At 49.9% G+C, this 69465-nt stretch overlaps 3 protein-coding genes across 10 annotated transcripts in view; 1 reads left to right on the top strand and 2 right to left on the bottom strand.

Annotated features, from left to right (window-relative positions):
* Nucleotides 1–4121, bottom strand: part of SLC25A42 (solute carrier family 25 member 42) — a 30725-nt gene extending 26604 nt beyond the window's left edge. Inside the window, exon 1 of the mRNA XM_049640308.1 lies at nt 4059–4121. The gene's annotated coding sequence lies outside the window, so the exon portion shown is untranslated. The remainder of the gene's footprint in view (nt 1–4058) is intronic.
* Nucleotides 4122–9265: 5144 nt separating this feature from the next.
* On the bottom strand, nt 9266–28788 carry ARMC6 (armadillo repeat containing 6). 3 transcript variants are annotated; one of them, XM_049640305.1, is made up of 9 exons: nt 28411–28788; nt 23460–23593; nt 21301–21481; nt 20139–20221; nt 14775–15348; nt 13015–13160; nt 11557–11688; nt 11115–11252; nt 9266–10043 (listed from the first exon to the last, which is right to left on the bottom strand). In XM_049640305.1, exons 3-9 carry the CDS (start codon nt 21443–21445, stop codon nt 9831–9833), a joined length of 1431 nt encoding a protein of 476 aa, XP_049496262.1. In that variant the 5' UTR covers nt 21446–21481; nt 23460–23593; nt 28411–28788; the 3' UTR covers nt 9266–9830. The 3 variants fall into 3 exon arrangements, with proteins under 3 accessions (XP_049496262.1, XP_049496263.1, XP_049496264.1); XM_049640306.1 differs by lacking the exon at nt 23460–23593; XM_049640307.1 differs by lacking the exons at nt 23460–23593; nt 28411–28788 and having other exon boundaries at nt 20139–20274; nt 21301–21334.
* On the top strand, nt 28538–61187 carry SUGP2 (SURP and G-patch domain containing 2). Of its 6 annotated transcripts, none has more exons than XM_049640304.1 (11): nt 28538–28585; nt 30221–30352; nt 33991–35595; nt 39073–39193; nt 44486–44973; nt 46012–46123; nt 52299–52828; nt 54707–54768; nt 57447–57583; nt 58282–58402; nt 60912–61187. In XM_049640304.1, the coding sequence occupies exons 2-10, from the start codon at nt 30232–30234 to the stop codon at nt 58400–58402; spliced, it is 3297 nt and encodes a 1098-aa protein (XP_049496261.1). In that variant the 5' UTR covers nt 28538–28585; nt 30221–30231; the 3' UTR covers nt 60912–61187. The 6 variants fall into 6 exon arrangements, with proteins under 6 accessions (XP_049496261.1, XP_049496260.1, XP_049496259.1 ...); XM_049640303.1 differs by lacking the exon at nt 28538–28585 and adding an exon at nt 28840–28908; XM_049640302.1 differs by lacking the exon at nt 28538–28585 and adding an exon at nt 28997–29122.
* The last annotated feature ends 8278 nt before the right edge of the window (nt 61188–69465 follow it).

Here is a 69465-nt window from a genome sequence, read left to right as displayed (position 1 = left end):
GGGCTGGTAACAGAAGACCATAAACTGGGTGGCTTATGGACAACAGAAATGTATTTCTCACAGTTCTGGAGGCTAGAAAGTCCAAGAATCAAGGTGCCAGCAGACTGTCTGGTGACAGCACTTTTCCGGGTTCACAGACAGCTAATGTATTGCTGTGCCTCATAAAACAGAAGGGGCAGGGCCTCTTTTATAAGGGCATTAATCCCATTCATGAGGCCTCCACCCTCATGACCTACTCACCTCCTTAAGGCCCCACCTCCTAATGCCATCACGTTGTGGATTAGGTTTCAAAATATGAATTTTAGGGTGCCTGGGTGGCAAAGTTGGTTAAGCGTCCGACTTCGGGTCAGGTCATGATCCTGCAGCTCATGAATTCTAGCCCCGCATCAGGTTCTGTGCTGACAGCTCAGAGCCTGGAGCCTGCCTTGGATTCTGTGTCTCCCTCTCTCTGCCGTTCCCCAACTCGCGCTCAAAAATAAATAAACATTAAAAAAAGAGTCAAAATATGAATTTTAGGGAGACAGAAGCATTCCATCTACAGCATCTGCCAACACCTTGATTTTGGCCTTCTGCTCTCCACAGCTATGACAGAATAACTTTCTCTTGTCTTAAGCCACCCAGCTTGTGGTAATTTGTCACAGCAGGCCCAGGACACTAACAAGACAGGAGTCTTCTAAGATCAAAGCTCCTGGTACTGGCTGGTGACCTGCCCATGAACCTGAGGTCACTGCTTCCCTCCGTGGACCTCTCAGGTCATCCTATTGACACAGCTTTGATAGAAAACTTGGCTCCTGCTGATCTTTGTTAAGACCCTAGAATCCAAGCATTCAGCTGCAGCAAAAGGTACTCAGTGAAGAAAACACACGTTGACAAGCATATTTTAAAAATAGTGCAGTGATGAAGGAAGGGCCGCCGGAGGCAATGTTCTACTTCTTCAACTGAGTGTCCGCTTCGTTATCCTTTATACTTTCTTTTCATGTGCACATCATATACTTTTTATTAAGTGTTTCACAATAAAAATAAAGAATATATGTGTTTTTAAAAAGAGCTGGTTTGCAAAACCTAACCAAGCTGAAAGTTCTGACCATTTCAGTATTCCTGTATTGTCTAATTGCCAAAACAGAAGCACAAAAAAACAGGATGACAGGTGTGAAAAGGCCTGGCCTCAGTCAAAAGGTGCTCTCCACCTGGCACCAAGAGTGGGCAACAGCCGACGACTCGAGAGAATCTCAAGACAGCTTCCCCAAAAGATTTACATCTGACTTATCTCAATTTCATCTGACACCCAAGTGATTTTGCCGGATCCAAGTGGGAAAAAAACATTTACACCTCTTAAAAAAATTTTTAGACATCTTAAGACCTCCCCTCCCAGGACTGTGGCCAATACCCATGTCTCTGTCTTGCAGGGACCCCCCCCCCCCGCCCCCCACACACACCCAAGGTTTCCTCCAGAGCTCCACAGAGAAGGGATTCAAATAGTTCTTGGACTGAACGTTAGTCTAACTGTGGAAGAGAAACAGAAGTATAATGTTTAATCACCACCACCCGGGCTAGAACGCCAAAGAGACGGATAGAAAGCACAGAAGTGGTGTTCAAAAGGATCTCGTAGGATGTGCTTTACCTATCAGACTGGAGAGACCAAAACACTTGGTAATATCTATTCTGGATGCTGGGAGAGAAAACAAGAATTCCACCTTCACAGCCGAGAGACAACTGATGGCAGCACAGCCTCTCTGGAGGAACATTAACCATTTAAATGGACATGCCCTTTGGCATGGGAGTTCCAGGAAGCCAGGGAGGTTTCGAAGGGTCTGTGCTGGAGCCCCACACACATTCATTCCATATTTGCTCATGCATGGTTCCATCTATTCACTGAAGCTCAGTTTGCAAGAGAAGCTACGAGTGACAACCTGAACAGTCATCAGCGAGGGACTGGCTATTACACTGGCACACCCATTTGATAAAAAGCTCATGCAAATGTATCAGGGGTTTAGAAGAGGTGGGGGATATACATCTTTCCCCCACGCCATAGCCTATCTCTGGAAGGAAACAGGGCAATTAACAATGGATGCCTCTAGAAGGGCAGAGTGCAGATAAGGGGAGACGTGCTTAATTTTCACTGGATGCCCTTTTGGACTTTTTGTTGTTGTTGTTTTTTACCACGTACATCAATTACCTTGTCAAATTTTATAGATTTGCGTATGTACATATAAGAAATGTGTATACATCTGTATTTATAAAATGTGTGTCTATGCATATGTGAGTGTGATGTACATACATGCGTATATCTACTTATAAGCATATACATACACATACATAAACACACACGTTTTAAATGACTCCTTTTGAATTTGGACAGAAAACCCCAATGGCTTCAGTTTGTCCAGGAGAAGCTGAAGGTGACCCTCCAGAATATTCTGGCACCATCTTTGCAGGGAGAGAACGAAGAGGGGTAAGAGGCACTATGCAAACCTTACAGGAAACCACACCACACTACTACTTTTCAACAACAAAGCCACCCGCTCCTTCTACGCTGCACACTTGCAAATTACACTCCAGGGAACTTGAAAAGTTCCAGAAAAATCATTAATCCCAGCACCACACCAGGCTCCAGTTTTACAGTTTGGCTCTAAGTGGCTGTAACATTAGCTCGCCTCACTCTGAAGAGTGTTTCCTTACTCTCCAGGTTTATCAGCTTTAAGGGCCCAAGGAGGTCTTGAGGGTCAGTGAGGGGCCTCAGTCTGCAAGAGCTGGAGCCAGAGGCGGGAGGCCAGCAGCTCCCTCCCAGGTGACCTAGCCTCTGGTGGCACCCCAGGTGTTGAAGTCCCACTCCTGCAAGGTCCCCACCCCCACCCAGCCCCAGGACTCGGAGACACGTGCTACAGCAACAATCAGGGGCCACCCCTTCCAGCTCAGTCTTTCTGGACTCATGACTCCTGAGGAACAGTTGCAGGGAAGGTAGGGGTCCCTTCCCCTGCCAATCCCTCAGAGATAAGCACAACGGATGGGCAAAAACAGGGAAGGTCTACAGAGAAGAGTCAGCAATGCTCAGGGAGGGATGGGCTCTGCCTCCCCAACTGAAGTCCCTTTAGGTTTGTTGTTGGTAAAATGGAGATAATTGTAATTTCATCTGGCCAAAGGGATTATTCTAAGCCTAGAAGTTACTTTATAGACTCTCATAAATGAAAATATAACATCTGGGTGGGCTTTTCTTTTGGGTGGGGGAGGGTAGAGGACCTAGGGTGGGGGAAGGGTTCAAGGATTACAGAGAGGGGCACAAACATGGGTGCACCTGTAAGAAGGTACGGGTGGGCACACAGGCTGAGGGTGTGTGATGGAGAGAGGAACCGTAAAGGCACAGGGCAGACGCAGGGGTAGGGGGAGAGTACCTGAGGACCCTGACCTGAGTTGCTGAAGGGAGGGGGCAAGTGAGAAGGGCACAGACCTGGATGTGAGCAAAGTCAGTGAGGGGATATGACCCGGACCAGGTGTGAGTGCGGGGCCAGAGTTTAGCATCACAGGCTCAGGCATGGGTATAGTAGGGGATGTAGGCCCTGTTGCAGAGGTGGGGGTGCATGGATCTGGGTGTGGAGATGTCACCAAGAGGGACGATCTTCGGTGATGTGGGGGTGTGCAATGTCAGGTGTGTGTGAGAGAATATCAGTGGGGGTACAGACTCAGATGTCTGTGGGTGTGAAGCCTCAACTGTGCAGAGCTCCTGGGGGCATGGCTCTAGAGGTGTGGGGAATGTCAGAGAAGTGGGCAGTATCAGGTGTATGGGGGGGGGGGTTGTCAACAAGAAGGGACGTGGTGTCAGGTGTGCGCGGACTGACCGTGAAGGTTCAGATTCGGCTGGGAGGGTCCCCAGGGAGCACCAGATGCGGGGTGCAGGGATGGGGGGGTTTAACCTCTCCCTGCCCCTTTGACGCTGCTGTCACGCCCTGCCTCTTTCGCCCCCGCCCCAGGACACATGACAGGACCGTGCCTCGCCCTCGCTCGGCCCAAGGGAGCGGACCCTCCGACGCTTGCGCCACCCCGCGCCCCCTGCTCCCCCTCACCGTCTGGGACGCGTCGCCTTCGCCGCCGCCGCCGCCGCCGCCGCCGCCGCCGCCGCCGCCGCCGCCTCCGGCCACCACGGCCCCGCCTCGCGCACCCTCAGCGCGCGCCGCGGGAGGGGTCCACGCCACGCTCCGATTGGCTGCGCGTTGGCCAATCAGCGTTTGGAAAGACAGGGATTGGTTAGCCCGAAACAGACAGGCAGCCCCTAGGGCCAATCACTGAGGGGCAAAGGCGGGCTATTGGGTGAGGTTTTTGGTCCCAGAGGTGGTCCCTCAGGGTGCGAGGTGCTGGGAGGTGAGGGCCTGGAGGTAGGCGAAGATTGGAACTCTGGCGGAAGACGAGCAGCCCTGACGACCAATCCCTGGGGGGCAAGAGAAGTGGCTGGCGCGGCTGGCTCGAGAAGAACGGAGGGCGTAGCCTGGAGGGCGATGAGGATTGGCTACAAAGCCGAAGACAGGCAGGCCCAAAGGCCGGTCGCAGGGACAGTGGGCGGTGCACCTCCGAGCCGGCTGGCGTGTGCAAGGTGCAGAGTTTGGCCCGGAGGGCGGCTGCCGTAGATGGCCTCGGACGCCCCATGCAGGGTCCCCTGAGGCTACGTCAAAGAGGTTGTCCTTCTGACCACACAGCACAGAAGCAAGACCTCCAACTCTGGCTGTGAACATGAGCCATCGCGGCTCAAAGATTCCTGGGATAATTCTCCATTCTTTCACTCTCCATTATTTCTCTGCTAAAGACACGGAGGGCAGACTCTCTGAGGTCACTCAGGCTTGTCCTCTGCAGCTCCAGGTTGTTGTGAAGATGTGGAAACAGGTGGAATCCTACCTACGAGCTTTGTGGTTTTCTGGAAGTGTTTGACTTCTCTGAGTTCATGATATCCCCATTAGGCCTTCTCCCGGATAAGCCTTTTGTGAATTAACTGAAAACTAATCCTGATCCTAGGAGGTCAAAGCCACCATTGGCAGAGAGGTCGAGCTCCATGCCCACGGCGCTTCAAGTGGCTAAATCTGGGGGTGAATTTAGAGCAACCTGCTCTTTGCAAGTGGGGTAAGGCAGTATCAGAGAAGAGCCACCAGAGGCCTGAGCGGTCTGGGTCGAATCCGTGTCCAGCTACACGCCCACCACACAACCTTGGTCAAGGTGCTTGTGGATCTGTTTCCTCAGGGGACGATGATTGCTACACCTTAATCTTTCCTTTTTTGGGTGGCTTCCCTGTGAGAACTTCTATCCCAGCCTTTGTCTTATTCTGGTGAAAGCATTTGACCCTCAGCAGGTCTGTCTGGCCTATGGGCCTCAGCTTCTCTGTGAGGTGCGGTTCATGGGATTCTCTGCAGATAGACGCCAGCAGTTAGAGAAGACACCTGCCATCCAGTGCTCCATTGGGTCACTGGCACTTCGCCCAAGCCCACCCAGTTTCCTGACTCACTAAGTGCACTCCCTTAATCTCCAGGGCCAGGGTGGAGAGGGTTATAAATGTTCCCAGATACTGGCTCTTATTTCCTCGAGGTGCAGGGTATAGTTGGTGGAGATCAAGTTCATAACCAAAGAATCCTGGGAGGGAGCAAACCTGAGGATGGCCTTAATAAGGGTTCACATTTCAGGGCTGTGCAAGCCCCCTGCTAGGTGCTTAATCCACAACAGCACAAAGGCCTCCTAGTATGGAGGAGGGGGAAAACATCAAGGCTCACATTGTGGATGTCACTAGCCTGAGGCCACCATCTGATTCATGATATTCCCACCTGGGCCTCTCTCCATACCTCCCAGCTGTGGTTTGCTTTCCAGCAACTTCCAGACCCTGGTCTCCATTCTGCTCTCTGGATAAGAGGAGGGCTCTGAGGTCTGCTGAACACCTAATGGGTATCAGGTCCTTACTGGGCTGGGTGCTTCCCTAACACTATCTCGTGACCTGATTTCCAGATGGTTGGGGGCGGGGGGCAAGGAGGGAGACAGCACTCACTTTGCAGATGAGAAAACTGATCCTCACATTACAGGTATTCCTTGCTGGAAAGGCCTGAGGCTGGGTTTGAGTCCCTGCTCTTTTTTACTTGCTGGCTACCAGACCTTCAGCAAGTGACTCAAACCCTCTGCCTCAGTTTCTCCAACTACCTCCCAGGGTTAATGGCAGCACTAACAAAATGAATGGAAGTGAAACACTGACAGCTTTATTGGTCCACAGCCAGGACTTGCTGAGTGTTGGTGATGGATAAACTGTTCTCGGGGCCTGTTCCCTTTCTGTAAATAGCGCTTCATGGAATGTGGACATAGACCAACTATGGGTGGGGTTTACCACCCAAAGAGGGAGATATTTATGCTACAAGAGTCCCTGCTCACAGCACCTACCTGTCAGGCCCTGGGAGGAAGGCAGCGAGCTCCTGGAAGGTCCCACGGTACCCCTAGGTACAGTGCCAACTGAGACAAGGGTCAGGCAGCAGCCCAGCACTAGGCTGCCTCTCCAGAGGGTGCCAAAGGCAATGCCTGGGTTCTGGCTTCTGTCTGCTTGTCAGCATGCTGGCGCCGGTCAACCTCCCTTCTGCCTTCCAACAATGGCCAGTAATGCCCCTTGGCATTAGCAACTGACACCCCCACTATGGGCACTTCAGCTGTGCCTGGCCAGGGTGCCTGGGATCCTAACTCTTCTGTGTCAGCCTGGCTGGCTCTGGGCAGGACACTGTCTCTCTGCCCCCCAGTCTCCTCTGCCTCGCGGGGATCCCAGGAATCATCTGACACGATGGCTGTGAGCCAGGCCTGGGCATAGTGACAGGGCTTAATCAACCGAGGCCAGAGAGCCATTTGCCCAAGGTCAGGTTAGCAACGCCGGCAAGAGGAGGAGCGTGGAGGCATGCCAAGCTGGGTTCTCATCCCACTGTGGCCCCTCAAATGCCAAGGAGCCTATTTCTCATCTGGAAAATGGGGTTCATAGGCCTTGCCCCTCAAAGATGTGTTTATAACCCAGGACACCTCTGGCTGGAGGGACACCTGCTGAATGTAGCAGTGTTGACAGTGAAACCCAACTGGTTTCAAGGCAGTTTCACTCAGCCTCCCAGAGGCTCAGAGAGGCTGGGCCACAGCTCAGCTATACTGAGCACACAGCAGTAGGGTCATTGCCTGAGTATACTGGCCCCTCCTTTGCAGTAGTTTCCTCCTCAGCCCTGGTTTAAATGTCAGTCAACAAGGATGGCAAGCACTCCTTAGAGAGGGGCTGTGTGCCTTGCTGGGAGCTGTGGCCCTGTGTAGCAACACACTTAACCCATTTTCAGGAGAGGACGTTGAGGTTCACCTCAGGTGGCAGAGCAGAGCCTGGAACCCAACCTCAGTGATATACCTACCCACCCTGGGTCCAAACAGACCCTGAACCACACCCACTGACAAAACCCATTTTCTCAGACTAAGGTGTGAAGGACTGATAAGCTAGAGCCATGCCTCCCCACAGAAGCCTGCAGCTGGAGGAAGGCTGGCCAGGAGCCCAGGGGAGAACACTGGAGCTGTGGGGGCAGAGGCCTTCCCTCCAAATCACCCCCTTATTACTTAGGTGTATATTCAAAAACATTTACAGGAAGTTGGAGAAGAGAAGGAAAATAGGAGCTTGCCTACATGGAACTCATGGACAGAAGGGAGCAGACAAACAGGAAAGCACATAAGCAAGGTGACCTCAGACAAGCTTACAGCTCAGAGACAGAGCACACAAGGTGATGGGACGAGGGTGCCCGTGAAGGGGAACTAGCAATATCCCCATGGAGGCAACATGTGAGCTGGAACCTAGTGCCAGAAAAGGAGCTGGCCATGAGGAGGGCTGGGGGAAAGGTGCTCCATGCAAGGCACAGCATGTGCAAAGGTCCAGAGGTAGGGAGGCTGATGTGGCTAGAAAGACAACTAAAAAGGAATATGGGGAAGATGAGGTTGGGAGGTGGGCAGAGCCTGGAGAACAGTTGGTTTTATGGGGATGGCAATGGGGAGCCTTGGGCAGATTGAGAGCAGAGCTGGGGCAGGAACTATAGGAATGGTGCCTCAGGCTTCCCCAGAAATAGGCTGGCACCACCCACCTCCCATTAGACAGATGAGGAGGCATGAGGCTCACAGGGCCTGAAGACTGCCCCAAGGTCACATGGGTGGCCCATCCAGAAGTCAAGTCAGGACAGCAGTTCCTGGAGCAGATGCAAGATCCTTGTACGTGTTTGGTGAGTCCCGGTGGGGGAGTCAGAATGAGGCGATTGGGTCTGAGGTTCATGTCAGCCTCCCTGAGCTGGCATGGTCCTCCCAGTCGATGGTTGGGGAGAACTGGCCACATAGGGAGTTAGGACCAGGGTGATGCCACCCCTGCCCCAGCTATTTGCATCAGCCATGGAAACCAGGAGGCTTCGAGGAAAGGGCGTGAGTTAATATCAAGGACCAAATTCAGGCCCTTCTCAAGCTAGGGGAGATGAATGACAAGCGACAGGCTGAGTGTTCCAAGAGAGGCGAGGGGTTCCCAATGTGTGGTCTAGAGAGGTCAGGCACAGCGCCCGGAGCCCACCAGGGGTCTTGAAGCTACCTGACCCTGCCTGGGCTGCACAAGCTGCCAGATGACCACAACATGACCCCCAAGTAGAAAGGCAGAGGAGAGCTGGGGTTTGCTGGGCACAGCTGCCTGGGGACCCCCAGGACACCTGGGGGTTGCAGTGGGCATTTGGGGGCAGCTACAGTGATGTCCATACTACAGATGGGGAAAGTGAGGCTCAAAAAAGGCAGGCAGGCTGCCCAAGCCACCCAAAGAGCAATGACCTCAAGTCCCCAGGCAGGGGAATACAGGTCAGTCCTTCTAGGGTAACTGAGGTAGTGAAGCTAAGACAGTTGGGTAACTGCTTAGGTAACAGTCAGGTAACATGTGCCTAACTGCTCGAACCCCCGGAGAGGAGCCTTTATTTTCGCCCTCCCCATTTTACAGAGGATCATTCAAGGCTGAGAGAGATTACGTCACTAGCTCAAGGCCACAGAACTGAATGATACAAACTCAGAAATAGTGGCCTTGGGGCCCAGAGACCCTAAGTGTGACCCATGGCCCCAGCAGACTGCCTGTCTGAGAGTGACAGCAGATCATATATCCCAGGCTGTTCTAAAAACTCCTTTGCTTTCCTTAGTGACCCCACAGCCTCCCCAGATGTCTGCCCCTCTCCCATTCTCTTAGGCAGCTGGCTGCAGCCTCCATACTCCACGGCACTATGGAAGAGATCCCTCCATTGTTCAGCTAACAATCTTTTATTACCGGGCAGTACTGACTGGTCTGGGACCCCTGGAGGCAGAAGAGCTTGGTCCTCGCCCTCTGTCCCGCAGAGCAAGGCACCTGCAACCCATATTACAAGTGAGAGACCAGCAGGGGAGAAAACAGACTTGTAGGAGCTGAAGCAGGGCCCCACCCTGCTATCAGATTGGCCGGCAGGCTTCTAAATTTCAATCTTTCAATCAGCACATCACCCCTGGGCAATGCTAAGGAGGCCATTCTGGTAGGAAGGGGCATGGGGTGGGGGTGAGAGGGCAGGATGAGTAACACCAATGCTGTTGGCTGGTGAGGGGAACGAGGTGAACAGAGACCAGGTCCCAGGAGCTGCTTTCTGCTGTGTAGATGCTTCACCAATGCTCCCTTCACACCCTAGCCCGGTGCCTGGTACCTGATCCCATCAGAAAACACCTCTTGCTGAGTGGGGGAGGAATCCGGGGAGTAGAGTGGCAGGACACAGACCTCCTCCCTATTCCTGAGTCATATGACTCATCCAGAGCCACGGCCCAGACTGAGCCTGGGGTCATGGCGCCAGGTTGCCCTTTTGGCCAGTCCACAGCTCCCGGAGCTCAACGCGGCAGCCAAGGTCCCGCAAGGCAGCTTTGGCCACGTCCTCACAGTCACGGTGGGCAGCACGGGCCTGCAAGATGAGTGCTTCAGCCCCCAGGTCCAGGATGGGCTGTGAAAAGGCCTGGCTTCGAGCCACCAGGTTACGGATCAGCATGCAGGCCTGTTTCTGGGAGGGAGAACTGAAGGTGAGTGGCTGTAAGCTGGTGCATGGGGTCTACTCTGACCTTGGGGCCCTCACCATAACACAACGGGGCAAAGATGACCACAACCAACATACAGCAGGTACCTACGCTGTGGTTCATCAGGCTAGGTTCATGTCTCCACTTCACCCTCTCAGCTGCCCCGGGAGGGAGGGCTGATTTCCCCATCTCCCAAGCGAGAAAACTGAAGCTCGGGGCAGCCAAGTACTTGGCAGGTGGGGCAGATCCCTCAAGTGTAGGACCCTCTGTCTCAGAGCAAGATCCCCGGAGGCTGGCAAGAGCCAGCAGAGAGTCAGTGGGAAGAGGGGGGTTGTGCACGGGGTCCACCTGTCAGTTACATCATCACCCATTCAGCCAACATCTGTGCCCTGCTCCTCTGCCATGTGTGGGTGCCACAAAGCACCGCACCATTGGGAGGCTAGATGAGGAAGGGAGGTGTGAGGGGCTGTCTGGCCAGGGTGATCAAGCGTGGGCAAGGTGATGAGCGAGCCAAGGGCACAGTGTCCCAGAGGAGACACTATCGGCAGAAAGGCCCTGAGTGGGACAGAGCCTGGTGTGTCTAAGGACCAACAAGGAGGCCCCTGTGCTGGGAGGGTGCAAGAGGTGGGAGTGGGGGAGGTGGGGACAGTCCTGGCAGATACAGGGAGGTGTGTGGGTCTCCAGCAGGGGCACGCACAGCCTTGTCTACTGCTCGGCTTCCCTGACTTCCCAGTAAGGTATGGACAGTGGGTCCTGCATGCAGAACATGAAGGAGTGGCCATGGTCAGCAAGGAGCTTTCCAAAAGTTCCAGCAGATCCCCACCTGCTCTCCTCCCATCTCCCGCTCCTCGAACTATCCCTCTATAGGGACTGTTAGGAAAGGAAAAGATCACTGCAGGAACAGCAAAGGAACAGGAAGATAGCCGTGGGCAGAACTGGGAAACAGATATAGGACTCCGGGGGGCTGAGAAGTGGAGACCTTGAGAGAACTGGGCTTTGATAGGGACAGGGACAGGGAGGGCCTGAGTCCTGCTCCCTCCTCCTATCCCCAGGCTCACCTGCACTCCGGCCTCTTGCGGGTGTGCCTTCATGGCCTGCAATGCAGCCAGGGCCCCGCCACCCTCCATGATGACCCGGCTGTTCTCTGGCTTTCGCAGGGCCAGGACACACAGGGCTGCACAGCTCTGCTCGCACACCTGTGGGCGTCATGGGAATGGCTGAGACAGTCAGATGCCCTGGCGGGCCCCTATAGTTAATCCCCCAGGTGAGTGCCCTGCAATTTCACCTGGATAGATGGCTGTCAGCCCATGTATATACCAGATCAGTAATAACCAGAGTGATACCAAGGGATAAAAACATCAACCACGCTCTGAAGGTCTCAACCCAGGCCTCTCGTGTGCCCCACTCCAGCCCTAGCCCTGCTTGAGGAAATGGGAAAGAGCACCATGCAGATACAGCCACTGTGCCCCACCTCGTGTGCGTCCCCCCTGCGGTAGGTACCTGGGGGCTGGCCAGGTGCTGGGTCATGGCAGCCACGATGGACTCTGTCCCACCAGCTCGAACAATGGCATCCTTCACATCATCATTGCCTGCGATGGCCCTCAGGGCACTCAACACTTGCTTCACAAGGTCCTAAAAGGGAGGGCAATGTGGGGGTCACCTCTGGCCAGCTCATCCTCCTGTGCTATGCCAGACGCTGACGGCTTGGTTGCTGGTTGGTGGGAAGGGGGTCTTGAGGGAGGGTCTAGGATTGTTTTGCTATTTGAACAATTGGTGGGGCCAGACTGGGGCACGCAAGCAACGTGTAATGGCAGGGTTATTACTTGCTGCATAAAAAAGGCAGGGAGCAGGGCACCTGGGTGGCTCAGTCAGTTAAGCGTCGACTTCAGGTCATGATCTCATGTTCATGGGTTCAAGCCCCGTGTCCAGCTCTGTGCTGACAGCTCAGAACCTGGAGTCTGCTTCAGATTCTGTGTCTCCTTTTCTCTCTGCCCTTCCCCTGCTCATGTTCTATCTCTCAAAAGTAAATAAATGTTAAAAAAAAAAAAAAAAGTTAAAAAAAAAAAGGCAGGGGAGGCTTAGAGGGGTAGACCCTGTGAATTACACTTAAGTCCAGGCCAGGCATTTGGACAACTTTGAAACCCCTCACACACAGAGGGGACATATGGCTCAGACCAGGAATTAGAGCACAGGGTCCCCTGGCCACAGCTGAGTCCTCAGGTGAGTGCCAACCAACCTGAGCTGAGGACAGCTGACCAGATGCTGCTGGGACTGCTGACCTCCCCAGTGAGGGGCAGAGCCATGAAAGAGAAAGAGAAAACAGTAGGAGGGAAACCAAGCCTCCACCCACCCCTGGCAGTGCAGAAGTACAAACAAAATCCATCTCCTCATTTGCTTAAGCTGGGTCAAATTCAGCTTTCTGTCACCTGCACAGAAGGAGCCTGGGTGACATCATGAGCGGGGGTTGGGGACAACAGGACTGTTGCTGCCACAGGCCAGGCACGTACACAGAGGGTTGATATGTGACAGCTAAATGAAAGAATAATGAATAGGGGTCCCTGCCCCATTTTACAGATGGGGAAACCGAGGCACCAAGGATTTGCCTCACTCAAGCTTCACACACCCTAAGCCAGGGTAAGGGCCAGCCCTTGCCAACACCCACTTGCATTCCTCCCCCTGCTAGCAGAAAATACAAAGGTGCTAGAGAACAGTAAGAGAGGGTGGGTGGATTTGTTTTCCCCAAAAACTTTACTTCCTACCCTCGGGTCAATGAGAAGTGAAAACTGCACTTTGCTTCAGGGGTCAGCCATGTTCCGGTTCAAGCTTGTCTGGGTGGCAGGGACCCAGAGGGGCAGAGTTCACTGAGAAGTCTGGAACCCTCCCTTGGCATCAAGAGAAATGACAAATCGAAACCCAAATGAGGGGGCATCACACCCTAAGACGGCTCTGGAGGCCCACCTGGTGGTCGCTGCAGTTGGCCAGTAGGGCCACCAGGACACCGAGGCCCCCAAGGTCGACGACCTCCTGGCAGAATTCGTTGCGGACAGCCAGGCGGGATAGGGTGCTGCAGAGCTCACTCAGGACACTGGGGTTGTCAGAGAATGCTGTGGAGGGCAAAGAAGAGGAACCACTGGGGGGTGAGCACATGGGAGAGGACCAGTCCCAGCTTGGAGCCAGGAGCCAGCGGTCCTGATACAAATCCTGCTCAACCTGGGAAGCTGGGCCCTTCTGCCAGGCAGGGTGGCCACCAGTAACGGGAGAGCTCCGGTGGACACCAGGACTGCCCAAACCTGCAGTGCCCCCTGCTGGCCACAGGAGAAGACACGGGAACACGCCCTCCCCCACACCGTGTCCCAGATAAATTCCAGACCAACTGATGATCTCAACTAAAAAAAGAAAACCATAATAGCGCTATAATAAAACATCCAAGGCTATTTTTATGTTCTTGGGGTGGGAATGACCTTTCTAAGTGCAACGGGAAACCCAGAAACTGTAGAGGGACATATGGATAGAGTTGACCCAGGCAAAATTGAACACAGATGCCGAAGACTAAGTTCAGAGGCACGAGGGAGGAGACGCCTGCCTGCACTGAGGCCCACATGGGGGGTGGCGGATAGCCATAATTTATACAGAGCTCTGTGACAGTCAGTTGGTATGCCCCTCCCCCCCCCCCACCCCAGGATAGGGTGCAGCACCCAGCAATGGCATGAACACTAATCTGAGTAGAGGTATCTCTAGATGTGGTGACATCTATGAACGGCCGACTTCAAGATGACCCCTGATGGTCTGGGTGGGCCTTGTCCAGTCAGCCGAAGGCCTCAGAGGGAAACTAAGGTCTTCCTGAAGAGGAAGAAGCTCGTTGGAGGACTGCGGTGTTGGCTCCTCTGAAGCCTGCTCCATGGATTTCAGACTCAGCAGCCCCACAGCCACATGGGCCAATTCCTTGAAATATACATATACATACACAAACAGATCCCACTAGTTCTGCCTCTCTGGTAGAACCCTGACTGGTATGAATTCCTGTTGATAAACAAGAAAGATGTAAACTACCCCTCAGAAAAGCAGCCCGACTTTGCAGATAGTCAGAACCTGTTTTCACCCTCTCCGGAGGTGTGGAGAAGAAACTGAGGCAAGCCTGTCTCTCCAGAAGACAGGGCCAGAGTCAAACACACAAGCCTAGCCATAGAGCCAGAGCCACAGGCAGGCTGGGAAGAATTCATTCTTCTAGCATCTTCTGTGCGTCAAACCAGTCAGGCCTTTTCTGGTGGGTACAGTGGACAGAGGCAGGGAATTTAGGGTCTAAACATTAGCACTGTGACCTCCTGTGGCTGGCTGGCCATAATCACCCCAGTCAAGAACATGTACATGCCTAAGAATTTGTGGCTAAGTATGAACCAAAGTGTAAACCTCTACTGGGGACCATCTTTGGGAAACACCCTTATTTGTCCCCTTGGGAAGCCCTCCCTTCTCCACTCTGTGTGAGTGGACAGAGCCAAACCCCTTCCCCAAATGGCTCCAGAAATGGGCACAAAATTTGGTCCTGGCCAACGAGCACTGGCCTGGAACTCCCCAAGAGCAGCAACCAAGAGTAGGTACACTGTTCCACTAAGGCTGCCGTGTGGGTGAGGATAAGCCAAAAGAGGTAAGCAGAAGTAATCTTCTGGGGCCAGCCTGAAGTAATCTTAAAACCCAACTCTCTCTTTCACACCTGCTCTTACCTTTGGCGGCCTCAATGAGCACCTTCAAGCCTCCATTCTCCTGCACAATCATCTTGGCATGGTCGTGGGCACGGCCAAAGGGCACACGGATGTCATCATCGAAGGTCATGACCCGGAGGGCCCAGCAGGCCTCCTTGACCACATCGGCGCAGTGACCATGCCGGGTGATAGCACCGGTCAGCAGGGGCAGCACACCGGCCTTCACCAGGCTCTGCCGATTCTGCTCGTGCTTCAGGCAGGCATGGCACACACAGCGGATCCCAGAACAGGTCAGATCGGCTGCATCGGCATTCTGGGCCAGTGTGGTCACCAGCAACTGCAAGCCCTGGGTGTCTAGGAGATCGGGCTGGCCTTCGGTCAGGGCCGACACGGCATTGAGGGCCTGGAGCAGGAGGCCCTGGTCACTCACTACAGCAAGCTTCCAGGCAGCGAGAAGGATGGGGTAGGCCCCTTTCTGGGCTGCCAGGAAGCGGCAAGGTTTGTGCTGCTTGCACTGCTCAAAAAAGCGGGCAAGATGCGCTGACACTTCCTGGGGGCGAGAGTGGGCCACGGACTCCTGCAGGTCATCCAGGGCCTAGAGGACACGGGAGAAGCCTCAGTGTCAGCTCAGCCTGAAGAGGTTCCACGGTGAGTGTCCAACCCCCGCGCGCTTCCCTCTTCTGGGATCTAGGGCTGTGGTGGAAATTCAGTCCAGCTGTGGCAGCTTCCACGCTTGTGCTTTTAGGAGCTTTGAGCGTTAGAGGCCACATAGAGAAGGAGAGACCCAGCCATCTCAGCGTCCCTCCAAGGAGCCACACACATGAATGCTGACAAATTAAACATTCTAGCCCCAGCTGCCATTGCAAGACGGTCCAAGAGAGACCAGCAGAAGAACCATCTGGCTGAGCTCAGTCAACCCAGCTGAATCATAAGGAACATAAAATGGCTGCTGTTGGGGGCTGCCTATCATGCAACTGTAACTAACGCACCCTCCAGTGGCCAGCTCTCCAAGGAAGGTGAAAGCTACCTTTGCCAGACCTGCCGATACCAGATGTCTCCTGTTTGTCTCTCCCATTCACTCCACAGATATATATCTGCCAAATGAAACCACACCAGACATACTGTTGATTTACCCCAATTCAGCACAAAGCCCTTGGGGGAAAAAGTAATAACAAGAGAAAACAATTTGAAAAGAGTATACAGGGGCACCTGGGTGGCTCAGTCAGTTAAGCGTCTGACTTTGGCTCAGGTCATGATCTCATGATTTGTGAGTTCGAGCCCTCTATTGGGCTCTGTGCTGACAGCTCCAAGTCTGGAACCTGCTTCAGATTCTGTGTCTCCCTCTCTCTCTGCCCCTCCCCCACTTGCACTCCGTCTCTCTCTCTCACATATAAACTAAACAAAAAAGAGCATACAAGTCTAGCCACCATTTAACTCCATCACCTCCACACCTGTCTCAGCAATGAGTCTAAGATGAGCCCAAGCCTCCTGGAGCTCAGGAAATCACTGGCCCCCGGGCCCAGGGAAGGCAGTTCTACAGATAACCATCAACCCAACCCAAAGGGCTTTGATTTAGCCACAACTGCCCTGAAAGGCTAGGATGCCCGTTGGACAACCCTCACTGAGCTAGATTTGTAGAGTTACCTGAGCATATGTTTCAATGACATGGAATATTAATGGACTAGAAGCAGAGAATGTGACTTGAATAGACATTTACCAAAGAGGATACACTGGTGGCCAATCGCCATGTGAAAAGATGTTCCGCATAACTAGTCATTAGGGAAATGCAAATCAAAGCCACAATGAGATACCCTCATATCCATTACAAGATGGCTACAATAAACACACACACACACACAGAGCCAGAAAATAACAAGTGCTAGTGAGGATGTGGAGGAATGGAGCCCTTGTGTGTTGCTGGTGGGAATGTGAATTGCTGCACCCATTGTGGAAAATGGCCTAGCAGTTCCTCAAAAAATTAAATAGAGAATTACCATCTGATCCAGCAATCCCAGTTCCGAGGACATACTCACAAGGGCTGAAAGCAGTCTTGAAGAGATATTTGTATATCCACGTTTACAGCAGCATTACTTACAGTAGACAAAAGGTGGACACAACCCAAATTTCCATCCATGGATGAACGGATAAACAGAAGGTAGTCCAGTAACACAATGGGATATTATTAGCCATAAAAAGGAACAAAATTCTGACCCAGGTGACAACACGGATGAACCCTGAGGGCGTAATGCTCAGGGAAATGAGCAGGACCCAAAAGGATAAATACTGTGTGATTCTACTTACAGGAGGTCCCTAGAGGAGTCACAGTCATAGAGACAGAAAGTGGAATGGCCAGGGGCTGAAGGAGAGAGTGGGGAGCTCGTGTTTAGTGGGGACAGTTTCAGTCTGAGAATCCAAGGAAGTCTTGGAAATGGATGGTGGGGATGGCTGCACATCAGTGTGACTATACTTAATGTTGCTGAACCATACGCTTAGAAATGGCTAAGATGTGAATTTGTGTTACATGTATTTTACCATAAACCCAAGACAGGGAATGTAGCATTTTAGCAGGAACCTTGCAAGAAACTTGAAAAGCTGGGCCACAAGTGCCATTGAGGATGCACAGTGCTGGAGTTCTCATACTCTGGGTTTACTAAGGTAAGACAGAAAAAGAAAATGACCAAAATTGGCATCCTAGTAACCGTTCAATTTATGGGGAATCTCTTCCTGTCCTGGGTCACATCAGGAAGGCGAGTCTCTGAGCTGGCTGGTGGTCTTCACGGCCCCTAGGTGCTGTGACCCTGCTGATGGCTGAGGAAAGGACAGTGGCTAACGTGAAGGTGGCAGAGCCAACTGTGCTCCACCTGTGACAACTCGGCATTGTGATAGGGGTTTTGTCCTCCACCCTGGGGTCCTTCTCTCTATGACTGATGGCCTTTATTCTGAAACTCCTCACATATAAAACCAGTCCATGGCGCCTGGGTGGCATTGTTAGTTAAGCATCCGACTTCAGCTCAGGTCATGATCTCACGGTTGGTGAGTTCGAGCTCTGCATCGGGCTCTGCGCGGACAGCTCAGAGCCTGGAGCCTGCTTTGGATTCTGTGTCTCCCTCTCTCTCTCTGCCCCTCCCCCCACCTCAAAAATAAATAAACATAAATTTTTTTTTTTTTTAATTAAAAAAATAGTAAAATGGGGCGCCTGGGTGGCTCAGTCGGTTAAGCGTCCGACTTCAGCTCAGGTCGTGATCTCGCGGTCTGTGGGTTCGAGCCCCGCGTCGGGCTCTGTGCTGAGAGCTCAGAGCCTGGAGCCTGTTTCAGATTCTGTGTCTCCCTCTCTCTGACCCTCCCCCGTTCATGCTCTGTCTCTCTCTGTCTCAAAAATAAAGGTTAAAAAAAAAATAATTAATAAATAAATAAATAAATAAATAGTAAAATAATAAAATCAAACCGGTCTGGCTCATTTGTATTCAGAGAGTTCCAGGACTTCTTGGTTTTGTTTCTACAAGTCTGTGGGCAACAAGTTTCATGACTCTGGTAGATTCCTTTCAAAAGGCATCATGGAGTTGAATTTTTCTCCTTCTACAGATAAGCCTTTTTCACACATCGGAGCCACGACAACTGAGGTCAACGGTGCTGTGGCATGAGAAGGGGCTCGTTCAACTTCAAGGTGAGAATAAGGCTGGAAGGATATGAAACCCATTGTGTGTGGTGCCTCCCACATGGAAAGGGAGAGAAGGGGTTGATGGGAGAGATATGACAGGGACTTTCAGATTTTGCTATAAATGCTTGACTACTACTTAAATCTTTTATGCCAGATACGTTCACATTCTTCTTCAATAATGAAAAATAAAAATTTTAAAGTCAAATTAAGAGGAGTAAAAGAGCAAAGGTTGTAAATAAATGGAGTTTCCTATACTGCTGGTGAAAACATCAGAGCTGTTCCCAGCTTGACTCTCCTGGACGAGGGACCTGGGTCTGAGTCCCAGCTCTGTCCCTCACTGGCTGTGACCACAGTTGAGTCAGTTATCTTTGGGAAGCCTCAGATTCCTGATCAGCAAAATGGACTAACAACAGATTGAAATAATATGTTTTAAGACTTTACCACAGGGGCATCTGGGTGACTCAGTTGGTTAAGCGTCCGACTTTGGCTCAGGTCATGATCTCAGGGTTCGTGAGTTCGAGCCCTGTGTTGGGCTCTGTGCTAACAGCTCAGGGCCTGGAGCCTGCTTCTGATTCTGTGTCTCCCTCCCCTCAGCTCCTCCCCTGCTCACACTCAGTCTCTCTCTCAAAATAAATAAAGATTTAAAAAAAAAAATTAAAAAAAAAAAAAAAAGAATTTAGCACAATGCTGAGCACTTAAGAAATACTCAGTGATTACTAAAGACTATTGTGACTGAGATGGTTCATATGTAAAGGGCATCTACAAATCAATAAGAACACGATGAACAGCCCAATAAAAAAATGGCCAAGACAGCAAGCTTATTTTAAAATATATTCATCCTTACTAGCAAATAAGTCAAAACAACAATGAGAATTTTCTCAAAACCTCTGTGAGGCAGGAGATGGTGAGGAAGCTGGGGCAGGGAGAAGTAAATACCCTGCCTTGGGCAGAGTCTTCTAACTTCCTCTTTTATCACTACACTCTCTTGTTGTCAGGTAAATCATTTTTTTCCTCTTTGCAGTACCCATCTGTGGGTATAAATAAGGATAATAATCTCAACCTTGGGTCTTTGGGAGAATAACTTGATATAGCACAAAGAAACCACCTTGCACAGAACTGATTCCATAGTCAGTTTTCAATAAACACTAGAGCCTTTTGCTGTTTTATCAAGAGCTGTTTTATCAGTGTTTGATGGATGATCTTAAGGAAAGCATTTAACTTCTGTGAACTTTACCTTCCTTGCTTGGGTGCTGGAGAGTGAGGACAGGCTCTGGGTCTCTGTTTCCCCATCAGTAAGTCAGGGACCAGCTACCTCGCAGGCCAGTTTTAGTGCTAAGAGGGCAGGCTGTAATGTGCTGGTGAACAGTCAGTGCTTAATAGGTGACAGTCTTACTAGGGTCCCATTCTCTTCCTGCAATTCCTGTCCGTCTCTGAGCAAACTCAGTGTTGGGAGGCTCCTCCCAAGAGACTCCTCCATGGCTCCCTATACCCCAAAGCTCCCAACACCAGGGACTACCATGAACACCGTCCAGCCCCAAAAGGCCCTCAAATGTTAACTCAGGGAGCCCTGGCTACAGCTCAGGCTTGCGTGTACATGCTGGGTGCCTGCCCTTCAGAGCCTGCATCTGCCATCTGGTAACCAATGAAAAGGTATCCCTAACAGACCGTTAAAAGGTGGAACCACATGTGTAAGGCCAGCCTTGTCCACACGGGCCACCCCTTCCTACCTGGAGGATGTCATGTGTAGGCTCCTGGGGTCCATCTGCAGAGACTTTGGGTGCCAGCTTTACAATGTTGCTCAGATCCACCCCTGTGGGGGGTGGGGGGATCAGGAAACAAGTGACAGCCATCATCCCGATAGGCCTGCTGGAACATACTTCATGTCCCTTCTTCAGGGACCACCCCACTCTGGAGACCTCTGGGGGTCTACCCAGCTCCCCACCCCAAACCCTCTGCACCAGGACCCAGCAGCCACATCCATACAGGGGTATAACGATGTGGCAAGGGGGTGGTCTTTGCCCTTTGACCCTCTCCAACCAATGGGAGCAGAGCAGTAGTGAGGCTGCAGGCCACGCTGCAGTGAGGGACACATTCTACCTGGTGAATCGAGATGGGAGAAGACCTCACAGACTTATCCCTTGGGGCTCCCATTGCTCCTTACCCTGCATCCTCCCATTGTGTCCTCACCCACCCTGGCACCACCAAGGAAGGCCCCATTGCACAGAACACTTCTGGCTACTCCTCTAGTCGCTGTCCAGTGTCTATACCCCACTCTGTGCCCAGGACACAGAAGTTGGACTCTGGGTTCCCTTGCCCTCTGGTATCTGACTGGGCTTGGCCAACAGAGACCAGGACTGGAGATCAGGAGCGGTACGGTGGGGTACTCATTCCCAGCTCCCTGCCTCTGCCACTATCAGATGACTCTCCATCCCCAGCCATGGACCGCTGTGGGGCAGGGGAGGCCCCTGCTGTGGCCAGGGGACAACAGGTCCCCTGTGTGACAACAGGTATGACAATACCCCTTTCTGTCCCCATGAACTCAAGCCAGAATGCAGGTGGGAAGGGAGGCAGGTGGCCCTGTTTCCTGAGAGGTGGTCAGCAGAAGCCTCTTCAAGGAAGTGCCAATTAAAATGAAACCCACTTTGAAGGATTCAGCCCTGTAGATGTCTGGGTGGGGTCAAGGCAAGTAGAGGGAGGGCGAGAGTCAAGTGGGAGAAGACCGCCAGCCTATCCGGGGCAGAGTGCAGAGAAGGGACAGGTCCAGGGCTGCCACACAGGCAAGACAGAGCCATGGTAGGACATCACTCCTGTATGTTAAGAGCTATGGACTGGAGGTGACTATCGGGCAAAGAGCCAGACTAGCACTGGGACAGAGCCATGCTGCCCTACCTTGCGATTCAAATTGTTCCACAGCTTCTTTTACCGCCTCCTCTGGTCCCATGTCGAACTCTTCAATGTTTTCACGAACGGCTGCATCGAAGGTCTCCTGGGTGATGCGCTTGGAGGCCATCTTCAGGAGGCCACTCCTGTGCATGGAGTGGCAGGTGCCCGCCTGATAGACACTCCCAAACTGAGAAGTCAAGAGAGGAAGAAAGTTTCATTGAGGGTGAAAGGACAACTGAGAGCCTGGCTATCATTTAGGGAACCAGGGGCCAGAGTTCAGGACCGACCAGGAAAAATTCTTACAACCTGGATCACAGAAAAGGCTGACACCCCACCATGTGCAGAGCTTCTAAAAGTACAGAAGAGGGATGCCTGGGTGGCTCAGTCAGTTAAGCACTGGATTCTTGATTTTGGCTCAGGTCAACATCTCATGGGGTTCAAGAGATCGAGCCCCACATAGGGCTCTGCACTGACAGTGCAGAGCCTGCTTGGGATTCTCTCTCTTCCTCTCTCTTTCTGCCCCTCCCTTGCTTGTTTGTGTGTGCTTGTGCTCTCTCTCTCTCTCTTGAAAAAAAAAAGGTGCAGGGGCACCTGGGTGGCTCAGTCAGTTAAGCGGCCGACTTGGGCTCAGGTCATGATCTTGCAGTTCATGGGTTTGACCCCCATGTCGGGTTCTGTGCTGACAGCTCAGAGCCTGAAGCCTGCTTCGGATTCTGTGTCTCCCTCTCTCTCTGTTCTTCCCCACTTGCACTGTCTCTCTCTCTCAAAAATAAACATTAAAAAAAAGTGCAGAAGAGGGCAGGTAGTTTACATTTTATCTAAGAAAGGGGAGACATTAATATGTGTCCTTACAGTAAACAACAAAGAAAGGATAAAATAATCGTAGCAACATTATGTGTTATTACACCATCATAAAGAAATAATATGATTATAATACTATATTATACGTAACCTGTGTTATTTGTGATGTGCAATATGCGTCGTAATATGTAATGTTATAACTATACGATACTTCATTATGTAACTAGGTATTCCATAATGTAACTATATAATAAAACAACTTACTTATAATGGTACGCTATTATACCAATAAAAGCTTCAAAATAAAAATTAATAGTAATAAGTAAAATGGAACACTAAATCAAAAACTAATAGAAATAGTTTCCCAAAAGGGGAGGTAGGGAAGAGGGTGATGTGGGCAAGACTAGAAGCTGGATTATTTTCTCCGAATGTACCTTATTTCATTGGTTTAAATTTAGAACTCATGTAAATGCTTCACATGCTTAGGAAAATAAATAAGTCAATATGAACCAAAATAAAAATGAAAGCAATTCCTAAAAATCAAGAATAAAATGAAAACCGTGAATCTAACAGTTTATCTACATGGAGTTTAAAATGCAGTGATGGGGGCATGTGGGTGGCTCAGTCAGTTAAGTGTCCCACTTTTTTATTTTGGTTCAGAGCATGATCTCACAGTTCGTGAGTTTGAGCCCCACATTGAGCTCTATGCTGACAGTGCAGAGCCTGCTTGGAATTCTCTGTCTCCCTCTCTCTCTGCCCCCCCCTTCCCTCTCTCTCTCAAAAATAAATAAATAAATAAACTTTAAAAATGCAGTGATTGGGGCACCTGGGTAGCTCAGTTAAGTGTCTGACTTTGGCTCAGGTCATGATTTTGTGGTTTCATGACTTCGAGCCCTGCATCGGCCTCTACACTCAGAGCCTGGAGCCTGCTTTGGATTCTGTGTCTCCCTCTCTCTCTGCCCCTCCCCACTTGTACTCTGTCTCTCTCTCTCTCTCAAAAATAAATAAACATTAAAAATTTTTAAATATTTTATATATTTTTAATATTTTTATTAATTTTATTATTATTTTAATTTATTATTTTATTTTATTAATATTTTATATAATGTTTTAAATTTTTTTTACATATTACGATGCATATTGCACATCTATCACTAATGCAGTGATAGAACCATATGTTCTTACTGGGATGTACAAGAAGTATAGAAAAGAAAAATTTACAAAAGAAAATCTTCAACAGTTTTCAGAAATCACGTTATCGAAAATGATATTAGTAATGTTATTCAGAAGCTAATGTGGATATGGCAAGTAAGTCATAATATTTATGTCATTAGGAACTAGCCTAAAAGAAAAAAGATTCTAACATTAAAAAATCCAAAAAATAGGGGTGCCTGGGTGGCTCAGTCGATTAAGTGTCCAACTCTTGATCTCAGTTCAGGTCTTGATGTCAGGGTCGTGAGTTCAAGTCCCACACTGGGCTACACGCTGGGCATGGAGCCTACTTAAAACAAAACAAAACAGAACAAACAAAAAAGGTAAAAGAAGACACTTAGAACTAAATTCGGACTGGAATTATTAATACGAACTCATCATGTATTTTCTCTTAGGCAATAGGAACCAATTTTCTAGTGATATCAACTGAAAATACCTTGAGGAAATAACACCCTGAGGAAGTGAACACCCTGAACACCAACTGTGGTCCCTTAGTCCCATTTCCCACCAAAGAAGACAGGGCTCCTGGAGGAATGGCTGATTCTAGGACTGAGAAGAAAACAGGCCAGAGGAGACAAGCCAGGAACATCTTGTCAGACCAGAAAGCAAGGAGGCTTCTAAAAACAGACAGGGTCATGTCAAAGGACTTGGGAGCAAACCCCAAGAGTCGTCAATGGGCCAAAGATGTGACAGGTGAGCAGTAAAAGAAAACAAAATAAAAAACAGTATTTTGATATCAAAATCAAAATCTGTGCGTTCATAATAGTACTAAAACACACCCTGCTCGTTCTGTTGAAAACCGGCAAATAAAGAATCCAACATTTATCCTATGTCCCTCATATAATTACCAGGTTAGAAAGAGAGGATGAGGAAAAGTTCTGCTTTGTAGATGAACTCCAACTAATTATCCACAAGACAGATTTAGACAACCATCCACACAGGCTGCAAAACTGTGAGGAGCGAAACTGATAAGGAACCTGACAATGAGTGGGTAGTACCTGGGTCCACTGTGTGATTTCACATCACCAGAAGAGAAACCCATCACCACTGCCCCTGGACAAGAATGAAAAGCACCTATGAAGGTATCTTGCCAAAAACTCAAACCTAGTATGACCATGCATCCAATGGAACTTTCTGTGATGATGGAATATTCTGTGTCTGTGCCATCCATGTGAGTTCCAACAGCTGAAACGTAGCTAGTGTGACTGAGGCACTGTGTATGTTTTAACTTCAATTGTAATTCATTTTAATGTAAACATCCATCTGTGACTCGTGGCTATCATACTGGACAGGCAAGGATCTAGAGCTAATGAACAGTTTGTAGGAAATCAAGGTCAGAGGGACACGTCGACCAATACTATGGTGATGTGGGTCTGCAAAAATCACCATTCAGGAGGGGGGTAACTTAACTACAGGACAAACACCTGGTGTTGTCAACAAATAAATCATGACAACCATGAAAAGGACGGGGAGTCCATCAGCAAGTGAATGGACAAACAGAATGTAGTATGTCTGAACAATGGAATGTTACTCGGCCATAAAAAGGAAGGAAGCACTGACACACACTACAACGTGGAAGAACCTTGAAAACACCATGCTAAGTGAAAGAGGCCAGACACAGGTCCACACACATAGTGTGTGATTCCATTTATATGAAATGTCCAGAACAGGCAAATCCATAGGAACAGAAAACAGACCAGTGGTTGTAGGGGCGGGGAAGGGGGATGGACAGTGACTGCTAATGAGTACAGGGTCTCCTTTGGGGGTAATGAAATGTTCCACGATTAGATAGTGGTGATGGTTACACAACTTTATGAATATACTTGAAATCACTAAATCGTACACTTTACTATTTATTTATTTATTTATTTATTTATTTATTTATTTTTAAAGATTTATTTATTTAAGTAATCTCTACACCCAATGTGGGGCTCAAACTCACAACCCTGAGATCAAGAGTTGCATGGTCCTCCAACTGAACCAGCCAGGTGCCCCTAAATTGTACACTTAAAATGGGTAGATATCATGGTATGTAAGTAACAGATCAATTTAAAAAGTACTATTTGGGAGCGCCTGGTTGGCTCAGTTGGTCAAGCATCTGACTCCTGATTTCAGCTCCTTATTTCTGTGAGATCGAGCTCCACCTTGGGCTCTGCGCTGATAGTACAGAGCCCGCTTGGGACTCTCTTCTCTCTCTGCCCTTCCCCCCAGCTTGCGCTCTTTCTCTCTCACAAAATAATAAACATTAAAAAAAAAAAAAAAGTACTGTTTAAAAACAAAAGCAAATGAAACGCAGCACAGGCAAAGGATTGTGAAAGCCAGGGGATTGTATCAGCAGCTGGATGACCCAGCAACCCTGGGCAATATCTTTTCCTCTGCGAGACTAGTGGTAAATCACTGAGTCAAGTAAGACAGAACCCTAAGTAAAAACAGATTATGATCTCAACAAGAAGGTCTTTGGGGTACAAGTGGTTTAACACCTAATATTAACCACCCTCTCGTTTTAACAAAGGGGGAAACAGGCCTCAGGCCCAGAGCCTACCTGCGGTTAACAACTCCTTTCATTTTGCTTGTTTTACTCTATCTACCTCATTTATTGACGTACTACTTTCTGTTAAAATACATCATTTTAAAAATTTAGAGTAAAGTTGCAAGAATAGTACAAAGAACACCTGTTCCATTCTAACTTTACCAGTTTAACATTTGGCCAAGTTAATCTCTTTTGGAGACACTGTATGTTCCTGCATACACACATACCATGCGAGAATATGCTCCAGGCATCAGACTCTTCCCTCCTAAAGACATCAGCACGAATCTCCAAAGAAAAGGACGCTCTTACATGTTCAATGCACAATGAAAATTTAACGCAGGAAGTTTAACAGTGATACTATTTGCTAATATACGCTCCATGATCAACTTTCTCAATTGCACTAATATTGTCTTTCAAAACAATTTTTTTGTTTCTGGTCCCAGGTCTGTTATAGAATTTGAACATCACAGAAAACGTTAGGGGAACAAAGGCACAGGGAGTTCTAGGACAGCAGTAGGGGAATGTGACAAAAATTCGAGTGCAAATTTGGGCCATGTGGGAAACAGGCCATTCAAGCCCATGCTTCTCTTTGTGGAGGTGGCGCAGGATGTGAATATTCCATCTGTGTTTGTGCAGATGTTTTGGGGAGGAGGAGGATGGGCTCTGGGGCCAGCCGGGGTGACTTGAATCCCAGGCCTTCCACTTAACTTCACTGTTGGTCAAGTCAACTCTCTCCTGTGTAATATAGGGATAAACAAAGAGAATCTACTTCATAGGGCTGCAATGCAAACTCAGTCAGTTAATTCCATAAAGTGCTTAGAATAGGGTTTGGCACAGAGTAAGAGCTCAGTAAACATTAGCTATTGTTCCTTTCCTTTGTTGCTTAGAGGTAATTAGACCAGTTTACTTAGAGGGGGGGGAGGCATAAGGGCATCAAACACTTCACCTTGCTCCCTTGCAGATAGTCGCCCCCCCACCCCCCCACCCCTTTCTGGCCCAGAAGAACAAGGAGCCTGTTTAGGGACTGCTAAGGATTTTCAAGGTCAAAGGTGAAGGAAAAAAGTGAGGATTTTCTGTTTCAATAGAGTTTCTCAGTGAGACACCTGGGCTGGTATGTGCGTGAGGAGTGTTCCTGACCAGCTCCAAGGGGCAAGAACTTCCCAGCTGTGGCTGTTGGAGGGACTCTGTTCCTGACTCCACCACCCTAGGCACGCTTCAGACCCGAGTAGGCCAACAGTGAGTGGCCACTCTGTCACAGAGGCACAATCCTAAAGGCAAATGCCATTATGCCTACTTTACAGATGAGGAATCTGAAGCTTAGAGAGGGGAAGAACCTGCCAGAGATCACACAAGCAGTAAAAGGTCTGGCCATCATGCCACCTTGCTTCATGAACACCTTCCTTCCACCTGGGTTCTCTGAGGAGTTTCTGCTAGCTCTTCCAGGCTGCCTCATCCTGGGAGCCTCCCCCCACCACTGAGGACCTATATGTGTTCTCTGACCTTGTCTCCCCTGCCCCATGAACTTCCCCCTGCCCAGTCTTGAGCTCCCTGAGCTGGGGAGATCAATGTCTAGCTCTGGGACCACCTCTAGGGTGAGTCCTGCAGGGGTCCCCCAGGTCAGGCACAGGGCTAGGGGGCAGAATGAAAGCACAGATCTGGAGCTCATGAGAAAGACGGTGCCTAGGAATGGTCATCTGGGAGCCACCTGGGAACAGGTCACACTAGGAAAGGGGGGAAACAGCATTACCAGCTCCCTTCATGGGTCCAAGGTATGAAAAGAAGGGGAGTTAGCAAGGCCCAACTGACACCTAGTTTTCCTTTCTAAGTCAGGGTTCTGCTCAAGAAAACACCGCCTTGACACAGCAGGGACTCTAATGACTCCTCATCTTCCTCCACCTGGACACACCCACCCTGGTTCAGGCACAGTCCCAACTTCCCCCCTGCCACACTGCACTTCTGTTCTCCACTTAGTGCCAGACAGAAACTTGAAATCACAAAGAGACCTCATTGCTCAAAATCCTGCAGTGGCATCCCAACCTTCTCAGAACAAAATCCAGTCTCCTTACCAGCCCTTTGTCTACGTGGATTTTATAGGTCTCTTACCTACACCTTCCCACCCGCACTTTCCCACCTTTTTCTCATCTTTCCCAGCTACCAAAGGGACCCTCTTCATAACCACTCTGGTTAAAGCAGCCCCCTTTCTCCTACTGCATCATCCTTTTATTTTAATACTATATCTACCTGGAGCTACATGGTTCATTTATTTCATTTGCATTTACTGTCGAGGCATTTCCTCAAATTTAACCTCCAGGAGAACTGGGGTCCAGTCAACTTTGTTCACCACCACGCAGCAGGCACTCAGTACATAGGTTATGAATGAATGAATAAATGAATGAAAAGAAAGCACAGGCCAGGGAAATGGGAGAATTTTGTCTCCCGGCAGCTGTAAGAGTCATTGTAAGGGTCATTCCCCAAAACCAGGTCCGCGAGGGCGGCGCCACAGTCACCAGCCCGACCCGGAGGCGCCCACTCCCCTCCCCGCGCGAGGGGACTCCGCAGCCTCAGCTTCTCACCCGGTCTTCGCAGCCACGTGGGGAAAGGGTGGGGCTCGCGACTGTCACCCGGCAGAGCCACCTCTGGTCCCTTCCGGCCACCGTACGCGCGCAGGCGCGCTGGCGCCAATTCGCCTCGGCCTTCCTCAGCTCCACGGACCGCTCCCGGAGTGATCAAGGGTGACTTCGAGTACAGGTAAAGCTGAGAGAGCCAACAGGTGTGCAGAGGCGGCGTCTGTGCCGTCTTTTGACGGCCGCTCCCCGTCGCCGCCGCCCCCAACAAATTAATCTTTTGCCTCGGGAGCGTCTGCCTTGTAGAAGCGAGCAGCGCGCCTGCGCAAGAGGACTTGGCGGCGGCCGCTTGCGCCTGCGCACCAGAGCTCGGCGGTAGCTTGCGCGTGCGCGGCGCGGCGCTGCGGAGACCGTTGGCTCATTTGCATGTCCCCGCCTCGCGCGGCGGCGGCGGCAGCGGCGGCGGGTGAGGAGCCTGAGGCAGCGGCGGGGGCGGCTCCGCGCGCGGTGGGTCCGGGGTGAGGCCTGGGCCCGGGCGTCGTCGGTGGGCGGGCCCCGGGGTGGGAGGCTCGGGCTCGGCCCCGGGGGCCGCGGGGCGTGATGCCGCGAGCACGGCCCTCGCGCTGCGCATCGGCGGCGTCCCGGCCGGGTCGGCCTGGGGGGCGGTCTTCGGCCTCCCAGGCCCGACGCCCCCTTTTCTTCGTCTTCGGAGGCTAGGCCGGTAGGAGGCGGGCCACGCCCGAAGGGTTCTTTCGTCCATTCATTCCACCCAGCCCGTGCGGGGATTACAGCGGCCAGCCGCTGTATCGAGCCCTTTACCATTTTTTACCTGGTTCACTCCCCACAGCAGCCCCCACCACGAGCTGCCCATTCCATGGATGGGGAAATGGAGGCGTAAAAAGGTTAGGTCACTCGATTTGATCCGGAGCCCCCTGGCTGGGAGACCCTGCCCTTCGATGGCACCGAACAAGGGGCGCCCCAGGAAAAAGGCTTAAGGATGAGCAAAGGGGGTGATGGGTGTAAGAAAGGACTGTGAGGTAGGGCAGGTTTGAGTCTTGAGGTTGGATGTTTCAAGATGGAAGGGGTATTTTGGTTAAGGAGGTAGCCGCTGGATTCCTCATTGTTGCTTCTCCCGTCTTTTTCCCGTCGGCGTTCAGGGCTTTGTCCCCACTGCCAGTGCCCTGTTTGCCAGGTCTCCGTCTGGGCTGTCTGACCTTGGGTGGGTCACTTAGCCCGAGTCTATCTTTTCTTCTGTATAGTGTAGTTTATAACAGCACCCGCTTTTCACCGGGTTGTTGGAAGAAGTAAACGAGATTGTGAGAGTCCCTTTCCGACCAGAGGACCTGGTACAGAGCAAGCTCTGTGTCACCAGTCAGGGACTCCTCCACTCACTTGTTGGTTGAGAGGCTCCTCTCAGAGGGCAAGTCAGTCCTCAGATCCTCTTTGCGTGTCTGTGAAATAGGAAAATAGAAATGGGAAAGATCGCAGCTCTCCTAAAGATCCCATGTGCGAGGGGGTATGGTCCCGCCGCCTACGCTCTTACGTGCAGTAACCCCAACAGGTAGGGATTCTGAGGAAATGGGCTCAGAGAAGCAAAATAAATTGTCTAAGGTCACAATGCTTGGTTTGCTCCTCAGCCAACACCCCTGTGCACTCTGTGAGGGCAGAAAGCCCCCGTAGAATAATCTGGCCTCCCTCTGCAGCACCATGTTGAGTTACCGATTCCTTGTCCTGTTACTTTGAGGGTTAGGTGAAATAGAGCGGGCCATGTGAGCTTTAGTTGTCATTCTTAGTGTCTTTTTTTCCCCTCTCACTACAGGTCAGAGAAACATGGCAGCTAGGCGAATTGCACAGGAGACTTTTGATGCTGTTTTGCAAGAAAAAGCTAACCGATATCACATGGACCCCAGTGGTGAGGCCGTAGGTGAAGCTCTTCAGTTTAAAGCTCAAGGTGAATTAAAGTGCTTGGTTTCTTTGTTGGGAGGGGAGTTACGGGGCATGCTTTTAGGGTCAGGGCAGCAGGATATCGGTACCTTGGGCACACTCTGGAGTTCTTCTGATCCTACCTTCCTTATCTGTCAAGGGGACATAAACTCTTCTCTTGGCCCCCCTGTCAGCTCATCCTGTGGAAGTGGGTATTGTCATTCTCTGAAGCTTCTCCGCCCCAGGCATCCTCCCCCACCTAAAGGAGGGTTCTTGAATCAGCCTCCCGGCTCCATCCCCACCATTGCTGCCCAGATCTGAGCTCTTACTAGTTCTCACCTGGATTATTGCAATAATCCCCTCAACAGTCTCTCGGCTTCTGGCTTCATTCCCCTCAAGTCTGCCCTCCCCGCTGATCTATTAATGCCGGCCTTGCTGGGCCAAGGCCCTACTTGGGCTCTTGGGGCCCCCCATTTTGGGGTCACATCCTCAGACAAGTACGGGAGCAGCCAGGTAACAGTGATGTGTGCGAGACAAGGGCATGGGAGGCTGCCAAGTGTAGGCCCTGCCTGAAAACCTTCCCTTTGCAAAGTTGTGAAGCGTCATGCCAGCAGAATAAAAAATGGTATGCGCGGAGTTTGTAGGATGACGGGGAGGTTCCTCACCGCGGCGGGCGCTCGAGGGTCGCAGCCCTCATCTCCTGCCTTGAGGCTCATGTTTCAGGGACACTGTGCTGCCTGTCCTTGCCTTTGAATCCCTGCCCAGCCCAGCCTGGTTAATTCCCTCAGGCACTAAGACCCAGCTTGCTGGTGCCTCCCCCCTGGAAGCTCCTGCAGGTTTTGAGGTTGGTTTGGTTGTTCTTCCGAGTCCTAGGCCAGTGTGCTGAGCCCTTACTTTTCTGAGGTGGGCCAGCCTCCCCCAGGCCTCCTTCAGGTCAGTGCTGCTCGCCGCGCCCACCCCTGAGCCAGTCTCCACCGAGAAACTTCCTCAGTGTTGGTTGAGTGAATTAAGTGCTTGGGGTCGGGATAACTTGCGTGCTTTGGATGTGGAGAAGCTGGAGGTTAGAAGCTGTCTTCAGCTTCTGAGTTTTTAAAAATTGATTGAGTGGTACACAAATACATTCCCGTTACGAAGGATTGGAAGAATTATAAAGTAGTTAGGACTAAAAATGTAGAAGTTCTTAGCTGCTTCCTTAGCCCTCTGAAGTAACCGTATCTGTGTCACCACAGATTTGTGCATCCTTCGGTTCTTCTAGTGATATGTTCGTGTAATCCTGAATACTTACATGTTGACATGTGTACTCACATGTGTATATGTGTATGCTTACACATATATGTACACACATACACGTATATGTGGAGATTTTATCTTTACCTAGAGACTCAAACATCAATACGTATCTTAGTTTTGTCAAGAAAAATGGGGGGCGGGATCTGTACTCGGAAACCAATAGGATGCTGGATGGTTCTGGAACCACCACTTTGTCACAGAGCTAGCTGTGTGGTCCATTGGTCAGCCTTTCACTGTATCTGCTCTAGTCTGCATTGGTTTACAAGGCATTGGAAAATCCTGTTGTGCAGACTCCAGCCTCTACCCTTCCTTTAATGCTGTGCCCTATTCATGCCATCAATAGCTGTCAATACCAGGATTATCCCGGTAGATTTTGCTGGAACATCCATATCCACTCTTGTCTTTTGTGGTCAGTTCCCTGAGCAGCAGCCAACGAAGTCATCCCTTTACTCCAAACCCCTTCATGGCTTTCCATCTTGTTCAGAGTAAACTGTAGAGTCCATCGAGGGCCTAACTTGATCTGGTACTCCTGTTCTGTTCACATTTTGTGTCATAGTGGTTCTGTAACTTTGCCCTTTGTTGGAATTATCTGGGGACCCTTTAAAAACCTTTCTGCTCAGGCCACACCCTCTCCTAATCAATTAAATCAGGATGCCTGGGGGTCCCTAAGGGCTCCAGTGTACAACAGAATCTAGGAGCTGCCTTCTTACTGCTTTGCCCCTTGTTCCTCTGTTCCATTCTGGCTACACTCGTTCCCTGCTAGTCCTGCTGCAGGGCTTTGTGCTCATGCTCCCTTGGCGTGGAAGGCTTCCTCCATAACCGCGCGGTCTGGCCTCTCACACCAGGCCTCTGCTGCTCAGGTACATTGTTAGAGCTACCCACCTTGATCAGCCTGTCTGAAAATGGCTTCCCCTGTTTGTGTTCCTTCCTGCTGGATATTTCCTATTGGAACTTTCTTACATGTGATGGATTTTTGTTTATTGTTTGGCTCCCTCAACTGACAAATCCAGGAGGGTAGAGACTTTACTGTCTCCTTTCCTTGCTATAATTACGTTGCCTGGAGCAGTGCCCATACATATTAGTTGCTTAGTAAGTACTTGTTGAATGCATAAACTTGGGTTTATATAAAGCTTTAGCTTCCTGTGGCCTCTTGGCCCGTTAGTTCTTCCTGGTATCTTTCTCTCTCTTTTGACTTCTTGACTAGGTAATAGGTTCTGATTCACAAGCTAGAACGTTAGGAAGCTACTCTGCAAAGTCTCCCTGAGGTCTGCTGTTCCCATATGCCCATAGTTCACTTCTTTTAATTATTTAAATTTTTTAAATTTTATTTTAGAGAGAAAATGAGTGGGGGAGAGAGAGAGGAGAGATTTCAGCAGCCTCCACACTCAGTGTGGAGCCCATCCTAGGATCATGACCTGAGCCAAAATCAAGAGTTAGTTACTTGAATAAGCAAATGCAAATCTAGATACCTATTTTTCTCATTTCTACACACACTGTTCAGTTTTCATCATGGCCTCTCTTGCTGTGGCTTGTTTAGCTTCTGTGTCCCCTCTTAGTTCCTTTGTTATTTCAGAAGATTGGTTGGCCCAGTGGACCTTTCCACGAGGAGCCTATCTGCCACCTTTGGGTCAAGTGCTCCGTTGTGGTCGGCTGTGGGGTGTGAAGTGTCAGCCTTGGCTTCTGCCTCAGTGGCACTGTGGTCCAACACTCCTTAGACACAGGGAGGGCAAATAGCCTCCTGCAAACCTGTCTTCTGTGTGGTAGAAGTAGAAACATACAAGCGCTCCAGTTTTAGTAAAGAAGCCCAGATTATTTGGGGACCAGACACCCTTCCGTTAGTTTATAAAATTTTTTTTTTTTTCAACGTTTTTTATTTATTTTTGGGACAGAGAGAGACAGAGCATGAACGGGGGAGGGGCAGAGAGAGAGGGAGACACAGAATCGGAAACAGGCTCCAGGCTCCGAGCCATCAGCCCAGAGCCCGACGCGGGGCTCGAACTCACAGACCGCGAGATCGTGACCTGGCTGAAGTCGGACGCTTAACCGACTGCGCCACCCAGGCGCCCCACCCTTCCGTTAGTTTAAAAGAAGATCCCTACAGAGCCCGGACAGGAAGGCCAAATAAGTGAGGGGCACTTTTGCCCAGCCTCTGTGGACTGTCATCAGGGCATGTGTGTGCCCAGTGGTTGTAGGTCTTCTTCTGTTTTTATAAGTAGTAAACCCAGATTTCTAAATAAAGCCACACTTATTTTAAATGTTGGAAATAAATACTGCGCTCTGGCAGATAAAGTCCCCTTGCTGGCTGATGGTCTGTGGACTGTTTGCAGCCTCTGGTCTAAATTACCTTTGTGTTCTTCTTTGGATCGTTTATTTCAGATCTTCTAAGGACAGTCCCACGAGCCAGAGCAGATATGTATGATGACATTCCTAGTGACAGCAGATACACTCTGGCTGGATCTGTAGCCCACCCTCGAGACACTGGGAGAGAAAGCCTGAGAGGTGATGTATTTCCAGGACCTTCTTTCAGATCAAGCAACCCTTCTGTAAGTGAAGACAGCTTCTTTCGCAAAGAATGTGGCCGGGATCTGGAATTTTCCCACTCTGATTCCCGAGACCAAGTTTTTGGCCACCGGAAATTGGGACATTTCCGTTCTCAGGACTGGAAATTTGCACTCCGTGGCTCTTGGGAACAAGACTTTGGCCACCCTGTTTCTCAAGAATCCCCCTGGTCGCAGGAGTATAGTTTTGGTCCTTCTGCACTACTGGGGGAATTCGGTTCCTCCAGGCTGATTGAGAAAGAGTGTTTGGAGAAAGAGAGTCGGGATTACGACGTGGACCGTCCAGGGGAGACAGACTCTGTGCTGAGGGGCAGTGGCCAAGTCCAGGGCAGAGGCCGGGGTCTAAACATCGTTGACCAGGAGGGGGCCCTTTTAGGAAAGGGGGAGACTCAGGGCCTCCTCCCATCTAAAGGGGGAGTTGGAAAGCTTGTCACACTAAGAAGTGTGAGTACGAAAAAAGTACCCACTGTAAATCGTATTACTCCCAAAACTCAGGGCACCAACCAAATCCAGAAAACCACCTCAAGTCCTGATGTGACCCTGGGGACGAACCCAGGGACAGAAGATATCCAATTTCCTACTCAGATCCCTTTGGGGCTCAGTCTGAAGGATATTCGGCTCCCCAGAAGAAAGATGAGCTTTGACCTCATAGATAAGTCTGATGTTTTTTCGAGATTTGGGATAGAAATAATCAAATGGGCAGGATTCCACACCATAAAAGATGATGTTAAATTTTCCCAGCTTTTCCAGACTCTCTTTGAACTCGAAACCGAAACCTGTGCTAAAATGCTCGCTTCATTCAAATGCTCCTTAAAACCAGAGCACAGAGATTTTTGCTTTTTTACTATCAAATTTTTAAAGCACTCTGCTTTGAAAACACCCAGAGTTGATAACGAGTTTTTAAATATGCTTTTAGACAAAGGTGCTGTGAAGACCAAAAATTGCTTTTTTGAAATCATAAAGCCCTTTGACAAGTATATAATGAGGCTTCAAGACCGGCTTCTGAAGAGTGTCACACCCCTCCTCATGGCCTGCAATGCCTATGAGCTGAGTGTCAAAATGAAGACCCTCAGCAATCCCCTGGACTTGGCTGTTGCCCTGGAGACCACCAATTCTCTCTGCCGGAAATCTCTAGCCCTCTTGGGACAGACTTTCTCCTTGGCCTCTTCTTTCCGGCAAGAGAAAATCTTAGAAGCGGTCGGCCTCCAAGATCTAGCTCCCTCTCCTGCCGCGTTTCCAAATTTTGAGGACTCTACTCTGTTTGGAAGAGAGTACATCGATCACCTGAAGGCCTGGCTGGTCAGCAGTGGGTGTCCCCTCCAGGTCAAGAAAGCCGAACCCGAGCCAACCCAAGATGAGGAGAAAACGGTTCCTCCTACCAAACCCGAAGTCCAGGCCACGTCTCCAAGTGGGCTGAGTGATGGTAAGGAGAGCAGCGAAAGTTCCTATTTCTTGTGATTAGTTTGTTTGTCATGTTTTCTTGTGATGTCTCTTATTTTCTTTGAGATTTTTACACAGAATCTTTTAGCCAACTGGAAACATCAGAATTTTAGTAGAAAACTCCGATTGGCCAGTGTACATGTCTGCCATGCATTCTGTAAGCATATATTAGGAATCTTCTGTCTACCACAGAAGTCCTTAGATGTTTCTGGGTCACAGACTCCTGATCAAAAGCTGTGGCCCTGGTCAGGAAAAATGCACATGTATTTGTACACAATTTTGCCTCTGCCTTCTGGTGGGTGTGTGTGGGGGGGGTGTTGTACCATTCTGCAGCCAAGGTTAAGAAGCCCGTGTTGTTACAGCATCCCCCTCTTTCCCACCCTAAGGTATTACTAGAGGGGAAAGTAAACACTGGGCTCTGTCTCTGGGGAGTCCCCAGGCTCTTAAGGGACAGAAATGATCAAACCCAGCTTCTCCTGTGCCAGGATTAAGGGGGATGGAAGAGATCCCAGCCCAGGGGAGTTGGGGAGGCCGTGTTTGAGCTGTGTCAAGGGACTGGCAGAGATTAGCCAGGTCTGCCCAGGTAGTAGAAGCACCTTTCTACCCTGAGTGACTCAGTTTTCTAGAATGGCTAAAGATCGATAGATCACTTAGGTACATCTGGTAACCTGCAGTTAACGAATCAGCTTTGAGGAGGTTCCGGAAAGGCCAACAAAGAGGTAATATAAACACTGGCTATTTGGTATCCCTTCTCTCTCCTGCTTAGCGCCCAGGATGAATGCTGTCATAGTCCAGACCTGACCCAGAAATCATGAGCATTATGTGGTGGCTTTCTGACCGGCGAGGAAGCACTTTCCCCCCTTTACCTCCGGAGGAGGAAGTCCTTTTCCCCCCAAGACAGTTTTCACCTTCCATTGCCCCAGCCATGTGGGAAAGCCTTATTTGTCCCTGAATCTCTTTACTCCCCTATACACTTATGGAACCCTGACTACATCAGGCACAGAGTAGGTCCCACTATGGATGGGCAGCCACACCTACCTCTTGGAGAGGGAGCCTTCCAGAAGTGGGCTCAGGACCCCTCCTTCACACACTCCCCAAAGTGGGGGAGTGGAAAGTCAGTGTAATGTCAGTACTGAAGAACTTTTTTTTTTTTTTTTTTTAACATTTTAATTTATTTTTGAGAGACAGAGACAGAGTGTGAGCAGGGGAAGGGCAGAGAGAGAAACACACAGAATCAGAAGCAGGCTCCAGGCTCCAAGATGCCAGCACAGAGCCCGACGTGGGGCTTGAACCCACCAACTGTAAGGTCATGACCTGAGCTGAAGTCGGATACCCAACCAACTGAGCCACCCAGGCACCCCTCAGTACTGAAGAACTTTGTATGAAAAAGTCTCCCATAACTTAAAGTTGCCCACCACCCTTCCCTGGTTTTGCTGCTTCACAGGTTTGCCTGCAGCTGCTGTCTTGCTATACTGAAAACACTACAGTCTGTTCTTTTACAGGACTATCAAAGGTCTTTTTCTGTGTTTCTACAGCAATTGCTGCATCATGCTTCTGACCTAACGTAAATTACCGCACCCTTCCCTTGATGTGGGACTCATGCTGCCTTTTACTAGAGGCCTCTGAGGCTAAGCAGAGGCGGGTTTCCTAGTAATTGACATCTGCAAGCCTGGGCTGTCTGGACAGCAGGTAGATGGCACCAGAGCCCATGTCTTGTGGGACACTGCTCTGCTGCTGCTTCCATTACTGTTAGAAATGCTGAGATGACATCTTCGGTTGAATGCTTTGATGACTCTTCCTGTTATTTTTTAAGTTCTCTGTAGAATTTGGTCTCAAGAGGAGGATTATGGGGCCAAAGCTGGGGCCCTTGCTTGTGGTTACCTTCTCAAGAGGTGGTTGTAGTGATCCAAAAGTTGTATTGTTTTTGAAAGCTTCTGACTTTGAACTCTTACTCCTCTGTAAAGTCATGTAAAACTAAAAGTTCTATAAAATGAGAGCCAATAATCAAAGGGGAAATACTTGCAACAGCACGACAATTGAAGAATCAATTTATCCGGTGTAAAAAGCTTACACTGATATTTAAAATAAGCTCAAAGCTGTATCTTGGACATAGGCAAGGACAGGACAATGCAGTTAGTTACTCGACACAACAAACGGGCAAACCTCTCCAGCTCAGGAGTGGTTTTGGCAGATTCTTTTTTTGGTTTTAAATATTTACCTTAGTGCGGAAGCAGGGGAGGGGCAGAGAGAAAGGGTGACAGGATTGAAGCAGGTTCTGGGCTGACAGCACAGTGCCCGATGTGGGGCTCAAACTTGCAAACCGCAAGATCATGACCTGAGCCAAAGTCGGATGCTTAACTGACTGAGCCACCCAGGTACCTCCTGGAGTGGTTTTTATCAAATGACCGAACAGACCATTCTGTGATATTAAAATTAGCAAATATCAGAAAACTAAATAAACAGTCTTATTAATTGAGGGCACAGATGCTCTTCTGTGTTGCTGGCGGCCTTGTAAATTAAAATTCATATTGAAGGAAGTTTATACTTTAGGAAATGCTTTTCTTTTCATATATTCAAATATTTTCTATGAACATCTACCTTAGGGCCACTCACTTTTTTGATTAGGGAATTTTGTTTTGCAAATTTATGTATATGTTTTCTGATTATAAAGCATGCATATTTAAATTTTTTTTTAATGTTTATTCATTTTTGAGAGACAGAGCATGAGCTGGGGAGGGGCAGAGAGAGAGAGGGAGACATGGAATCTGAAACAGGCTTCAGGCTCTGAGCTGTCAGCACAGAGCCCAATGAGGGGCTCAAACTCATGGATCAGGAGATCATGACCTGAGCTGAAGCTGGACCGACTGAGCCACCCAGGCACCCCTACATGTTTATTTTTTATAGCTAAAGCACAAAGAAAATGAAGTCCCTGGTAAATCTACCGTTCATAGATAACATCTATTAACATTCTGGAATATTTCCTTCTAATCTTTTTTACTACATGTCTGTATTTATATATTTTTTCTTACCTCTTTTATATTGGGAATCATAACCTAAATATTTTTTTTCTGTGTTTTATACCTAGACATGTTTTATATCTTTTATATTTTTTCCTGAATGTGAACATTCTAGTTAAGCGATACATGAAAAACAGAATTGAGTTGCTGCAAATCATTTCCTTCTATAGAATATATGCATACATTGCTCTGTATAGTCATCGTGAGCTTGTGACTTTCTTTCCTAGTGTTTATGCTGTTCTGTCTTTTGGGAAGATATTTTACATGTTGGTTTTTAAAATACTGTGCTGCTTTCCTCTTTTCAACGCTGGTTTCTCGGGAATGAGGATTTCGGTCACTGGTGCCTGCTTAAGTTCCATCCTAAGCCTCTGGCTCTGTCCTGGTTGTCTCAGGCCCCACGCGGTCCAGTGCGTTTCTCAGAAAAGCCCTTTTGTGTGTTCCAGCGGTTCCTCAGCGAGCAGATCACAAGGTGGTGGACACTATCGACCAGCTGGTCACACGTGTTGTCGGGGGCAGCCTGTCTCCCAAAGAGAGAACTCTTCTCAAGGAGGACCCTGCTTACTGGTAGGTCTTTACATTTTGGCCCTCCACATCCCTCCCATAGAACACACGGCAAACTCGGTGTCGTGATGGTATCCAGTGCAGAGGGTGAGTGAGATATCTGTTTCGAGCATTGGTATTTGCCAGTGGGAAGGGCATGAGGGAGGGTCAGGTTCACCTGCATTCAAGCCCTGGCCCTCCTGCAGGCATGCCACGTGGCCTTCTCTCATCCGGGCACGGAACCTCTCAACCCTCTGCGCTGACTTAAGGATGAGGTGAGGGGTACATGCACAGAGCACATGAAGATAAGGAATGTGTCACAGCAGTTGTTTGTGACTTGTTGCTACTGTTTGTTAAACTCTTTCCTTTTGCCTTATTCACTCTTCACGTGAATAGAACAACTTTTTAAAATTAAAGTTTTGACCATAAATATAGTACTTTTTAGTGGAAATCAGGAACAACAGATAGTAGGGGGAAGCCACCTGTGTGCCCACCAACATCTACTGACATTTTTGCATGTTTGCCTCCAGTCTTCCTGCTCACTGTGGGCTGTTTGGGTTTTGGTTTAATGTAGCTGTGGTTTTACTATGATCTGTCCTGTTCTCATTTTTATTTGTATGTATGTATTTATATGTATTTTTCCTGCTCCTTTTAGAGAACACAGGAAAATGCTCATATTCTTTATTCTTCATAAGCGTTTTCAGAGAGCTGCATTTACACTCCATAGAGAAGGTGGCCAGAGTTTAGCCATTCCTCTCTTACTGGATTTTCAGAATGATTTTGATTATATACTGTCTGAAACTGCTTCAGTGAATCACTTAACGTCTCATATTTTCTTATGTGTTTAGGATTATCTCTAGATTAGGTTGCTGCAAGTGAAAAATATTTTAAAAGTGGCATATGCCTTTTGTAAAAATAGAGAAAAGTAAAAAGGTAAAGATACCATCACTCACCTCCACCGTTTCTCCCTCTTAGTATGTCCTGCGTTTCAAATGTAACATCACTGTCCCTGTTAATCGGTGGTTGCACTCCTTCCGTTGTATGCAGGTACCATAGCATACTTGACCATTGCCCATTGGTGGGTTCTTAGATACTTTCTAGTTTTTCCCCACTGTAAATACTATTACGATGAACAACATTTTGCTTGTATTTCTGTCTACATTTCTGGCAGTTTATTAGGGGAATATCTGGGCATGAAATTGCTGGGCTAAAGACAAAGTTAACTTTAGAGGCTTTGATCCCTGTCACTGTTTCTCAGCTGCAGCATGATTGACTTCTGACTCTGGATAAGCCTCTGTGGTGGGGACTGTCCTGTGCTTTGCAGATTATTTAGTGGCATCCTTGGCCTCCCCCAGATGCTGGATGCCAGTAGAATCCTCCCTCCTAAATGCTACCCACCTGGGGCAGGAGTTGTCCCTGGTGGAGACCGTCGATCTTTATCATCAGGTTATTTTTTGTGGGTTATCTGTCCCAGTTGACACTCGCTATCCTCTGTAAGCATGCTGTGCCCTCAGCTGTGTTTTGACTTTGAGATAATTTCATAGTGTGATGTTTTACCTCATATTCCTTTGTTAATTAACAAAGATTACACATTTCCTCATGGTACATCTAGTTGTAGTTTCTTTTTTTCAGTGTCTATTCAGGCCTTGTCTGATCAGCATTGTACCTATACTGGACTTAGTATTTTTTTTTTTTTTTTTTTTTTTTTTTGGTAACATTTATTTATTTTTGAGAGACAGAGAAAGTGTGAGTGGGGGAGCGGCAGAAAGAGAGGGAGACACAGAATCCAAAGCAGGCTCTAGGCTCTGAGCTGTCACCGGGGAGCCCGATGCAGGGCTTGTACCCATGAACTGTGAGATCATGACCTGAGCCAAAGTCAGACGCTCAACCAACTGAGCCACCCAAGCGCCCTGCCTTCTTTTTTTTTTTTTTTTTTTTTTTTAAGTTTTTTTTTTTTGGGTGAGAGAGAGACCAACCATTAGGGGGGGGGGGGGGGGGGGGCAGAGGATCAGAAGTGTGCTCTATGCTGACAGCAGAGAGCCCGATGTAGGGCTCAAACTCATGAACCATGAGATCATGACCTGAACCGAAGTCAGATGCCCAACCTACTGAGCCACCCAGGCGCCCAGGACTTAGTATTCTTGTTATTGTAATCACTAAAGATGCTTGAAAGGCATAAATTTCCATGTAACAGTACCAGAGGTTTGGTCTTAAGCAGCATGAAGGGGAACGGTTGGATCTTATTTGGTTTTATTTTTACAGAATTCTTGCACTCATTTGGATTATTTTCATGTTTAGAATGAGGTGAGCATATAACTTAAAAGTTAAAAAAACAGGGGCGCCTGGGTGGCGCAGTCGGTTAAGCGTCCGACTTCAGCCAGGTCACGATCTCGCGGTCCGTGAGTTCGAGCCCCGCGTCAGGCTCTGGGCTGATGGCTCGGAGCCTGGAGCCTGTTTCCGATTCTGTGTCTCCCTCTCTCTCTGCCCCTCCCCCGTTCATGCTCTGTCTCTCTCTGTCCCAAAAATAAATAAAAAACATTGAAAAAAAAAAAAAAGTTAAAAAAACAAACCAGCAACCTAACTGTTCTATCGTTATTTGTTGAAAACTTCATTATCAAACACTTTTGCTTTCTCTGTACTTGGTACTCTTCTCAGTGCTTTATAGATTTAAGCACTAACTGGTTGAATCCTCGTAAACCTCATGAGGTGGGTCTGATGCCAGCCTTGTTCTACAGACCAGAAACTTGAGGCCTAGGGAGTCCTTTTACCTCAAGGGTACAAAGCTAGTAAGACAGAGTTGAGGTTCTCATCCAGGCTCTTGTTCTCAATCAGTGTGCATACTGAAGGAAGGAAGCTAGAGAGGCTCAGATTGGTAGGGGAAAGCAGAGGCCAAACCCTCTGGGTAAGGTATTATCCAGACTTGGAAGTCCCAGGCACAATTTCCAGGTGCTGCTTCGCTGCAACAGTTGGGAATCTTGATGCCCGAACTACGCAGCTTAGAGTTGTGTGGATAAATAACATTTGGAAATACAAGAGGAATTGATCGCTCTGTATCGTGTCAGGAGACTTGAATATAATTCTCTGAAATGGGTAGATGTCATCTAAATAAGGGAATAGTTACAACACAGTGAGCGGGTATAAGCAGGTAAAGATGATGTGCTAATGTTTGTTGAGCAGTAATGAATGCCAAGCAGTGTTTAAAGGGTTTTCCTTACAAGTAAAAGTGTATAACTCAAGCCTCACAACAACGTGATGATGTAGTTTATTATTACCATCTGTCCATCCCATCTTACAGATAGAGGAACTGAGGCACAGAAAAATTCAGTAAATCTCGTGGCTAATAAGTGGCTATGCTGGGATTTGAACCCAGCAGGCTGGCTTGGAAATGTTCTGTTTGTTTGTGTATTTATTTATTTATTTATTTAATGTTTATTTATTTTTGAGAGAGAGACAGAGACAGAGAACGAGCAGGGGAGGGGCAGAGAGAGAAGGGGAGACAGAATCCAAAGCAGGCTTCAGGCTCTGAGGTGTCAGCACAGAGCTCGATGTAGGGCTCGAACCTGTGAACCATGAGAGCATGACCTGATCCAAAGTCGGATGCTTAACCAACTGAGCCACCCAGGCACCCCTTGTTCTATGCTTTTAACATTATGGTCCACTAGAACTTGGGGAGGTTAATTTGTGACCGACATCCTCAGACTGAGCTTGGCATCAGAGCTGTCCAGGGGAAAGGGACCTGCATCCTGGGGTTCTGGATGACCTGGGTGCTGACTCTGCTTTTTGCCCCGGGTGAAGGGTACCCTTGCTGGGGCTGCATTTGAAAAGAGAACCAGACCATCTGTGTTGGTCAGTGTTCTTTTATGTAGGAATCCTTGTTTCTTAGGGTGCCATCTGGCAGGATGCTGGTGTTGGCCCAGCAGAGTGTCTCAGGCAGCATGCAGCCTGTTTCCTCACATCCAGCCAGACTTTAACTGTGCAGATAGCAGCAGCAGGAGTGTTCCATGGAGCTGCCCGCCAGGGACACTCCATGTCCCGTGGTGCTGCTGGCACCCTGCTTCATGCAGGCAGCTGGCATCCATTCGATTTCTGTCCTTGGTAATCAGGAACCTCACCTAGTAAGTGGCCTCTTAATGTCTAACAGTCTGAAGGCCACCTGAAATATTGCCATGCCCACCAAATAATATTCATTCTTCTTTAACACAGACTGAAATTGAACATTCACAAAAACCTGTTATATATAAGGTCACAGAAAAAATCTCAGCACATCCCAAGAAAGGAAAATCACGTGGGTCACATTACCCAACGCATAAAAGTCAAAACTAGCAACAACCAAAATAAAACCTGCTTCTAAACAACTTTTGAGTGAAGGGGAATCAGAACTGATATTGGAAACTCTTTAGAGGGAAGCAGCCATGGGAGGTCTATACACCGAATGCAGCTGCAACCACATGTAGAGAAAAGTGCAAACTGGGACGCATCTGTCAGAAATAAGAGTAAACGTAAGCATTCACCACATGAAGCTAGAAGGAAACGGCGGAAAAAGAAAAAAAAAAAACGACAAAACCCGACCCTAGAAGGGAAGGGTTAATAGAGATGAAAGAAGGGGCCAGTGAAATGGGAAACAAAGTGAAGAATCTGTAAGTTTCCCTCCATGCCTCTTTTCTATCCATTCCCCAGAGCTAATTAAGTTTGCTTTAAATTCTTTGAACCTGTGTGAGAAAAGTAAATACACGTGGATGTATGTACACAAAGCAAGTTCATGGGGTCCTTATCAATGTTGGTGTTCCTCTGTAGCTTGCTTCTTTGGCCCTATGGTGGATGTCTTTCTATGTCAGTACTCGTGACTCAGCCGCCTCCTCTTTCCTGTACTGCTCTTGTTACAGCTCTGGCACACGATTTCACAACCATGGCACTCTGGCCTCAGTGATGCTGTTGAAGGGTTACTGAGCACCCAGCCGCCCTGGGCCCTTTGAAGGGTGTCACCTCCCAAAAATGGGTTCTACAGTTGACAGAATGGCAGTGTCTCTGTGGCTCCAGAGTGACTGGTTTGTGTTACAAGGCCACCAGGGGTTGTGAGTTCCTTCATGGCAGGTGATGGTGGGACCCAAAGAGGAATCGAGTGCTGGATCAGAGCTCCCTGTTGCCCTACAGTTACTCTGGGCAGGATGGGAGACCTGGGCCGTCCATGGAGCAGAGCTTCTCACGCAGCAGGGAGGCTGCCACTTAGAAAGGATGTGCAGAAATGTGGTTGTAGCGATGATTTGGTATCGGGTGGTGTTTTAACCAATATCCTTCGGTGCCTGTTTTGTTATACAGGTTTTTGTCTGATGATAGTAGTCTGGAGTATAAATATTACAAACTGAAGCTGGCAGAAATGCAGAGGATGAGCCATACCTTACCAGGAGCAGATCAAAAGCCCACAGCAGCAGAGTGTGCGGTCCGGGCCATGCTGTATGCTCGGGCAATCCGGAGCCTCAAGAAGAAGCTCCTCCCCAGCCGGCGGCGGGGGCTGCTCCGCACTCAAGGGCTCCGGGGCTGGAAGGTGAGGAGAGCAACCACTGGGACCCAGACCCTCCTGTCCTCGGGTGCCAGACTGAAACACCATGCCCGGCAGGCTCCAGGTTCATTGCAGGGAAAGCTGTCCCAGCCAGATAGAAATGCTGCTGCCAAGGACTGCCCACCAGACCCAGCCGGACCCTCTCCTGGGGACCCCAGCCCAGAAGCCTCGGGCCCATCCCCCAAGCTAACAGGAGTGGAAGTCTCTGAAGCCCCTCAAACTTCCTCTCCCTGCCCATCTGCTGACGGTGAGTACTCATTCCTGTCCCCCTCTTCTGGGCCTCAGCCCTGAGTCACCAATCTTCAGGGTTGGGGGGGTACGACCCGGATGGTCTGAGCAGCAGGCAGAAGCAGTAGGAACCTGGCCAGGACAGGTGCACGTGGAGGCACTTTCTTTTTTCTAGTTTCCTAGAGGGGCTCGCCCTCGAGTCCCGTGGCAGTATTCCTCCTGTCCTGAGGGTGGACCTGACTCAGCGAGCTACCTGGTGACTGTGCCTCCCTGCAAGGTCCTACTGCTGGCTGCCAGGTTGTGCCGTGTGCCCATGCTTGGGGCTTTAAGCTCCTTGATCCATTTCTCACTCCATTCTTGCCCTTCTTTACATTCCATTGGGCTGCCCTTGTCTCTCATTCTGCTGCCTCTTCTTCCCCTAGGATCTCTGCTATCCTCAGGGTTAGCTGACCTGCAGTTTCTGGTTTTTCCTGGCTATTATCTTTTCTCTCTGCAGTAGGCCTGCCCCTTCCTGACCAGTATTTGTCACTTAGCACTAGGTGGGAATGAGAGAGGAAAAAAAATGTCCACAAGTGCTACATTCTCTAGCTACTGCCATATAACGAAACATTCCAAACTGTGGCTTCAAACCGGGGGTATCCAGTGTTGCTCTGAGTCTGCTGAACTCAGTTGGGCCTATATTTGTGTCTATGGGCAGCAACTGGTTGGGGCCATCGGCTGGGGTAGCAGGGTTATGGGGGCCACATGCCTGTCACCCCCTAGCAGCTAGCCTGGGTTTGTTCACCTGACAGTTGGGGTTGGGCCTCCAGGAGAGGCAGTAGGGGGGCTTGAGACCTCCGAAGCCCAAGTTCCACCCTTATGTCACATTCTGTTGGTCAGTAGGAGTCCCAGGGCCAGTCCCAATTTGTGGAGAGAGCTGCAGAGTCCTATGGCAAAGGGCAAGGATGCAGAGAGGGGACACAAGGGCTGTCTCTGTAATTAGTCTCCACAGTCCCACAAAGTTGAAATTGGAAGCAGCAGCCTAGAACTGACACACAACAGTTGCTTTGTTTTATAGTTGACATCAAGACAATGGAGACTGCAGAGAAACTGGCCAGATTTGTTGCTCAGGTGGGACCAGAGATTGAACAATTCAGCATAGAAAACAGCACCGACAACCCTGACTTATGGTATGTAGCCATCATGCCCTTTTGACTGAGTGTGTTTATCCCACAAGTGTCCTGAGAACCCACTGGGTGGCCTGGCAGACACACTTCTGCCCCAAGAGGCACCCCAGGATAAGTTCTGGCTTCACTTTTGGTGAGCTCAGGGCTGTAAGAGGGAAGCATCTACTTAGTGGTATTGGGCGGTGCTGCCCTCTTCTGGGACATCAGGAAAAACCTCCCCTGGAGGGAAGTTTAAGCTGTATTTGAAGGTCGGTTGGGCTTTGACCAGGGGAGGGGGAGAGAGCACCCACACAGAGAGGCTAATAGATTCCCCAGAACCTTTGCAGAGGTGGAGTAGTGTGGAGTAGTGGGAGGAAGAGGGCAGGGCACTGTCCCTGGTCACATCAGTGCTGTGGGCGGATGGTGAGAATTTGCTGCTCCTACAGTGATGGATGGGTCCTATTCCAGTTGTGGGCAGCAAGCACTTCCGTGTAGTGGTGGCCTGGCATCTTTTTGCCAGGAAGGGGTGCCATTACCCTCACCATTCCTGAGATGGGGTGGCCCGCTCAATACCACACAGCCTGCAGGTGACAGAACCAGAAACCTGCTCTTTCTTGAGGGGTGCAGGTTCCCCTCCAGAGGGAGGCTACCTGGGAGCCATGTGTTCCTGGTACTGAGCCGTAACCCTGCTGGGCTCCACTCATCGCAGGCACCGTTGCCATGCTGTGTGAATTGTATCCAATGGTTGCCTGGGAACTCTGGACCCTTGCCCTACTCCCCCCATGCTGGAGAGTCATGCTTTAGTCTAATTAAGACTACAGTTGAGGGGCGCCTGGGTGGCTGAGTCAGTTAAGCCTCCGACTTCACCTAGGTCATGATCTCACAGTTTGTGAGTTCGAGCCCTGCATCTGGACTTTGCACTGTCAGTGCAGAGGCTGCTTGGGATTCTCGCTCTCCCTTCTCTCTCTGCCTCTTCCCCTGATCAAGTTTTCTCTCTTTCAAAATACATACATAAATAAAACTTAAAAAAATAAAAGACTGTCGTTGAAAATTTCACATTTCCTAGAGCATTTCTGGGACCCAGTTGTGACCGAGCATGCTTGATGGGAACCTTGAGTAAGTTCTGCACTGGCATGCCTCCTGTTTTCCTGTGAGACCCACACCAGCCCCTTGGAGCACTGACGGTTTCATGGGTGCTCAGCCTGGTCCTGTCTTTTATAGTCCTGGTGACCTTGGGGCCTGCTGGGCCTTACAGTTCTCGTATTTGGGCTACCTGCTACACACACGACCTCGCTCAGGCAGTTCCGGCTGAAGGGGACAGCCAGGAGCATTTCATTGGCTGTTTTCCCCAGCGAGAACTCCATCATCCTGGGCACCTGGCACTGCCATGGTTTTGGTTCATTGTCACCCTCTCTGACAGACTTTTCTCAGCAGTGTTCCCTAGAAGGCTCTGTCCCCACCTTGCCCATACAGAGAGCCCCTCATTGTACAGTAACATTAGGTGGAATGATTTACTCTGTCCCCCAGTGCTCACTGAGTAATTTGAGAATGATGGCACCCAATAGCACGCCTATTTAGGAAAGACCTTCCGAGGTGACTTTTTGTTTCTTTTCCTTTAGAAAAATGATACTTCTGATGTGCTCAGTAGTTGTTTGAGTTCATTCATTTTGTGGGTGTGGTCATGTCAACAATTTGACATATAGTCAGGTTTATTTATTTCTACAGAGGTTCAGTTTTGAGACTATTTTTCCTATCCTTTTTAATTTAATGTAAAAAATAAGTATGGCATTTGCATGGTTCTAAAGTAAAAATTAACAAAAGATAAGCTCAGAGAAGCCTCATCCCCTCAACCTATCAGTAGGAAACTGTTTTCATTCATTTCTAGTGTGTGTGCCTTTCCCCCTTTGTTCTTACACCACAAATGACCTTCTGTATGTAGTAGACACTTTTGCACCTTGTTTTTTTCCTTTCACAACCTATCCAGAAGTCCCCTTCTGCCTGTCCCACCTGTACCCTCCTTCTCTTGTCCACTGTGTCATTCTCCACATGCAGCCACACCAGGGTCACTCCGTAGCTGCAGGCATTCACACTGCTCTTATGGCCCCTTTAATGGCCTCATGCACAATGGCTTTGTGTTTGTGGAGAAAATCTTCCGTTATCTCTCAGAAGGGGCATTATTGGGTCCAAGATCATTGCAAACGTAATTCAGTAAATAATGCGGCTTCTCCTCCCCAAGGGCCACTCCCCACACAGTGTCAGGAGTACCAGTCCCCACCTCTCACCTTTCGACATACCTTAGAGCCAATAGGATTCATGAGAAATTTCTAATTTCCGCAGTGAAATTTTAGTTTTCATTTTTCTTATGAGTGAAATTGAACATTTTTTCTTTTTTTTTTTTTTGTAATTTTTTAAAAATTTATTTGTTTTTTAATTTACATCCAAGTTACTTAGCATATAGTGCAACAATGATTTCAGGAGCATATTTCAGTGATTCATTCCCTATGTATAACACCCCGTACTCATCCAAATAAGTGTCTTTCTTAATGCTTCTTACCCATTTAGCCCATCCCCACTCCCACAACCCTTTCAGCAACCCTCTGTTTGTTCTCTACATTTAAGAGTCTCTTATGTTTTGTCCCCCTCCCTGTTTTTATATTATCTTTGCTTTTATTCCCTTATGTTCACCTGCTTTGTATCTTAAATTCCTCATATGAGTGAAGTCATATGATATTTGTCTTTCTCTGACTAATTTTGCTTAGCAAATACCCTCTAGTTCTATCCACATAGGTGCAAGTGGCAAGATTTCACTCTTTTTGATTGCCAAGTAATACTCCATTGTATATATATACCACATCTTCTTTGTCCGTTCATCTGACGACAGACATTTGGGCTCTTTCCATACTGTGGCTATTGTCGATAGCGCTGCTATAAACGTTGGGGTGCATGTGCCCCTTCAAAACAGCACACCTGTATCCCTTGGATAAATACCTAGTCATGCAGTTGCTGGGTCATAGGGTAGTTCTGTTCTTAATTTTTTGAGGAATCTCCATACTGTTTTCCGGAGTGGCTGCACCAGTTTGCATTCCCACCAGCAATGCAAAAGAGATCTTCTTTCTCTGCATCCTTGCCAACAGCCTGAGTTGTTAATTTTAGCCATGGTGTGAGGTGGTATCTCATGGTGGTTTTGATTTGTATTTCTCTGATGAGTGATACTGAGCATCTTTTCATGTGTCTGTTAGCCATCTGGGTGTCATCTTTGGACAAGTGTCTCTTCATGTCTTTTGCCCATTTCTTCACTGGATTATTTGTTTTTTGGGTGTTGAGTTTGGTAAGTTCTTTATAGATTTTGGATACTCACCCTTTTTCTGGTATGTCATTTGCAAATATCTTCTCCCATTCCATTGGTTGCCTTTTAGTTTTGCTGATTGTTTCCTTCGCTGTGCAAAAGCTTTTTATATTGATGAGGTCCCAATAGTTATTTTCGCTTTTGTTTCCCTTGCCTCCAGAGACGTGTTGAGTAAGAAGTTGCTGCGGCCAAGGTCAAAGAGGTTTTTGCCTGCTTTCTCCTCTAGGATTTTGATGGCTTCCTGTCTTACGTTTAGGTTTTTCATCCATTTTGAGTTTATTTTTGTGTATGGTGTAAGAAAGTGGTCCAGGTTCATTTTTCTGCATGTCGCTGTCCAGTTTTCCCAGCACCACTTGCTGAAGAGACTGTATTCCATTGGATATTCTTTCCTGCTTTGTCAAAGATTAGTTGACCATACATTTGTGGGTCCATTTCTGGGTTCTCTATTCTGTTCCATTGATCTGAATATCTGTTTTTGTGCCATGAACATCTTTTCATAAACTTCAGTGTCTTTTGTGTATCCTTCTGTAAACTATTCATTTGTCCCTTAAAAAAAAAAAAAAAGATTGTCTTTTAAAAAACAGCTTTGTTGTTGTAAATAGTTTGCCTTTTTTAGAATTTTGTGTCAATGCACCTTGTTCTTGCTTTTTGTCTGGCTCCTTACTCAGCACGATTACTTGGATTCAGTGGTGTTTGTTGCATGTATCCCCAGTTGACGCCTCTTTGTTGCTGAGTGTATACCATTGTGTGTCTGGACCAGTTATCTACCCATTCACCTGTTGATGGCATTGAGACGTTTCCAGTCTGGGATGATTACAAATAAAGCCGCTGTGAGAATTTGCATATAGGCCTTTATTTCTCTTCAGTAAATACCAAGGAGAGCAAAGGCTGGCTCCATGGTAGGTCCATGGTTAACTTTTGAAGAAACTGCCAAGCTGCCTTTCTAAGTGGTTGCAACCATTTTGCATTTTCAGCAGCCTGGATGAGCGTTCTAGTTCCTCCCCGTCCTCATCAGCACTTGTTAGCGTCAGTGTCCATGTTAGTGTCCCAGTACGGGGAGGCGGTGTCACTCTCTGGTTCTCATTTCTCCAAGGACTCGTGATGCTGAGTGTTTCAAGTGTGCCTATGTGCTTTCTATATGTAAGTGTCCCGTTTGGATCTGTGGTCCAGCTTTGATTGGACCACATTTATTTACTTATTAATCAAGTTGGAGGCTTTGTTGTATGTTCTTTGTATGAGTCCTTTATCAGGTGTATGATTTGCAGATATTTCCTCCAGGTCTGTGACTTGTTTTCTCATCCTAGTAGTCTTTTGTGGGGCACAAGTTCTTAGAGATTGTGTTTTTGAGGCACCTGACTGCCTCAGTAGGAAGGGCGTGCAATTCTTGATCTCAGGGTTGTGTGTTCAAGGCCCACATCGGGTGTAGAGATTACTTAAAAATAAAATCTTTTCTAAAATATTTATGTAAGCTCTACCCCCGACGTGGGGCTCAAACTCACAACCCTGAGATCACGAGTCCCATGTCCTATTGGCTATTGAGTTGGCCAGGTGCCTCTTCTTTCTCAGTTTTTAGGAGCTCTTACCTATGAAATAGTTGCACGTTTCCTTCTTAGTTTGATGTTTATCTTTCCTTTTGCTTATGCTTTGTTCTGCAGTGCAGAAGTGTTTCGTGTGATCAAATTTCTCATTTTTTTCTTTTATTGCACCTGGATACTGAGTCATAGAAATTCTCTCCCCATACACGGGTTATAAAGACATTTATATCTTTTTCTCTAGCACTTGTATGGCTTCAGTTTTACATTTAGATCCCCTATCTGTGTGGGGTTATTCCAGAGCAGAGGGTGCTACATGGATCCAATGAAATATTTTTCTGGAAAGCTCCCCAGTTGTCCTGACACCATTTGTTGAAAAGATCATCTTTTTTGCCCTGGTTTGAGAGACCACCTTCATCAGATGCCTTGTTTCTGGCCTTTCTCTTGGTGTTTCTGTCCATGTGTCCAAGGACTAGTACCACACTGTTTTAACTATAGAGGCTTCGTACACCTTATAATACCTGGTAGGGCTGGAACCCTTCATTGATTTGTTCAAAGTTCTCCCAGATACCTTTACATAGTTATTTTTAACTATGAAGTCTAGAATCGTGTTCAAATCCAGAAAAAAGTGACGCTTTTATCAGAATGGGATTGTGCATTAATATATTAGGGAAGAATCTACATAGTCATGAGGTTGAGTTGTCCCAGCCAAGAACAAGGGCTTCTTTCCTTGGGCCCAAGTATATTTTGTGTCTTCGGGCATGTTTTCAGTTTTCTCACACTAGCCACAGCCCCAGGTCACGGTGGCCGCAGGACTCTGAGGTGCAGAGAGGCGTTATCGCCACCACATTCACTTAGCGTCACGGTAAAACAAGGGGTAGAAGTGACACCCCTTCCTCCGTCTCCTGCCTGGCAGTGTGAGAGGAACCAGGCAGTCACGGTGAACACACAGAGGCCCAGGGTGGATGGTGACAGCCTAGAAAGGGGTGAGGCGAGGGCCAGGTGGGATCTCTGGCTCCAGCATTGGCGCTTTTTCCAGCACACGCCCTGGTCATTCCCTCAAACCTTTTCCTCCACCCTCTTCCCCCGAAAAGCAATCAGGCCTCCTACGTTCTAGCTCCTTTGTTAAATTACTAATATTCCTCAGACTTCTCTGTGTCATTGTGAAGCTGCACCATCAACTGTAGCTGGTAGAAAGAGGTCAGGTTATTTGCTCCTTGGTCCCACTCCCAGCTTTGTCGGATCTATTCTGGACAATGTCAGCAAATATGAACGTTCAGAGGACCCTCTGGTTAACCAGTGTATTTCATCCTTATCCCAGGTTTCTCCATGACCAAAATAGTTCAGCCTTCAAATTCTATCGAAAGAAAGTATTTGAACTATGCCCATCGATTTGTTTTACGTCATCTCCACTGAACCTCCACGCCGGTGAGAGTGCTGATTCTCAGGAGAGCCCCCATGACCCCATGGAAGGGGAAGGAGAGTTTGAAGATGATCCCCCTCAGCACGAGGCTGAGCTGGAGAGCCCGGAGGTGATGCCTGAGGAGGAGGAGGAGGAAGACGAGGAGGAGGAAGACGAGGAGGAGGAGGAGGAGGGGGGCGAAGAGGCCTCCGCTCCTAGAGGGACCTCCAGGCCAGCAGGAGCGGCTGCCAAGTCTGAGTGCTCTGAGGGCAGCCCCCCCACAGATGGCCTCCCGAGCGAGGCGGCCGAAGATGGCCCAGCTGGTGCGCCTGCCCTGTCACAGGCCTCCTCGGGCGCCTGCTTCCCCCGAAAGAGGGTCAGCAGCAAGTCGTTGAAGGTTGGCATGATTCCAGCTCCCAAGAGGCTGTGTCTCATCCAGGAGCCCAAAGGTGAGTACCTGGCCGTCACCACGGCCCCCCTCGCGTGGAGCTTCCATTTAGCACCTGAAGAGGGACCGTGGTGCTCAGTTGTGGACCATGAAAAGTTGCGGAGATCAGGCGATGTCGCCCGATTGTTTGGAAGAATTTACTTGCCCTCAGCCCACGCTCAGCCGCAAGATGACCAAACTGGTCCCTGTCACCCTTCCTGCCTCTGATTACACTTGCTGACCTGGATGTTCCCTCCCCAGCTTCCCCCAGGGCCAACAGAACATGGGGTTGTTTGGTCTTGTGTTTTTAACCTAGAATAATTCTAGCGGGTTTGCACACCACCCCAAAATGTTCCTGTGAGGCTCACGTTGCCAGCTGGTGTAAGGTCAGCACTCCGAGGACACGCTGCTGTGTTAGTGCAGCAGCGGTGCGTTTGTGGTGGGTGCTGCTGGGTGCTCCCATTATTGCTCACAGTCCAGTGAGGGGGCCCTGGCTGTGGAGGGCAAGGGCCTGGGTCATCTCAGCTCTTTCCTGCCCTTGACCTTGGGGAGTGCCCAGCCTTCTGAGCCCCTGGAAGGCCCGGGTCAGTGATGCCTGCTTAGTAACGATGAGGAAGGAGGACACAGGTGGGGCTGGTCTCAGGCAGTGGTTGGTGGGAGCCGTGTGGTCTGCTGCCTTGGCCGTGGCAGGTCATCTCCTTTCCCATGGGGAAGGTCAAAGTTCATGAGATTCTATTTAATAGCAATAAAATGCATCCTTTTTAAGGGGACAGTTTGATGAGTTTTGGCAAATGTGTATAGGCATGAACTTCTCCAGTGCAGTGGAGCTGGAGCCTTTCTCCAGAAGTGTCTCTGTGTTTCCCTGTGGTCTCCTCCCCATTTTCTGGCCTCGTGGTTCTGCCTTTTCTAGACTGTCAGTAGGCAGAACGGCATCATATGCAGCCTTTTGATGGCCTGGCCATGGCCCAGGTTATTGCTTGTGCCTCCCGCCCCACCAGGTGTCTCCATACAACCAGGCCTGGGCTGTGCTTTGCACATGGGGTTGACGCCGCAGTCCCTTCGCGTGAGGTGGTTGTAGTGAACGGTGCCCCGTCTTGTGTCACCAGTGTGCTCTACGTTGTTGAGATGGTCACACTCACCCCCAGGAGCATCAGTTCAGCTTCTCCTGCTAACAGAAGCTTCTCCTTCTGTGGTTTGTGTTTGGAAACCTTGGCGTTACCACGGATTGCCAGCTGTTCTGCCCTACTCTTAACGTCCTTCAGAGCTTACTGCTGATGGCAGCAGCCTATCTGAATGCCTCATACGTCCTTCGTGGGAGAGAAGTGGAGGGAGCTCTTTCTATTTTGGAAGCTCTCATTTCCTTGGGTGGTTGATGAGAAAAAAACCAGACCTGCTGATTCTCCTTCATCAAAAATAATGATATGATGTGATTCGGTGCTCTGTGTGAGAAGCATGGTTGGTTGTTTTTTACTGGAAATTCTATGTGGACTTTAACTCTTTATCAGCGGAACAGTTGCAGAGACACTAGGAGGGCACGAGGTTGCAAATAGTTTATTTGTTGAAACAAAGTGTATTTCTGCAGTCACGAAAACGATCGTGCATTGAGCCCTTTGTCGTAAACACGGGGAGTCCTGTGTTAAGTAGACTCTTCCACATGGAGGCAGCCCCCAGTTGGGCCGTATTCTGCTCTCTGGTCTTGGATCACGTGATTCCTGAGAGGACCCTGGCAAGGGGCACAGCTGGCTTTGGGGTCTGGGTTGTAGCTACCTTCTGTCAGCAGAGGGGTTGTTAGCCTAAACTGCAGCGCCCTCACTTTCTGAGTAATTTGGAAAAAGTACGTGTGTGTGTGTGCGCGCGCGCGCGCGCGCGCACGTATATACATGTTTCTTATGTCTTCCAGTTCATGAGCCAGTTCGCATCGCCTATGACAGACCTCGGGGTCGTCCCGTGTCCAAAAAGAAGGTGAGCATGACAGTTCCCACGTATGACATAGTTAGTTAGAATTTGTCAGTGTTTCAAAGGACACTGTGACTTGTCACTAAGGTACACTCATGCTTCAGACTGGCATAATGTACAAAGCACAACAAACAGCCTTTTTTCTCAGGGATTTCTTGGAACTGTTTTGCTTTGCCCAAAGCACAGGAGGGTAGTAATTAGTTATTTAACAAATAGGTGAGATCTGATATGTGCAAAGTGTTGGACAGATGAACAAAGTAATGTCCCGGCCCTTAAGTTCAGATTTAATGGACTATAATTGTGGTTCAAGAGCATGCTAATTTGCTAGTAAGCCAAGGGAATATGTGTGTGCTTGTGTATTAACTGATGGACACCTCCTGTGTGCCAGGCCCCATCTGCCCAACGAGAGGTCGCAGCAAGCAGGGCCAACAGTGACAGGAATGTGTGTGAGTCTTGTGGCCTGTGTGCTATGGGTACGGGGAAGCAGGTCAAAGGGAGATGGGGAGTAATGTAGGGTTGGGGATGCCATTTATTCAAGGAGGCCTGGAAGAGGCCCCAGGTTGGTCTTGTGTCAACAAGCAGCCCTTTGTGGCACCCAGATGGGGGTGGGGAGATGAGGAAGTAGAGGCAGTGAGTCCCCAGGTCACATAGGGGCTGTAGACGGAAGTTAGCAGCATGGCTCCTTCTCTGGGGGAGGCCCTGGGGACCTGTGGTGGCAGTTGGGTGGAAGACAGGGCCACGGTGGCTGCTGTGCTGAGAGCAGCCTGTGGTTGGGGGGCTGGTAGAAGCCAAGGGCTGGGAAGGTGAAGACACAGTCAGTGAGAGTTGCTGATGGGTTGCGTGTGGAAGAGCCAAAGCCCAGAGCTCTGGGCACCTGCACGGTTGTCTACAGGCACTTAGGAGGATGGAGCTGCCGCTGAGTGAGATGGAGAGCCCCTGTGGGCGCAGGTCATTTGAAGGAGATGCGCTGCACTCCAGACAGCTAGGCGGATATGTGTGGGGGCAGGTAAGGCTGGGTGAGGTCACCTGGGACATATGTGGGGATATCCCAGGTTCTCAGAGGTCAGGGAGGTGAGCCGGCCACCCGGTGAGGTCTCTACTGGTGTCGAGTGGTGAGGAAAAGAAAGCCTGTGTGGTGGACACCGGTTGCAAATGGACGGTCAGTCTCAGTGGCCAGGTGAGGCGTCGGCGTGACCCCGGTTACAGCAGGGAGGAGGGACTTTTCTGAGCCCAAAGCTCATGGTCCTAATCGACGTGTTCAGTTTGAATTTGTGCTGGCACCCGGCTGCGCATCAGGTGGCCCGGGTGAGGGCACAACCTGGTGAGGCAGCAGCCAGGTTCAGGCTCAACCTGGCCACTTAGTCTTGGCATCTAACTCCTGAGTCTCCGTTTGTGCATCTGTAAAGTGGGGCAGGTAAATGCACGTTAACCTGGCGTGCAGCAGTGCCCTGCAAACAACATCTCTCCTTGGGGTGATGGCAGGCCCAGAGGAGGCTTCCCCTGCAGCTCTCTGTGCACACCTCAGCCTGGCCTTCGCGCACAGCTTTTCTCTAGCCGAGCAGCTTTCCTAAAGGGATGCAGGCTAGCCTTTTGGGGACCTGTGGCCAGCTTTTCCCTTGCCTTCCCCACCCTTTTCCTTCCCATACTTGTTCCCTGCTCAGATCCTCAGAACCTCACCATTACCCTCCCTGCACCAGCTGCCCGGATCAGGATGGATGAGTCCATTCCCCAGAAGCACATGTGGCCCTCTCAGCCTCCCCAGGCTGTCCTGTGTTTATTTAGTAAATGTTTTTAAAAAACAGGCTCAGGTGGTAGGGACAGTGGGTGCTCATGAATATGCATGAGTACATGGAAATATTTTCTGCTCACACCAGGCAGGCCCCTCCTCCAGAGGTCCCCCCCACCCCCAGGCCTTTTAACCTATCTTCCCACAGCCAGCTCTGGGGCCCAGACCTTGTCTGGGGCTTTACCTGCAGATTCTTTTCAAGCCCTATCCTTCTTCCCAGCTGTACCAGTTCTCAGTGAGGTCTGCTTTGTGCTAGACCACGAATCCCAGAGTGCCAGTAAAACCTAGTCTCTGCCCTTGGGGAGCTCCCAGATCTGGGAAGGGCCGGCTGGACAAATAGGTCATTTGGGTTTGCTGAGCAATGTCTGAGGGCGGCCAGAGAGGTTTCTGGGATGGAATCACTGCTCAGAGTTCTGGAAGCCCACAAGAGTGTTCAAGATGGAGTAGAAAGGACCTTGCAAGCCAGTTTTCCACACAGTCTGTCTCTGCAGCAGATTCATGGCCTGTTTGGCCCCCTCCTGCCTCAGCCCCGTCTCCCCTCTGACTTCTGCACTCCCGGGGCCTTCCTGCCTCAAGCCTATGCCCTGTCCTGGTTACCCCCAGCCTGGGGTGTGCCCTCTGGTCATTGCAAGTTATCACCACTTAGGATTCTTTCTACTAACCCCTTGGCCTCAGGGCCACCCCCCACCCTGCCTCTTGTGGGGTTTTCCTCATGGTCTTAGCACCTCAGAGAATGTTGCTGGGAACTGGGGCGGGGCCTATGGCTTGATCCCAAGTGTCTATGGAATCCAGGATGGGGGGTGGGGGGCAGTACTGGACCGTGTCAGGAGCAGCACAGGCAGACTCTCACTCCACGTGCTTGCTGCAGCCCACTTGCCATATTCTTCTCTTTCCTCAGAAACCCAAGGACTTTGACTTTGCCCAGCAGAAGTTAACCGACAAGAACCTGGGGTTCCAGATGCTGCAGAAGATGGGCTGGAAGGAGGGCCATGGCCTAGGCTCCTGTGGGAAGGGCATCAGGGAACCCGTCAGCGTGTACGCAGCAGGCGCTGGGGCCCGGGGTGGGAATGGGCAGTGTGCTTGGGATGAGAAGCTTTCTTTGGGATTCTGGTCCTAAGTCCTTTGACCTGCAGCCTGATTTCTTGTCTCCCCTCATGTTAAACATGGCTTAAAGCTGGCAGGTTTGTTTTCCTAACAAAGCGAGTCTTCAGATGAGACGAGAAGCAGACCGTTTACATTTGCAGGTGTTCCTACAGGCCCCTTGCTGCACTTGCACAGACTATTTAAATGACTCCTTGGCCCCTGGCATTTCAGCCACATTCATTATTGTCATAAAAGCTGAGTGGTAATTCTAGGCAGTAACAATAAAAACCACTTTCCCTTTGCCTGGAACCCTTAAGCAGGCTAGCCAGGGAAAACGTGGCCCAGAGTTTGTTAGGCCCCATTAACATCCAGCAGGCATTTCATTTAAAACTGAGCTTGTCACCTGCGGGGGGAGGCTTTCTGCTATAATCGGGGGCTTCTGAGCTCGTTCCTCAGAAGGTCCACACACCTGCCCAGGTGAGTACCCCTTGTTCCGCGCTGTGAATCGTGTCTTCACTTTCCCTTTCCTTTGCCGTCACTGTTGTGTGTCCCACATGCTTCCATCCCACTCTGACCGCTCGTGCCGTTTCCAGTTTCCTGGTGGCCAGGCTTTGTGCTCAGGTGTGGCTAACTCTCCGTTTTGCTCCTAGGGGAACTGCCTCGGAAGGGGAGGGGTTAGGTGCCGACGGGCAGGAGCGCAAGGAAGACACATTTGACGTGTTCCGTCAGAGGATGATGCAGATGTACAGACACAAACGGGCCAACAAATAGGTATGTGTGTGAGCTAGTGCGTGGGGCTTTCTGCCTAAGTTGACATTCTGGTACGTAGAGACGATTTCTCCAGAAAAGTCAGAGATCCCCGTTCCCAAAACCAAACGTCAAACCACACACATACACACAAAAAATCAAAAAGTTCTATGAGGGTAACCAGGAGCGTTTAGACATGGATGTGTCCCGCCTCTCACCTTCCAGGTTTGGTTGAAGGAGCGAGCCCCACGCTCACCAAGCATGGCCGCACGGCTATGTGCATGCAGCTCAACAGCGGGCCTTGGTGCAGGGCTCCCAGGCTCAACTGCACGCGGCCATCCCGGGGAAATAGGCCACCGCGGAAATGGCCTTGCGTCCTGCACGTGTAAGGGCGATCTGGAAGCCGTCACTGCAGAGGGCAGTGGCTTTGCCACATCCCTTTCTGAGCATCTTCAAATCCTTTCGTTCTCAAGGGCCTTGGGCCCATATAAATACCCCGTTCTTTCTGCTCTCTTTTTAGCTGCCTTCCCCACCCGTAATTTCCAACTCAGTTTTGAACAAAATCGTTCTCTCCCTGAATAGATGAAACCATTGGTGAGAAAGATCAGGCTTGAAGGAGCACTTACTCTTAGAGCGCCACCTCTGCCCTGGATCTGCCCTGGAGCCAGTGCCCAAGTAGGTTTGGTGTGTCCACGAGAAACAGAACGTCTCTGCAGGTCCTGTACGGAGGTTCCGCTGGCTTTTCTTCTTCTTCTTCTTAAAGGATAAAAGAGTGCATCATTCGCCATCTGCTTTTGCTTTCCCCCCTTCTTCTAAATGCTTGTGGCAGCCAGTCCCCTGCAGGTCTTTCCTGGTCCCCCCTCAGAAGGGGTACTGCCCTTGGATAGTGCTCAAGAGCCAGCTCCTGTCGGGTTTCCCGTCCCAGGGAACTCTCTCTAGAAGTGCTCTGTTAGCAAACCTGATGCCAAACTGATGACAGATTGTGTCTTTGTGTGGCTTGCAGACTGTAGATGGGGGACAGAATTCAGTGTTAGCCAAGTCCATGCTGGTAGTGCGGCCTGCCGGTCGGAGCATCGGAGCTCTTTGAACAAGTGGAGATACTTGATTCGATGAACGTGTTATTTATGGAGTCTCAGCTCTTAAGTGCATCCCAAGAGACTTAATGGAAGTTTAGCAACCGTATAATAGAGCCGTATTCAGTGGGGAGTAATCATTACATTGGTGAAACTTCCCCCAAATTCACCTGGCTCCTTAGAATCCACCAACTACAGTGTGCTTCGTTTTAAAACCACATATGGAGTCTCTCCTCCAAGGGGCTGGGAGTGTAAACTCTTCAAGACGCTTCATTTTTGGCATGTGCAGTAGGGTAAAGAATTGTTTCCTCGGAGCCTTTGTACGGAACAGAAAGCATCCTCTTGGGGCGGGCTCCGCAGCTGTTTGCTGTTTCCGGGCGCGTGATTGCCTCCCTTCCATCTTGTCCCGGCGCTCCGCTCCTCGCAGCTACGTGCGAAGTTCTCAGGCTGTGGGAATCTCAGCCCTTCCTCATAAAGCCGCAGTGTTGAAGTTTTAAATACGTGCTAAAACCTGGGAAACTTGGGATCCTGCTGACACGACAAGCTTGGGGGACACAGCAGCGAGTTACCGTGTTGGCCAGTCTTCACTTTTTTAAAGCCACAGGCCCCAGCTGTGGTCCCGGCTTGCTCCAGCTCTGTCTTGTCGGGCCCACACCCACCGCCACAGGCCTGTGCCGTATCTCTTCCAGGCTCTGCTTGCTTCCGGTTGCTTCTGTTGCATGGGCAACAGGCAGATCTTTATGGCCAGGGAGATGCTGGAAATGCCTCCGCAGAGTTGAAGCAGCCTGCACAGGTGGTGTGGTTTGGGGGAACCGCAGCCGTAGGGGTTCATCTCTTTTCTTTCCTAATCCTTCCAGGAGCCTTCCTTGTTGGCTGTGGGTTGGGCACATGGATGGAACTCTGAGAACAGGGCCTCTGTCCTCTGGCCTTTCACAGAGTGCCCATCGGCCCTGAGCGAGGCATGTACTCCCCAAATAGGTTCTAGCTCTTTCTCTCCAGCGTAGATAGCTCTGACCGTCATATTCACTTTGTGCCAGTATATTCGTTCTTGGATTTCTCCGCTTTTGTTTGTGAGTAAAATGCTTTAGGAATTACCAGGGTGTAAGCTCTGTCCCCGCAGCCTCCTGCCACCCTTTCTCCTGGGGATATCCCGCTTCGAGCTGACCCCGTGAGCCTTTAGCACACGTCAAAGAGAACACCTCCTTCTCGATCCTGGAAAGTCCTCTGAGCACTCAGGCGATGCTTTTCCTGTGGGTGTGATATCATAGGAGCCGGGGCGGAGCCTGGTGGCGAGTCCTTGTGCCAGCTGTCGGCCAGGGACCAGCCCAGGGACCGGCACTGGCCCTCCGAGCTCGCCCTTGCTCCCTCTGGCGAAGTCTGCTCACGGGGAGCGTGCGTGCGAGTGTGGTGTGTGGTTGCATAGCCTTGTCAAAGTCACAGTGTCTTTTCTGTCATTCTAGTTCCAGGGTCTCTTCCGTGAGGACGACAGGCATCCGGAAAGTACTAACTCACCACTTTGGGTGCTTACTGTCTCTGGCTTGTTTCCATCACTGGAAATCATATAGAGAATTTTAGCGTTTTGGTCCTTGGTAAAACCTAGAAGACATTTGTGATGTTACAAAATGGAAGTTTTGGGTTTTTTCTTTTTTTTCTTTTTTCTTTCCTTTTTTTAAATCTAAGAAGTTGTGAATGTTGTTAATCATTTAGCAGTTGCAATAAATGTAGAGGAAACCCAATTTTCCATGGTCTCTGTTGTGTTTTTAAAACTTGGCTGGGCGGGGAACACATGAGAGATGTTGTAACACCTACATTGGACAGAGTGTCGGAGATACGTGCCCTGCTGCCGATGACTCTCCTGTCCCCTCAGGCTTTACCCGCTCCCACGGTCGGGGTTCCAGCTGTCAGACCAGGGCCCACCCAGGCTTTCCCTGACTGAGGACGGCCTGTGTGCTGTCTGCAAAGCTCCCTGCTATTCCCGTGTGCTGCCCAGCCTGCGTCCGATTCTTCCACCGACAGCGCCTGGCCCTTGGGGGAAGGGGTGAAGGCAAAGGCTACGGCAGGCACGTACCAGACCCGCAGGGGCTTCCACGTGACAGCAGAGTAATGGGGAGGAGCCAGGCTGCTGTTGTGCCCAGCGCAGGGGGTTGCCCAGGAAGGGTTTGGGGTGTCTGTCGGCCGCTTAGGGGCAGGTGAAATCGGCCCCCTAGGAGCTGGTGTGGGGACCTAAGCCTCCCTTCTCCTTGCGGTGTCCTGGAGGACACACGGGAGTGGCAGGGGTCCATTTGACCGTGATGGGAGCTGTTGCCAGTCAAGAATGTCCCTCCGTTCATCTTCACAAGAGCCCACCCACGAGGGCAGTGTCTGACTGCGGGCTTTAGCGGCCTCCCTGAGAAAGCCCCCCAGAACCCCACAGCCACCCCACCTCATCTCCCACCCCCTCTCGGGAGACTGGAGGTAGGGGGTGAGCAGAACTCTCCAGCAGATGCCCCTAACTGGCCGACAGCTCCTCTTCTCACCTCCGGGGCTACTGAAGATTCCTTAGATGAGGACACCTGGAGTGCGGGTCTCCAGCCTGGGACACCCGTCTAGGCTTTGACCTCAGGCTTGTTTCGCCTCTGCGATCTGGGAAGGATTTCTTCCAGTTTGGAAGGTGAAATTTCCTCTGCTCTCTTGTTAATTTAGAGCTAAATGGGACCTTTAATATGTCATTCTCGGCCTCTAGGGCCCCACCTCGCTCATTCTCTCCAGCGTCCCCTCCTGGAAGCCTTCTGGATGCCCTAGGGCCCCGACAAAAGCAGAAGGTGCTGCTGGACACAGGGGCACCTGGGTGGCTCAGTCGGTTGAGCGTCCGACTTCGGCTCAGGTCATGATCTTGCAATCTGTGAGTTCGAGCCCCGTGTCAGGCTCTGTGCTGACAGCTCGGAGCCTGGAACCTGCTTCGGATTCTGTGTCTCCCTCTCTCTCTGCCGCTCCCCTGCTCATGCTCTGTCTGTCTCTCTCTGTCTGTCTCTCTCTCTCTCTGTCAAAAATAAATAAACATTAGGAAAAAATTAAAGACAGCATACTTGCTGCCTGGAGACACGTGTCCTCATGCGACCGGAGGTCTCCAGTCTTCTCACGGGAGTAGAAACTTCTAGTACTGTTTGTGAGTAAGTAACACCTGGCCAAAATCACAAGGTACAGAAGTGTGTTCTATGGAAAAATGTCTCCCCGACCCCCCAGCACCCAGGTCTCGGGTCCCTTACATGTAGACGACTGTGTACACAGGCATATTTTAGGTAGAACCTTTCTCAAAGGGACTGCCATTTATTTAAGTGCCCCACCCAGAGGCATTTGAATCGTTCCCAAGCCTTGGCTCCCGTATCCCAGAACATTCTCTTTGTGGCTAAAGCCCTAGAAATCGCATTTCTGGCACCAAGGGGGTGCTCCCCGGCATCTCCCCACCTCACTGCCTCCACAGCATTCCCATGCCATGTGGTTTTTGAGGTGACCCTGTCGGCACTTTGGTTTTCCCCAGCTGTGCCTGCCTCTCCAGGATACGGGGGGCTGTGGTCCCCGCAAGAGGCGGGCTCTGCCCTCCAGGTGGACTGAACCATAAAGCACGGGCCCTGATGCCTCCAGACCCTGTCCCCATTGCCCTGCTCCCTTTGGGGACCCAGCTCTGCACCCCTCTCTGCTTCGTCCAGGTTCCCCTACTCTGAGCCCATCACTCCCACCACAACCGCCGCCCCCCCCAACTTCAACCTTCCCAGAGCCGGTGCCCACCTAGCTGCCGGTGACCTTGTCTGGCCTGGGCAGAGGCCTGATGCCCACCCACGGCGAGGGGGATCTTGAAGGCCGCAGATGCACCAGCAGGGAGGAGGCCACAGCCAACCCTCCCCAGGGGCGGTGAGCGGCGGGACTTTTCGAGCCTTGGTTTCTTTCCAGTGAGATGGGGCCTTGGGCTTGCAGAGTTAAAAGCAGTAATCTAGGAACGCTCATCGAGAGAGTGTTTAGAGGGGCTGGTCTCGTTTCTGACCTTGTTTCCCCTGTGAGGCAGACCTTACGCGTGAGGATCCCCAAGCCTAGTCATGGTGCACCCAGCCCCTGCCCCCCTGCCGGCCGGAGGGCTCAAGGTCACACCTCCAAACTAACCACCTTTGGCAGAGGCGGGGTCGAGGCCCAGGGTCAGCCAGAGAGGGGTAAACTGCGGAACTCCCATGTGTTTGGGGGATCGGGTGTGTCGGTTGCCCGGAGGAGGGAGGGTGACAGTGCTGCAGCTGGAGTCAAATTCTCGCCCCGCTACTACTCTGCCCACCGTCCCCGCATTGTACACACGGGGAAACTGCGGTCCAGAAAGAGGAAGAGCCTGACCCCAGGCTGCACTGGTTCCTTTAAAACCTTTGCGCCCTGTTTCCCCGTCTGGGGTGGGGGGGGGGGGCAGCCCTGTGTTGCAACAGGCAGCAGCCTTTCCAGCCAGTGGTGGGGACTTAGAATTTAGCCCCAGGGTCAGGTATCTGTTCCTACTCATAAATGTCAAGTATTGAGGAGGCTCCTAAGACACCCAGCTGGCCATCAGTGGAGGTAGGTGACTCTTCACCATGCCCCCAGACCCCGCTACGTCTGTGGGACCTCCATTCAACCTCCAGGGCCCGCCTCCCACATCCCCTCCAGGCAGCCCACCCTGCTCTCTCCAGACCAAGACCTGGCTGCCCCTCTGGCTTCCGCAGGCCTGTCCCTGACCGCCCTGAGCCGAGGTTGCCCGGCTCTGTGTCACCCAGGCTGGGGCCTCCTGCACAGGGGACTGCATCTTATCTTTAAACCCTCAGCATGGGGCGCCTGGGTGGCGCAGTCGGTTAAGCGTCCGACTTCAGCCAGGTCACGATCTCACGGTCCGTGAGTTCGAGCCCCGCGTCAGGCTCTGGGCTGATGGCTCGGAGCCTGGAGCCTGTTTCCGATTCTGTGTCTCCCTCTCTCTCTGCCCCTCCCCCGTTCATGCTCTGTCTCTCTCTGTCTCAAAAATAAATAAAAAACGTTGAAAAAAAAATTAAAAAAAAAAAAATAAAAAAAATAAACCCTCAGCATTAGGGGCACCTGGGTGGCTCAGTCGGTTGAGTGTCCGACTTCGGCTCAGGTCGTGATTTCACGGCTCATGGGTTCGAGCTCCGTGTCGGGCTCTGTGCTGAGCGCTCAGAGCCTGAAGCCTGCTTCATGTTCTGTGTCTCCCTCTCTCTCTGTCCCTCCCCCACTCATGCTGTCTCTCTCTGCGTCTCAAAAATAAATAAACATTAAAAAAAATTTTTTTTTTAAATAATAAACCCTCAGCATTAAGTGAATGTTTAATGAAAGGACAATGAGCAAGGGAACTTTGTCTAAAGTTCCCTCCTACAGATGGGACCCGCCTTGGGATGGACGGGTGGACTCTAGTCGAGTCTCAGCTTGGGGGGTGTAACAACAGGTGACCTTGAGCAAGCTCTATGCACTCTGGGGCCCCCATTTCCTTCATCCATAACACTGGATAATGAAGCATGAGCTAGGAGAGTCAAGAATGCCCTATTGATTGAAAAGCCACTTTTCTATGGTATTTACATCACTGTATTAATATATTATATTGGACTACTTAGAAATATAAATACAAACTCTTTCTCTAATTTTTTAATGTTCGTTTATTCTTGAGAGAGTGTGTGAGCAGGGGAGGGGCAGAGAGAGAGGGAGGGAGAGAGAATCCCAAGCAGGCTCTACACTGTCAGCACAGAGCCCGCCGCGGGGCTCAAACTCAGGAGGGGTGCGATCATGACCTGAGCTGAAATCAAGTGTCAAACACTTAACCGACTGAGCCACTCAAACACCCCCAAACTCAAATATATAAATGCAAGGTCACTAATTCTGAAAAAACCCGCACCCACCTATTAACAGAACTTCCTTCGCAAAGCGGGCTGGGTCGTGGATGAAAGCTGCACTATTTACCGCATACATTTCTGTGTGGCTTGAAGTCTTTGCTTGTTATGGTTTTTGAATGACAAAAAATTAAGTGTCGATGAAAATGTGGATGATAAACTCAGCCTTGGATTTGTTTTGAGAATCAAAGGAGATCACAAGCGTCAACTTCAGAGCCCATAGCACAGACTGTTTACTGTGACCAATCTTCTGATAGTTACTGGCCCCCCTGGACTCTAATTCTCACATCCAGCAGAAGCTGGTCCATTTCTCAGTGGAGAAACTGAGGCCCCGGACGATCTGACTCCAGACCCACACTCAATGCCAGGATTTCCACCTGATCTAATCTGGTTTTGAAGCTCCCCATACACACACACGTGTGCTCACATGCGCAGCCACAAACATATGCACGCATGCACGCACATACACAGAGATACACGTGTGCGCGTGCAGGCTCAAAGACACGCGCAGACACGCACACACATGCACACGCAAACACGCCGTTTCTATTTCCCACCAAGCCCACGCTCACGGCCCTGGGAACTTGGACGTTTCCAGGAATTGCAACTCCCCTATGCATCCGGCACCAGCCACTTCCTTCAGACCCCAGGAGGGGGCCTCACGAGCTGAGCTTTGCTCTGCTCCAGTTTTCTCCAGAGATTTCTCAGGTCGGCCTTGTGGGAGTGCCGCCCTCAGTTCCTGGAGTTTCCTGGTCCGGGGGGAGCGGCGAGGTTTCCGCTTAGAGATTTCAACATCCACGTCTAAATGACTGGCTCTTTTACCTGGAGGCAGCTCAAAGCAAAGGGGAACTTGAGGTCTGGAACACCTTGTCTTAACGTATCCTCACTGTGCTGTGTGACCTGCGGCCCGGTGATGCGCCTCTCTGAGCCGCAGTTTCCTCATTGATAACAGGGGAAGTAGTGTCTCCTACCAGGGCTCTGAGAATCAAAGGCAGGACACTGCGAAGCTCACAGACGTCAGCTGCACAGGATGACCGTCCTGAGTCACTGCGGACTTGTCACTTTCCCATCCGCTTGCTCTTCCTGCTACGGATAACGGTCCCCAGTCCTTACCTAACCCCTGTGATGTGGTACAAGGGTCACAGTGGGGGACCTTGGGAAATTCACTTCACCCCTTGGTGCCTCAGTTTCCTCATTTGTGTAACAAGGATATTCCTCCCGCCCTCCCTCTCTGTCATCTGATGGCTATAGCGGAAGGGTCAGGATTGTATACACCGAGAAGAGTTTCTGTGTAAGGGATTCGGAGGACGGCAATGCAGGCAGCCAGTAAATGACCGAGAAGAAGCGCCCTCCCTCTGACCATAAGCCTGGCTCAATCTTAGAATCGCGGGGTGCCCTGGTGGCTCAGTCAGTGAGGCGTCTGACTTCAGCTCAGATCACGATCTCACCGTTCGTGGGTTCGAGCCCTGCGTCGGGCTCTGTGCTGACAGCTCAGAGGCTGGATCCTGCTTTGGATTCTGTGTCTCCCTCTCTCTCTGACCCTCCCCTGCTCATGCTCTATCTCTCTCTGTCTCAAAAATAAATAAAAACATCAAAAAAAATTAAAAAAAAAAAAAAAGAATTGCCAACACCAAATACTTGCCTGTGTTGGCGAGGGAGGGCAACATCCCCTCCCTGCTGGGATCACCCAACCTTTTGGTTTCTAACTGGTGTAAACATCACATGAAATTAACCATTTGATTGTGAACAATTCAGTGGTGGGTAGTACATTCACCATGTCGTGCGACCAGCAGATCTGTCCGGTTCCAGAACATTCCCGTCACTCCAAAAGGAGACCCTGGGCCCATTAGCAGTCACTCCCTATTTCTCCTAACCTCTCCAGCCCCTGGCGACCACTAATCTCCTTCCTAAGTCTATGGCTTTGCCTGTTCTGGACTTTCCACGTAGATAGAATCGTACACTATGTGGGTTTTTTGTGTGTCTGGTGTCTTTCGCTGAGCGCAATGTTTCCAAGCTTCCTCCGCGTTGTAGCGCGTGTCAGGGCTTCATTCCTTTCTCGGGCTGAATAATATTCCACTGCAGGGATGGACCGCATTTTGTTTATCCGTTCATCCGTTGATGGACATTTGGGCACTTTCTACCTTTTGGCAATTGCGAACAGGGCTGCTGCGAACGGGGCGTACGAGGATTTGTGTGGACGCCTGTTCTCACTTCTTTTGGGTCTATCCCCGGGAATGGGATTGCCAGATAATGAGGTAACTCTACATTTAGCCTTTCGAGGAAGTGCCGAGCCATTTTCCACAGGGGGTTGGACCCTACATCGGACTTGCTGCCAACCCATCCGAGCCGATGTCTTTAAGAGCCTTGTTCCTCGCAGGGGCACCTGGGTGGCTCACTCGGTCAAGTGTCCGACTTCGGCTCAGGTCATGATCTCATGGTTGGTGAGTTCGAGCCCAGCATCGGGCTCGTTGGGCTCTGTGCTGACAGTTCAGAGCCTGGAGCCTGCTTCAGATTTTGTGTCTCCCTCTCTGCCCCTTTCCTGCTTGCACTGTGTGGGTCTCTCTCTCTCTCTCCAAAATAAACATTAAAAAAAATTTTTTTTTTAAGCCCGTTTCTGTCCCTTGCAAGGGCAAACCCACTGAGGTCAACCCAGGGCGGGAGGCCTATCCACAGGACTTCCAGGAGCCTTGCTGGTGCTGGCAGAATCCTGGGGACAAAGCAAATAGAGGGAAGGAAGGGAAAAATTAAGGGAACTTCGGATATGAAATGTGATGCAGCTTTGAACAAAGCAGTTACACCCTGGGAGAGAAAATCCGGTCGCAGAGGGTGGTGTGATTTTTCCAAAACTTGTGTAAAATGTGGACAGGATCCCCCATATGGGAGGATACTCAGCTGTGTTTGAGCACGGAGAGGCCGAGAAGACAGAGCTTCTAACCTGGGAAAGTGGGCGGGGGCAGGGGGGGAGGGGTGTTTCCTACCCCGCCCTGTCGCGTGCACATGCACGTCTGCGCGGTTTGAAAAAAACTCCATTGAAGAATATTCAAAGGAAGTGAAAATGACGAAGCCCATGCTGGCAGCAATTGTGGGTCTTTGTTTTGGAGACAGCTGTGCTTTTCGGAGGAAAAAAAGCGCCAGATTTGCATGGAGACGGTCTCTTTCCGTATCGACCTGGATATAAAGCTTCCTTTCAGGAACTCTGTCTATGTGAAAGTCTCTCCAGCTTCTCCCTGGCAGAGTCTCTCGGTTGCCTTCCTCCATCAATCTGTTGATTCACTCACTCACTCATTCATTCCTTTGCCACACGCCTAACTGGTGGAACTTTCTATCTAGCATCTAAAACCCCACGATGAAACTACGAGCTGCGTAGTCAGCGATTTGAAGGGAACATCCAAGGTACAAAGAAGTGGCGCCCGGTCTGGGAGGTTACATGTCATGAGAATGAATAAGAGCATGCCAGGCAGAGGGGATGGCACGTGCCAAGGCTCTGGGGTACAAATGAGCCTGGCTGTGGGAGGGAGGGGCGGGAGGGAGTCAAAGTTGAGGGGTTTTGGGGGGGGGGGTGAGAGACAAATATCTATTATGTTTGGAGGCAATGGGGAGCCATGGGAGGCTTCAGAGCACAGCAGGGGAATAGCCCCATTTATACTTTTTAAATCATAAAACCCACAATAAAATTCACAATTTCAAAGTGAACAATTCCATGGCATTTAGCACATCCACGACATCGTACAGTCATCATCTCGAACATTTGTATCACCCCCAAAGGGAACCCTGTGCCCATGACTCATCACTCCCCATTCCCCCACCCCCAGCCCCTGGCAACCACTCTGCCTTCTGTCTCTATGGATTTGCCAGTTCTGGACATTTCCTATCAATGGGATCACGCGCCGCGTGACCTTTTGTGTCTGGCTTCTTCAATTTATACTTGTAAAAGAGTGATCTGGAAGGGCAGGAGTGGAAGCAGGCCCCCATTTAACTGCAGCCAAAGGAACTCTGCTGGAGGCACCCCCTTTCGTGTTCACCCCTCCCTCCCCACCCCCCCCCCCCCCCGCCCAGACTCCCCGCCCTTGTCTGCCCCGGAGCTTTCTTTAAAAATCACTCACCCGCAAATCCTCTCCCAGGCTCTGCTCCAGGGGCA

The sequence above is a fragment of the Panthera uncia genome, chromosome A2 (genome assembly GCF_023721935.1).
Source record: "Panthera uncia isolate 11264 chromosome A2, Puncia_PCG_1.0, whole genome shotgun sequence".
Lineage (NCBI taxonomy): Eukaryota > Metazoa > Chordata > Mammalia > Carnivora > Felidae > Panthera > Panthera uncia.
This window is presented reverse-complemented; position numbering and strand designations above follow the sequence as displayed.

What these genes read in the sequence shown, in the direction of transcription:
- ARMC6 (XM_049640305.1), bottom strand. Translation starts at nt 21,445, where the DNA reads ATGCACAGGAGTGGCCTCCTGAAGATGGCCTCCAAGCGCATCACCCAG. An exon ending in GGAACAATTTGAATCGCAAG is followed by an intron (nt 20,222 to 21,300) that starts GTAGGGCAGCAT and finishes CACCCCCCACAG; the next exon opens with GGGTGGATCTGAGCAACATT. An exon ending in CGCAAGAGGCCGGAGTGCAG is followed by an intron (nt 10,044 to 11,114) that starts GTGAGCCTGGGG and finishes TCTCCCTCCCAG; the next exon opens with AAACAGGCCTGCATGCTGAT.
- SUGP2 (XM_049640300.1), top strand. Translation starts at nt 29,920, where the DNA reads ATGGTCCCGCCGCCTACGCTCTTACGTGCAGTAACCCCAACAG. An exon ending in ACGTGCAGTAACCCCAACAG is followed by an intron (nt 29,963 to 30,220) that starts GTAGGGATTCTG and finishes CTCTCACTACAG; the next exon opens with GTCAGAGAAACATGGCAGCT. An exon ending in TCCAAGTGGGCTGAGTGATG is followed by an intron (nt 35,596 to 39,072) that starts GTAAGGAGAGCA and finishes TGTGTGTTCCAG; the next exon opens with CGGTTCCTCAGCGAGCAGAT.